This window comes from Gavia stellata, chromosome 1 (assembly GCF_030936135.1).
Source record: "Gavia stellata isolate bGavSte3 chromosome 1, bGavSte3.hap2, whole genome shotgun sequence".
Classification (NCBI taxonomy): Eukaryota; Metazoa; Chordata; class Aves; order Gaviiformes; family Gaviidae; genus Gavia; species Gavia stellata.
This window is the reverse complement of record NC_082594.1, coordinates 88,128,118-88,200,028: the sequence shown is the minus strand read 5'-3', so window position 1 is coordinate 88,200,028 and position 71,911 is coordinate 88,128,118. Positions and strand designations below refer to the sequence as shown.

Genomic DNA, 71,911 nt, shown 5'->3' with positions numbered 1-71,911 from the left:
TAGCTCAGTGTGAACTACAGATAGAACTTAAAATTATACTTCGGCGTACTTAACTGTTTCAGATCAGCACAGCCTGGCTTTGCAGATCTGTGCAAGGGGCAGAGCAAAACTGCTCCGCTTCAGGGGGAGCCCAGGGGATACGGTGCTGCAGGCAGACGTGAGCAGTGGGTTTCAGTGCATCCCTTCAGCGTGCATGCAGGGATAACAGAGCCGGTGGGGACCCAGACCTGCCTGGTCTCCCGTTCCTTGATCTCCCCAGATGCTTTGGTTTGCTCTGGGAACAGAGCTTCTTCGAGGTCCTGCCTCCCATTTATTTGTTCCCTTTCTGAGGTCCTGTCTTTTGGGTCAGGAGCCAGAAGAAGCTGCTTTGGCGATGGGGGTGGGCCACGGCTGAGGAATGCTTGTGCAGTGGGCTTCTTGTCCTACTTCGCAGGAGTCTAGCTCCATATTATTCTTGCCATGTAGGCATAGATGATTTGCAAACTCGTAACATGTGACAGGGTCATTGCTAAAGAACGCTTTTCATGCAAGAGGACACAATCAGCTTTCCTGCTGTCGTATCTCAAAGGAGACCTCTCCTGCAGCGTGGTGAGAAGGCTCTTGAGCAGATCTGCCCTGGCGGCCTGGGGCCTGCTTCAGGGCAATACTTAAGTCTATGCTTAAAATAAAGGACTCGGGTGCTGCCCTGTTTCTCTCTCAAAGGTCTGCACTACCATCCTCCATCTCACCAAAGACGTGCCTTTTTACAGCAATACCAACAACAAGCATCTTACTAAATTTTACACAGTCCTTGGAGTTTCTTCTTTGTTGGGGTGTGAACTCTGCTTCAGGGTAGTGTTTTTTGTATTTTTTTTTTCTTTTTTTTGTTGATTTGTCTCAAAGTATTATTTTTGTCTGTCTGATCAGCACATTTTGGAGGAAGATCATGGCTGCTTCATGGAATCAAAGCCTGTGAAAAGATTTCTTAGCAAGTCTTTTTTGGCTATAATGATTTTAATAAGCACTTTTCACAGACATTTTGAGGCTCCTGCTTGCTTCAATAGCTATAGCACAAAGACTCGAAGAAGATATAACTGAATAGCTGCGGTCATAAAAATAGTTTTTTAAACTATAGAACAAGAGCTTTCTTAAATTACAGTGTGATGTCAGAAGTGAAAATGGTTGGTGCTGGTGCCAGAGATGGTGAGAGAGGAGAGAGAAAGGAAAAAGAAAGCACCAGTGATAAAACCAAGCAAGTTCGTTTAAGAACTGCTGCTCAATCCTTACAGTAGGTTTCTCAGTTCATCTCCAGGACTGTCAATATTGTGCATGTAAAAATGATTTACAAAAAAAAATCCCACCTTGTTCTTCTCAAGAAGGGAATGACTTGGCTGGCTTCATTGCAAGGCCAGTATAAATTGGGCAGTAAATATAAGGAAAGTAAATAGAAAAAAATGTGGACAAGACTTTGAGCAATTGACTTGGGTCAGGAAGGAGTGAGGAGGAGCTTGGGACGGGACTGGTATGGTGCTGTTGCTTGCGAAAAGGGCTTTTGGATTCATCAGTATGCCACATTATTAAGACACGCATGGGGAATGCTTCTGACATGACTGAATGTAGCGGTTTGACATATTGCTCTGGCCTTTGTCTTAGCAGAAATACAGGAACATTTTCTATTCTGAACTCAGCTCTTAGAGAAATGAAATCAATCTTTCTTTCCATCTACTTGAATAGGAGTTAGATTGGACCCTAAATATTTTAAACAGCTTTGTGTTGAATTTCAGCATAAGCTTGGTTAAAACTTTCAACTTGGAAACAGAAAAGAAAGCATGGATGTGGGCATAAATGACAGCTGGGGAAAAAATACCAGTCAACAAGTTATTATTCTCAGCTTCCCTTTCAGTTTTCATTACACATCACCTGATACCTAGGAGGGATCAGTTTGCTGTTGGGAACTGTAGGCACCCCCTGAAAACAAAGAACAATAATTATGAAATGCAAAAACCCTCTAACACATGAGTTCAAGATCTTGCTGTAGCCACAGTCTTTATTTTTTCTGTAAGTAAGTGGCTTGGATGATGGCAGTCTTGTCAAATGCAGAATCTCAAGGTCTGTAGACTACAGTAAATAAAGAGAAGGATGATGCAGACAACTGTAGACAGATAATCTACATTTTACCAGCTTAGGTCAAAAAGCATTCAAGGAAGACATTTCAGCAAAAAAAACCCCATCGTGATGTGACAAAATACGTCATTCAAAGAACATAACTCAATATTTTAAAAGACTAACTGTTTTCTAGACTAAAGAGGCACTGATTAGCTTGCCATATAGGGAAATTACCAGACCCAGTCTGAGTTAGTAAGGATAGCTCACATTGTTCCCCCAAAATAATAGAAGCATATTTGGGAAGTGTAAAAAATCTGTTGATTTAAGAAAATTAAATGTTTTACTCAATTCCAATTTCAGTTGCTCCAATTCAAATGCAAAAAGCAACATAAGTCAATATATGTATATGAGAAAGGAAGGAAGTAGTTCAGAATAATTATGCTGGAAAAACTCAGATTCGGCTTGATTATAGATCTTAAAATGTCTAAAAAAGAGTAGTTCCTACTGTACGTTGAATGCACAGAAAACTTATTGAGAGAAGAGCTTAATGGGATGTGCATTTTTCAGATTAAATTGAAAAGGTGAGAAAATAGTGAAAGAATTTTACTGTATTATGGTGGGTTTTCCTAAAAATTGGCATTGTGTGGGTTTTGTTTTTTTTTTTTTTCTTTTAATCTATGTTTTAATTTTGGGGGTGCTTTGTCAGACTGTGTGTATGCAAACAAATGACAGAGAGAAGGAACTTCCAGCGCCTAGAATTGGCAAGCTTAATTTAGGTTTCTTAAAACTATCAGTGTTGGTGGTGACGATAGTAATTCTCTTTCTGTGTACTCCTTCTAACATGATTCTTTTGTCTGTGGTTAAAAATTTAAAAAGCCACTTCAGGCATCCTGCGATGATTTTCTACAAATCCCTGTGTTTGTGTCAATGGGCTTATGCAATTTTAGCTCAGAAAATACCTTTGTAAATCTGGCTTCTGGTGCCTAGGATGTTAATAAAAGATGAGGTCATGGCCAAAATTTGCCTCTTCTATCATCGCTGCTGTAAATGGGAGGCTAGCTTGTACTTTCAAAGCAGAATTTGGCCTTTAATTGGTGTTGGCTCATCCTGTGTGATCATGAAACTTTATAATAACACATGGGGTTTTATTGTAATTCCTTTATAACGGACATGCTTCCTTTTTTTGCTTCCCTGTAGACTTCTGTTTACCAACTCTGCCCAAAAGAAAATACCATTTGTTCTATAATGATAACTCTTTCTCTAGCCTGATCAGTGGACACGTCATGATTTGCTAGTTCATGTTTATCTCAGCTAAACATTGTTTGGTGAATCACTGGAAACACTTTTGCTAAACCGAGCCTCTCTATCCGTATTTTTCATTGGCTTTCTTTCCATAGGGCAATCTGAGATTTTTTCTATGTATTATGAAGGTTTCCATTAAATCCTTTCCTTATAGCACTTCTAATCCAAATCTGCCACTGTTATGACCTTGCTCTTTTGAAGGATGTGGAGCTCTGAAGAGGTGACTTTAGTCAGCTGCTTTTTTGCTTACAGTTTCTTTGTGGGACTCTACAGAGGGGTTTTTTGGTATGTATTTCATGCTACTGAGAAGGTTAAAAAGGGGCTGGTGTATTTGCAGCATGAAGGAGGATTAATCAATCTTTTAGGGAGGCTGAAGGGAAGGCTGGGAAGCCAAGGGGGATAAACAGATAGTTTGACAGAAACTTCTGTCTGCTTCTCAACCGTGGTTATCAGGTCTATCTTGTACCTCATTTTGCACCTGGTTCTGTTCTTGGAGTCTGAGCTAAAAAGGCTGTTCTAGAGTGGAAGTGTTTAAGAATGAACTCCTTCCATTTTTTATTGTATTTTGTTCATTATACAATGGTTGTGTGTGTTAATTTAGGATGAAGGTTGTCCTAGCATGACTATGCTGAATTTTCTCAAGGGTAAACTGCTGCATATACTCCACCTGAAGCCACACTGAAAATCAACGTGGAAATCACAATCAGGACAAGGCAATTTGCTTTATGAGCAGGGTGATTCACCAGGAGAAAATGAAAGGTCCAGGGGAATTAGTCTGATGTCAGCAGAAGATTAGTAACACATGAGGATTTCTCATAAAAATCCGGTTCTGACTAAATATTTTTTTGTAAACAACTGCTGCTGAAATGACACATGAGAAGAGATACCCTACTTCATTACAATGTTTGGAGTCTTTCTCTTTTCACAATACAAATGCACCAATTTTCTTTGGCTTTTATAGCTCTGGCAGATGAAGTGTAGAGGGTAGCTTGAAGGGTCATCTAGTTTAACCTTTATTTGCACATGAATGCATGAACCAGTATTAAATAGAAAATAGAAACACCTCAACATCATATTAAGTGCTCAGTTTGTGTTTACAGGTTGGACTGTAATTTGTGAAGATACTGGATGACAGTCTTTTTTTCCCTGACTGTTAAATAGAAAAGGTGGGAATTCTAGAGGTAATAAAGCAAAAAAAAATTCCTCTATTTCATTGTTTTGATTTCTTTACTTTTTTCTTAAATGTATTTAAGTTTCTCTCTCTCCTGGAATAAAAATGTCTAAATTCTAAATGTGTCATTTGGCTTTCATGCCATTTTATTCAGTGACAGAATGTGACAATGCTCATTTGTTTTTACCCATCGACATGATAAATACGAAGCTATGAAGTATATAAATATTTTCCCAGAGATGCTGTTGAATTAAAACCCTATTTTAATTTTCCTTAAAACAGAAAGTTTAATTGGAAGCAAGTTGAACACTGTGACAACATGCAGCAAATATACATATTTTTTCCATTCATATCTTGTATACTTCTGGGCTTTTGAAATCAACCTGTTGGTTTGTGCACATATTCTTTATACTGAGATTTGACTAGTGTGAGCAGGTTCTATAAACAAAGTCCAGTTATTTTGTAGAATGCACCGGTAAGCTTTTTCCTTCCCGAATAACCCTAAAAGGCAGACGTACAACAGTAGAAGGGGCTCCCCTATCAGCCAAAGCATATTGGTCTGTAACTCATGCATGATCCAGGGGTGCTGAACAGAAGATTCCTGCTGTAGACACCAGGAACTCATTTTCCACGGGATATTAGGAGGCATTTTCCCTTTCAATTCAAATTCCATTTGCTGCAACTCGTTTAGCCCTCAGGACCTCATAACTGTGCATGAAAAAAATGAAAGGATGGCTTACAAATAAACTTTATCAGAACCTACAAGCAGCTTGGCCAAAGATGACTTTGCAGAGGCAATAGCTGTGGATGAGTTTCAATGCCAAACCAGATTCAACCACTTTTAATCCATATTCTGCTGCAATTCGATATCCACATTCTCCTGCTGAATCAAAGTTGCTGTATTCCATGTTTTCCAGCTGCGGGGCTCAGCTTGGTGAGCTGTGAAGCCTCCTGCTGTTGCCGTTCCAAGCGCAAGGTGTGGGAGCACTCTGCATTGGAGCAGGGAGGTGGGCAGGGAGGGCCCAATGTGGGGAAGGGTAACGAGGACAGAGCAGAACTGGGAGGATGAGGGGGGTTAACTGAGCCTTCTGGGGGTCCCTGCTGGGACCACCAGCATTTTTGAAAGGATTATGGTACCACGTCTTTGCCACGTACCACGATTTTCCAAGTGGGTGCATCTAATTGTAACTGTCACTTACCCAGTTAGATGGAAAACTTAGGAATTTTTTTTCCCAACATCCAAATTTCCTCATAGATCCACACCGTTCATAGCAGACCTTTCTGTCTTTTGTAAAAAAGGGTCTTCTGCTTTGTTGGAGCTGCTCCTGCTCATGGAGCTTTCTGGCAGGGTGACACGGGTGAGGTTGCGTTTTGGCGGGTTTGCTTTGCGTTGTGGCAGGAGGGGATGTGGTCTGGCAGCGGTGGGCACCGGGGCTGGAGGGAGGGGGCTGGACCGCTACTGGCAGCCAGTGCTCGGGTTGACGTGGTCACCTCTGGGAGTTCGCCCTCAGCAAGCTGAGCTCCTCGTCCTCTCAAGACTGCTCAGATGAAAAATGCTTTAGTGGGAACATGACCTTTTCTTCCCCGGTCAACACGAGTCTGGGAAAAACAATAAACTTTTATCAAAATTGTTATTTTCTCGAGAAAAGGTCACTATTGTTTAAAAAAGGGGATTTTTTTGTTTGTTTTTATTGGCTGGCTTTATTGTTCAGTTATTTCAGGAGGGTTGTACAAAGAACCCAGCTGTTTCAAGGCGCAAGTCGAGGTGCTATAAATCAAAGGGATATGGGGGGTGGGCTGGGCACTCCACAGGAGTCGTAAGCTTTGACAAATTAACAGGTTTCTTGCTTTCCCTTAAACCCATTTCTTGCTTTCCCTTAAACCCATTGCTAGCCAGTTCAGGTCTCCCACCTTGTCTTCAACAAACCAGCAGCAAATGCCCCCCAAAATATTTTTTGATATTAAAAAAAAAAAAGCCCAGCAGAGGTTCTTTTTGTCTCCTTGGCTTTGGAGGCAGGGAGTCTCAGCGAGGGTCCTGTGTGAGCAGGTCCCATTATACATCTCTCTTGACCTGGTTAAGACAGTTTCTCATGTCGAATAATGGGAGAAACTGTCATAAATTTTGTTTTCTGTTGGTTGGCTGCTGAAAGTCTGAATTTTGACAGTTGCTGTTAGTGAGTAAAATAAGCCCAGAGCCACTGAGAAGCCACCAAACGTTCAGTATTTGCATGTTTTCTCTTTCTCTGTTTTGTCCTTGTCAATGTAGAAGGGTTTCAAAAAATCACAAAACTCAAAACATGGGCTTTTTTGGATTAATTTTTAATTACTTAGCACTAACAGCCTAAATTACTGTTTTTCTTGAAACACCTCATAAATGTCAAGTTTTGAAAAGAGAGTAAGTGGTAAATATTTGAGGGCGATACTGTGCGTTTTGCATGTTAAACAACACGATAAAACATAATGCAGCTTAACTGTGGCATGGCAACAGGTCTTCCATAATTAATTGTGCTAGTTGCACATGAATCTCACTGATTCATTTCAAAGTAGGCTGGAGCATGAACGTTTCTTAACCAAAGCCCAGAGAAGAGAAAGACCCTTATATGAATCATAAATATGCAAGAAAAATAGAGGACACTAGGAATGGGTTGTTATTTTTTTTTTACTTTTTCACAATTTTTCTTCTCTCAAGTTGTCTATTAATAACTGTGTGACTGCTTAGATGAGCATTTAGTCTCATCAGAGGGATCTTTACCAACACAAATGCCAGTTCACAAGCAGTACCAAACAGCTGCAGAGCACTGACATTATTCAAATGTTTGTAAGAATGTCCTGGTTTTATGAGTGAATACAGTGAATCCTGTAGATGAAGAATGGAGAGTGACTAAGCAAATTCAAAGTCAGATGTATCTTTTTAATGCAGAACCATCTTCTATTGCTCACAGCTCTTATTTAGATAAACTCTCCTATGCTTGTGGACTAATGCTGTGTGGTAGCAGGGACGCAATAATAACAGTGCTTCCACAGCAATGAGTAGCACAGTCAGCCCAAAGCATTTAATGGCATCAGTGTTTCCTATAAATTAAGTGTGCAGCATTACATTTTATTGACAGGAAATAGCTAATTTGTCTCAAGGCATCTGGCTCTTGATTTTATTAACCTGCAGGATGCCTAAACAAAGAAGCATATATATATAAAATGTTATGTCAAAAAGATGATTATTTCCAGAAAGGCATCGCTTACATATGAAACACTCTAGTGTTTCATATAACAAGCAATGAAATAATTGTCAGTGCTGTACAGAATCAGAAAGTAACTATCTCAGAAGGGGATAAAAGCAAATAATTTTTCACTGGCTTCTTGAGAAAAAACATTTTATACATATATGAAATATAATTATAGATATATATGCACTTCAGCCTCCCTTTAGTTATTTTGGTACAGTTAATAATAGCATTTCATATTCTGTCAACTTTCATCCAGGCAGTTAACAGACATTAATTGAGATCTATGGTCTCACACCTGTCACTTTGATGAGAGATGGTGGAGTGGAAATTGAAGAAAAGCAAAGGGCTTGACAGCCAGAGAGGCGGGTGTCCCTCGGTGAATAGCGTGCTGAGAGTCTGCCTGCGATGCCTTCCCGGTGCCGCCAGGTCTGGGAGCTTTACTGCAGGAGTCACAGCTTTTGGTGTTTTCCTTGAAGACTTCCTATCCAAAGTTCAGTTATTATACTGCATTATTAGGAGGCTTTCATAGTCAAAGAGACCAGCTTGGAGGGGGGACTCCAAAGACTCAGAAATCAGGGTGTAAAAGAAGATGAATGCATTCTATTTAAGAAATCCTGTAATTCTGAAAGACAATCTTATGTGGCCTGACATGTGATTTCTGCAAGCGTGGGGCTGTTGGTGTGGTTTCCCTGAGCCAAACGGGCAGTCACGAATCTCGGAAGAGCACCGGCAGCTCCAGATGCCTGCTCTCGACCCTCTGCCGCTGTCGGGGCTGGGAGAGGCTGCCTGCACTGAAGCCTCATGCGCCCAGCCAGGGTCCGTGGGACACCCTCCCGTGGCCACGGCTCGTCTTGAGTTTTGCTACTGCAATTGCGGCAAAGTCCTCCTCCCCGCTGTCCTCAGAAATGTGGCAAAGCCAGGGCTGGCCAGCCTTAAGGGACGTGCATTTGTTGCATACAGTAAGCACAGAGGAGGTGTTGTTATTTCTATTATTGGTTAGCTGTGTGGCTGCTACGTTAATCATTCAGGGGAATATACACTGCAATTTTGCCCTGAATTTGGGAGCAGGCTCCAGACCCCACATCTGTTTTCCCGTTGAGACTGCCAGCCCAAGCCTGTGGGTCTTTGCTGGATGGATGAAGCCTTCACACTCCTGCTGGACCAGCACCATCGGTGACTCCCAGGGAGTTTGAAATCTCTCCTTAAATACTGTGTCTGTAATGCTGGGGCACTAACCACCAGCTGTGAATGAACCTGGGGCATGAGCGCTGCCATTTGAAAGAGCTCAAAGATGTTTAAGAAGTTTGAGCTGTCTCAGCGATGGTCCCAGCATCCCGGCTGAGTGAGAGGGAGCTGCCTGTTGAGACAGCAGCTCCTTCAACTTCTCACATGTTATTTTGCGAACGACCATCTGCCCAGCTCGAACCATACTCCAAAGCTTCCCTTGTGCTGTTGGAAGCAACCTGAAGCTGCAGGTGCACAGGGTCCAGCGGGAGCACCAGCTTTTCTTAAGCCGGGTGGGTGCTGATTAGTTTCCCTGTCGCAGCAGCGAGGCAGGTCGGGAGCCTCACCAGGCTGGCTTCTGGCCCCAGACCTCAGGCTTGGGCCTAGATAGCGATCTAGAGGTGCTGCAGAAAGCCGGGTCTGTCTGCATTTGAAAGGTGATGCTGCAACCTGGTTGGTGTAGGACTGTGATCCGTGATCAGGCAGCATGGCTACCTGGCATTTTGTATCCAGCTGCAGTAATGGAGTCACTTGGCATCGCTATAACATCCTTTCTTCATTTGATAAATTTGACAAAACTCCATCTAAAAATATATGGAGCATGCCCACATGAACCTCCTCCCCTCCCCAAGGCTATCCGTGATCTCTGTAGCACCTGTGGTATCAGTCACTATGACAGATGGTACCAGGTAGCCTATACTTGTCCCATACTTGTATATACACCTAATTCTGTAGTTGAGCTAACAGATTATAAATGGATTATATAAAGAAATAAATATAAGCACAGTATAATTTATTACTATATTATATTATTTGAATATATTATTTATTAATCATAAATACATACATATAAAACTGATTATATAAATAAATAGTACCTAAATGATTAGAATAGAACACAAGTGGTGTTCTCCTCCATCCTTCCATTGGCAGGGAATGATGAGGGGAGAAACAGGAAGAGCCAGCAGATCAATACTTGGCTCTGAGATTGGTGTCACCAGCCGAATTTTGGGTTCTTCAATCATGGGTCGGTCTATACAACACCAGGCCTGCTGGCGACAGACAGGGAACGCCTGTCTCTGAGGGGCAGAAGGATGTTGGTGCAGGAGTTAGCAGGCCTCATTGGAAGAGCTTTAAACTAGATTTGAAGGGGGAAAGGGATAAAACCAGGCTTGCTGGAGATAAGCCTGGAGGTGGCACGCCAGTGTTTGAGGAACAGTGTGCTGGCGAGGACCTTTGGTCTGCCATGGAGGTAGGGGATGGAGACCCATGCGGCAGCAAAGACGCAGGGGTTGTTGATGTGCTAGAAACCAGGGAATTGCCTGAGATCAGTCACGTACATAGGAATTAGGGCTTCTCCCCCCATAAAAGTGGCAGGATCAATAGTCCAACTAAAGTGCATCTATACCAATGCATGCAGCATGGGCAACAAACAGGAGGAGCTGGAAGCCGTTGTCCAGCAGGAAAACTATGATATAGTGGCCATCACGGAAACATGGTGGGACAACTTGCACAACTGGACTGCTGCACTGGATGGCTACAAACTCTTCAGAAGGGACAGGCAAGGAAGAAGAGGCGCGGTGTCGAAGAGTGTTTTTGATTTTCTAGAGGTTAATGATGGTGATGATAGGGTTGCGTGTCTGTGGTTAAGAATCAGGGGGAAGGCCAACAAGGCAGATATCATGGCGGGAGTCTGTTATAGACCACCCAACCAGGATGAGGAGATAGACAAAATATTCTATAAGCAGCTGGGAGAAGTTTCACAATTGCTAGCCCTTGTTCTCGTGGGGGACTTCAACTTACCAGATGTCTGCTGGAAATACAATACGGCAGAGAGGAAACCATCTTGGAGGGTCCTAGAGTGTGTGGAAGATAACTTCCTGACACAGCTGGTGAATGAGCCAACTAGGGAAGGTGCCCCGCTGGAGCTGCTGTTTGTGAACAGAGAAGGCCTTGTGGGGGATGCGACGGTGGGAGGCCGTCTTGGGCACAGTGATCATGAAATTATAAGAGTTTTCGATTCTCAGAGAAGTAAGGAGGGGAAGTCAGCAGCACTGGTACCTTGGACTTCCGGAGGGCTGACTTTGGCCTGTTTAGGAGCCTGGTGGACAGAGTCCCTTGGGAGGCAGTCCTGAAGGGCAAAGGAGTCCAGGAAGGCTGGACATTCTTCAAGAAGGAAGACTTAAAGGCACAGGAGCAGGCTGTCCCCAGGAAGATGAGCTGGTGGGGAAGAAGACTGGCCTGGCTGAACAGAGAACTTTGGATGGAACTCAGGAAAAAAAGCAGAGTTTATGACCTTTGGAAGAAGGGGCTGGCAACTCAGGAAGACTGCAAGGATGTTCTGAGGTTTTGCAGGGAGAAAATTAGAAGGGCCAAAGCCCAACTAGGACTTAACCTGGCGACTGCCATAAAAGACGACAAGAAATGTTTCTATAAATACATTAACAACAAAAGGAGGGCTAAGGAGAATCTTCATCCTTTACTGAATGTGAGGAAACATAGTGACAAAGGGTGAGGAAAAGGCTGAGGTACTTAATGCTTTCTTTGCCTCAGTCTTTAATAATAAGACTAGTTGTTCTCTGGTTACCCAGTCCCCTGTGATGGTAGATAGCAATGGGGAGCCGAATGAAGCCCCCACAGTCCAAGGGGAAATGGTTAGTGACCTGCTACACCGCTTAGAAACCCACAAGTCTATGGGACTGGATGGGATCCACCCAAGGGTGTTGAGGGAGCTGGCAGAAGTGCTCACCAAGCCACTTTCCATCATCTACCAGCAGTCCTGGCTAACTGGGGAGGTCCCAGTTGACTGGAGGTTAGCAAATGTGACGCCCATCTTCAAGAATGGCTGGAAGGATGATCTGGGGAACTACAGTCCTGTCAGTCTGACCTTGGTGCCGGGGAAGATTATGGAGCAGATCATCTGGAGGGCCATCATGGGGCACGTACAGGACAACCAGGTGATCAGGCCCAGTCAGCATTGGTTTGTGAAAGGCAGGTCCTGACTGACTGACCTGATCTCCTTCTATGACAAGGATGCTTAGTAGATGAGGGAAAGGCTGTGGATGTTGTCTACCTGGACTTCAGTAAAGCCTTTGACAGTGTCTCCCACAGCATTCTCCTGGAGAAACTGGCTGCTCATGGCTTGGATAGGCGCACTCTTCGCTGGGTAAAAAACTGGCTGGATGGCCGGGCCCAAACAACCGGCCACAACTCCATTGTGATGAATGGACTTAAATCCAGTTGGCGGCCGGTCACAAGTGGTGTTCCCCAGGGCTCAGTTTTGGGGCCGGTCTTGTTTAATATCTTTATCGATGATCTGGATGATCGAGTGCACCCTCAGTAAGTTTACAGATGACACCAAATTGGGCAGGAGTGTTGATCTGCTCGAGGGTAGGAAGGCTCTGCAGAGGGATCTGGACAGGCTGGATTGATGGGCTGGGGTAAACTGTATGCAGTTCAACAAGGCCAAGTGCCGGGTCCTGCACTTGGGTCACAACAACTCCATGCAACGCTACAGGCTTGGGGACGAGTGGCTGGAAAGCTGCCCCGCAGAAAAGGACCTGGGGGTGTTGATTGACAGCCGGCTGAATATGAGCCAGCAGTGTGCCCAGGTGGCCAAGAAGGCCAACGGCATCCTGGCTTGTATCAGAAATAGTGTGGCCAGCAGGAGCAGGGAGGTGATCGTGCCCCTGTACTCGGTGCTGGTGAGGCCGCACCTCGAATACTGTGTTCAGTGTTGGGCCCCTCACTACAAGAAGGACATTGAGGTGCTGGAGTGTGTCCAGAGAAGGGTGACAAAGCTGGTGAGGGGTCTGGAGCAGAAGTCTTATGAGGAGCGGCTGAGGGAACTGGGGTTGTTTAGCCTGGAGAAGAGGAGGCTGAGGGGAGACCTTATCACTCTCTACAACTACCTGAAAGGAGGTTGTAGCAAGGTCGGTGTTGGTCTCTTCTCCCAAGACTAGCGACAGAACAAGAGGAAATGGCCTCAAGCTGCGCCAGGGGAGGTTTAGATTGGATATTAGGAAAAATTTTGTCACTGAAAGGGCTGTCAGGCATTGGAACAGGCTGCCCAGGGAGGTGGTTGAGTCACCATCCCTGGGGTATTTAAAAGATGTGTGGATGAGGCGCTTAGGGACATGGTTTAGTGGTGGACTTGGCAGTGTTAGGTTTACGGTTGGACTTGGTGATATTAAAGGTCTTTTCCAACCTAAATGATTCTATGATTCTATACAGTTGGGCTAACATTATAAAAACAATGCTTGTCAGTCAGCCATAACTGCTCTTAGGTGTGGATAGCAGGTATGACGTTTGCAGAACAGATGCGGCTTATGTTGACTGAAGCTGTATGTAAGTGCCTCCACAGCACAGACGGGCACAATCCTCTGATTCAGTTGTGATTAGGTGTGTGTAATTTAGTATTGTAGAGAGAGATGAAAAGATTTTGGAGAGGGTGCTGCCTGGTAGTGGAAACGATAAATTGGAAGTGCTGCTAAAAAGCTTTGGGTTTTACTTTCAGATACAGAGAAAGGGCACTATAGAGAGAATTTACCCCGCAATCTCTGACTAGCAGAGGACTGGCCACCTGATGGAGAAAATGACACTAAACAGTGCGGTCATTTAGTTACTGTTTTGTCAGCTGAGGTTATCTGGTTATCCAGAGCCCACATGCATATTCTTTCTGTTTGTAAAAGCTTTCCTTAAATCATGTAGCCAGGTAATCAAGCCTCACTCTAGGATAGAGCAATATTCATATAATTGTTTCTCTATGTTTTATAACTTTGCCAAAATTAAACAGTTAATATTTAAAACTTCCACTGTCAAAATGTGTGCACAATTTCCATTGTCTGAAACAATTTGGCTGTTCGTAAGAAAGAGATGACTGCCTTGCTCGAGTGTAAAAGCTCCAAATGTTTTGGTACAGGTAGAGCTCTCGAGCAGGGCTGGAAAGCTGGGTGAGGAACTGGGCTGGTGTCAGTGTTTGTCCCTTACTCTCCCTGTGAAAATACCCCTGAAAGACTGTGGTTTCTGCTGTCTTATTTCATTCTGCGTGCACGGGGCTCTGCATGCTCACTCGTGTGTGTGTCTGTGGTGGAGAGGGACATGGGAGTGGGTAAGGGATGGGTAGGAATGAGGAGGCAGGAGCAGGAGGCAGGACTGAGCCCTGAGGGCTGGGGAGGGGGATCAGGTGTGACCAAGCCGGAGGCATCAGGAGTCACAAGCTGCCAGGAGGGTTGAACCTGACCTGAGGAATAGAAGAGGTCAGGGTAAGGGGTGCGAGAATAAAAAATCACTTACTGCCATTGCAGACTGTAGCTCCTTTTGCTAAGAAACCAGAATGGCCATTTCCCGTTGGCATCTTTGTGACACCTGAACAGGGGATTTTTCCTGCCTCATCAGGCAGTTTGGGGCTGCATGCATGCAACCTGGGAACTTCCTCGCCCCTTCCTCACTTGTAAGGGGTTGCCTACAGCACCAGAGGGAGAGAGACATGGGACAAGAAAAAAAAAGAGTTTTCAAGTTGCCTATGCAAACCTGACTTTACTATCCTGAATGGTAACAAGTGCAGTCGTGGGTTACCTGCTCACACACAGCATTTTCCACAGACTTGCAAATAGTTCAGGGTACATGGGCCGGGGGATGTATCACAGCTATAAAGAGGCTGTCGCCTTCAGGACCTCTGCATTATTGCTGCAGGAACTGGGAAAGTGTGCAGTGAATAAGATGGAGCAAGTGGAGCTCTCCTGGGGTGGGCTGTTAAATACTGCCCCAGAGAACTTGATTTTCTTCCTGATGCTGCCTGAATTCCACGGGGATTTAGATCACATCACGTCACTGACATTTTTCACAGGTGATGCCTGTGTGTTCTTCAATTTCTGGATTTCTTATGAGCCCTTCAGTCTGACTTGTTGAAATGAAATGAAGAACACTTGGAGTTTCCAATGGAGACCAGGAGAGCTCTGCTTTGCTCTGGAGAAATATAGTGTAATAAAATGCCAGGTTCCCTAAAAAAGTTAAACTGTAAACCTGTTAAATGAGCTAGCCCTGTTGACATTCATATCTCTGTGCCTCAAGCCTCTATTTGTGAAAGGGACGTTAGGAAGTCTCCTCATCTCACAGGACATTTGGGAGAACAAAGTCATCATTTTTGGGAAAATGCTCATTTGCTGAGGAGTACCTAGGGAGATGGATAATTCTGTCTCTACAATGGAATTTGAGTAGCTTGCAATAAGGGATGCATTGGTGGAGCACTGAACAAAGATGGAAACAACACAGGCAAGTAACTAACAGTGCTGGATGCTCTTTCACCACTCCCCCAGTGAGGAATATCAGGTGAGCAGTTATGCTCCGTCTGTTCTGTGTAAAAAGAGGAAGGACAGGAGCGTTGCGGAGAGGATAGTGTATTACCAGGTAGTTCAAGGGTACCACAACACACATGTGATGGAGCTAAGCTAGGTTTACAAAGGCAGCCTTGCCTCGGGAGCCCTGTGCTCGGCACTACCAGCTGGTCCTTGGGTTATGGGTGTGCTGCACAACCCAGCGCTGAGTTAAAGGCACTGAAAGAAAGCACAAGGAGGGTACCGACAAAAGGCTGTGCAGCGGTGCTCACTTGCTTTTGCCAAGCAGTGCCAAGTGTCCTCGCCCTTGGGTGCTCTCTGCACTGAAACACATTTGCCCAAAGGCGCTCGTGCACCTTAGAGATAGCAGCCAGTGAGAGCTCAGGGTACCAGTGGGTACGCACATATGCGGCAGGGCTGAGTTGGAGAATTAATTTGCAATTCAAATGTAGTTACTGAGGTAGATAAATTTAATTATTTAGAGACATTCAAGCCAGATTTCTGAGTGCCACACTCATGTGTATTTGTCAAAAATGATCATTTGCTTCATTTACTCTGCAATGGTTTTCATATTTTGAATTGTCACCTCAGCTCTTAAAGTTGTGATGTATGGCTGGCACCGAAATATCGGAGGAACTCCAGACAAAGAGTAAATGCTTGGGAACGTGGCCGAGGCTGCTCCTGCTCCAGTATGACAACAAGCAGGCTTTATTGCTTAGTGCTTGCCTTCAAGAGCTAATACACACCACCGTCTGGCAGGTGTGCACGAAGAGAAAGCAGCGCATCAGAAAGTCAGATTATCATCGTGTCTAGGTGCGTATTCACGTGGAGGAGGCCAGGAACAGAAGGCCTACATTTCAGAGAATGAAGCCTCAGCAGATGAATTCCCCATGGGGCAATGGGAAAATCTTGCTCGCCTTACTCACCTCGGTAATTTCACTGAGGTGAACCTCCATGAGAAAGGCAGGTGGGACCCATGTGGGTCTGGTGAAAGATACAGGAGGAGCACGCTTAAGACCGAGATTGAAATTACAATGCTTTGCTAGGGCAGAAATGGAAAGAAATTGTGAGTCTACGTGCAGCAAATTTTCCAAGAGCATACTACTAATTTTACTGTTTTCAGATGCAACATTATGAACACTACATAATTTTCAGCCCAAGCAGATCTGGCACTAGCATATTTTTGAGGTTTTTCATGTGGAGTGGCACACTGCAGCTCCAGGCCCTCCGTTCCTCATGATTAATGTATCCTGCTTTCTGTGTACGAGAAACCTCGAGCTGCACAGGTACTTAACAGGCACATAAATGGGAAGAATTCAGAAAGGGTTTTTCTCACAACCCCAGTGACTGAAAAATCCAGAGAATTTTGCTTATTCATTTCACCTGACCTCGTAGCTTTGGTGAACTTTATCCCTCTCTAAATAAGAAACCTGCTTGTTCTGCTTTTTGATGGATGACTCTGTTTTACTACCTGGCATTTTACAACTAATGCAGTATTTCTGGAAAGGCTCATATTGTGCAAATCAAAGATACGCTTTTGCATCATAACCGAAAATATTATGGGACAGTGTCCCTAAAAATAATCTTTATTCAGTATTATTATTCTATCAAATTTATTTTCTTGCCCTACCTGCTGTACCTCATTGTGGCACATTCTTTTGCTAAAAGACTTCTAGAGAGAAATGCTAAGTTTTCTTTTCTTCAATATTATGTGCTCGGGGCCCTTGATTTTATAAGGGAGACGAATCCTCCTCCTGTTTTAGGGCCTAGATATAGATATGTTTGATTGTATAGGCCACTCAGGAACATATTTGAATTTGTTCCCTTGCTTAGCTGCGGTCAGAATTCAAAGCACACAGTACACGAGACTGTAAGTCACTCCTGTCTAATTAACATGATTGTATATTATCTGCCTTCACATCCCAAATGAGACATATAGCGAAGCCTACAAGCCTGATGGCTCCCTACGGATTGTTGTGGCTCTGGTATCTAGACTAACCTCAAAATGAAGAATCATTAGGCTTTTTGCACTGACAAGATGGCCTTGAAGACCCAAGCCCATTACATTTTAGGGTGTGCTTTCAACTGTTAGTGTTTCTCACTCATGCTGATGCATAGGGTGTAATGTGTTGATCTCCCCATATGCCAGTAGACAGGCAGGGCGATCAGGCAGCCTGCCGGTAGCGGTGTCCGCAATGCTCCTGCCCGTCCCCTTCTCGGCATGGAGCACCTAAGCTGATTTGGTGGAAACCATATGCCTGGGAGGAAGCGGGGCTCCCCTCTGGCAGCTGCACCATTGGGATGGGGCAGTGCAAGGGCAGCCTGGCAGCCCGACCCCTCCAGTGGAGGTCCCTGAGGGAGCAGGGCTGGGGGGGCTGGTGCTGTGCTGTGCTCCTATTACAGACCAGAGCCCCACCAAAGAGATAAAATAAGCTGGGAGACTGTGTGCTGCATCTGTGAGGTCAATGAGAAGGTGGGAAACAGGCATCCCCATAAACTCCAGAAACCCTCTGGCCACCTGCCAGTCCCTCCAGATTGCAACGGACCTCATCAGCTCCCTGCCCATAGCCCCCTTGACCCCGTGTCCCCCTGTGCTTACCCACAGCCCTCCACCACCATCACCACCTGAGTTTCACCACTGTCTGAAAGGAGACCTACTCGCTCATTTGCTCTTATGATAGCGACATTCAGTTTTTGTCTAAACTGCCAAGAAATCTTTGAACTGGTGCCACCAGTGAAGCATTTCTCCAACTCTTACGTGACACTATTGCTACTTTGTCTGGCCCCTGTTTGCAGGTTGTCTTATCGTACCCATCAGGTGGATGGATGAAAACATCAACGGTCCAAGAAATGTGGTCTCAGTGTGACGATTCAAGTGTTTGAATACTCACTTTATGCATTATGTTGTAAGTCTGAAGAGGATGAAATGATTGAGTAAGTTTTGGCCACTCACAAATTTTTCAGTGTCCTTTGCAAAGGTGGTGGTGGAGGCTAGGCAGGCCTGGCGAGCAATTAAAAGAAACAGCAAAAGAAGAACTATTGATGGGTAGTGGAGAGGTGTCGGTTTACTCATTTATTTCATTTTCCTGTACCTCTTCCTGGCTAGTTTGCATTAGGCCCAGTGTGGATTCATGAAATTTGAATGAGTTTACAATATTTTTCAGATAAGAGCAGTCCTTGTGCAGAACAAAAAAAGGTAAGATGTAGTATTCAGTTATGTAAGAATAGGGAGAAAGTACAGAGCAGCTGACTCCAGGCAAATAGACTAAGTGTTGGAGAACGCTGCGGTGCTGCCGATCTATCTTTTAATGATTTTTCATTAAGAACAGACAATATGCGAGCTCTCCCTTTCTGGCTTCTTTTCAGCTGGATGCCATCAATAGAGAAAGGCTAATCAACAATGGTTTTGAGATAGGCATGTGTTAGGAGTGCATCAGAAGCTACAAAGAGACGGAAAAATGGTGCAGGTATGGAAAGAGTATTGTGTTTACATTTTCTGCAATGAAAACAACATAGATTTGAATGCTGCTGTTGCTATTGATTCTCGTTGATTTCATTGAGAAATACATGCAGTCAGAGACATGGAGTTTGATTTTATATGGCTAAACATTTAAGTAAAGCTGTCACTGGCTTTTCAAGGCAAGAATTCAATTACTGGGATTTTGACCTCACTTTCTATTTTCTCAGAATTGTTTTAAGATCTGGTATCCTCCCTTCATTTTCCCAGTGTCCTTTTTTTTTCTTCACTGTTTTTTCCTTTCTACTGAGGGCATCACTAAGGTATATTTTGCCTTCGTTTTCTGCTTTTTTTCCCATTCTACTTATTTCTTCGCCTCTCTTTTCCCCTCTTCTGTTAATCTCTTTTCTCTCCTTGCATGCTTTCGGTTCTTTCATTTGCCCCTTTTTATCAACATGCAAGCTCTCCCACTTTTACATTAATACGTCAGCCACAGTCAGCAGTTTTAGATGGCAGTAAAGAAAATGAGCCTTTCCATTTGTGAATAAAAATGTTCTTGATAACTTTGAATGACTTTTTCTAGCAGTTTGAAATGGTGAAAGAGGAAGTCTGAGGTGGGCTTGTGAGGAAGATGATTCTGCAAAGGCAAATGCTATGGTGTATATGACATTCTCCATCCTGAAAAAGTTAAAGAAGACATGCTTAAAGAAGGCATTTAATGGAGCTGGGTGCATTAAACACCTGATACAGTGGGTCTTGGTATCAAGTGCTGCTTGCAACACAAATATTTCATAGTGTTCAGTTACTGAACCCCTTAATTGTCTCCACTGAAGTCACAGGGAAATTTATAGAACTACCTCCATGTAATGTGATCATCAAAAGATCTGAGTACATCTGGAAAAACAGCTGTAGTCCTGTTTAAATTTTCCTTCCTCTTCAAAACTTGCTTGCTGAAGGACCTTGTCAGTTCTCTGACATCATTTGGCATCTGCAGTGTGTTACACGACAGAAACAATGCCTGCTGTGTTAGCTGATCTGTCTGGCATCCCTAAATTTCATGACAGAGGTGAACTGAAAGTTCTCCACACAAGGATTTAATTCTTTGTTCCAAGGAGCAGAAGGAGAATTCCTCCTGTTGGTCTGTGTAATGGTCCCTACCATCCTCTTAGACCTGAAATGGGGGAGACATCTAGTACAGTGGTAGTTTCCTTCGGGTAGGGACGATTAAAATGAGATTTGAGACTAAGGTCATAATCCTTTTCCTACCACTTGTGTGCAAACCAAGTGTAAGCCTATACATAATACACGGTTGGACTCAATGATCTTAAAGGTCTTTTCCAACCTAAATGATTCTATGATTCTATGATAATGGTGAATGAGAACAGCTCAGCCAAAACTATGGAAGACATGGGGGACATAAGTGGCAGAAATGGGATGTCTGGAGGAGTGCTTGTTCTGTCTCCCTGGTTAATCTTGCTTCTCTTCAGTCAGCTAATTTGGAAAGTGGGATCCCAAGAGGGTCCCTAGTTTGGCATCGGCAGTAATTCCCACTGGCCAACTTAATCCAGATGGCCGCATCTAATTCAGATGCTCAAGCTAGGAGGTTAGCCTCCTCCTCTGCATCAATGGAGAGAGAGATCCTCCAGAGCCTGTTGAAAGCAGGACCTTAATTCAGCTTGAAGGAATCTTATGTGTCAAGGATAAAAGGAATCTGGTGGGGCACTTGCCTCAGGTAGGTGGTATGAATACTCAATTGTGGAGCAAAGCAACTGCAGCGAAAACAGACTCACCTAAAGCTGTGCTAATGTAATTTTGAATAATGAATATGAGAGAGGAAACCAATTTGCTTTTAGATATCCCTCAAACAGAAAAAAATAATCAGATAAATTATTCATTGTGAATTATTTGTCTAGGCCAATAGGAACTCATTGAACACTGAAAGACTGATTTGCAAGAAAGAAATGGAGAAAGTCTTTAGTCTGGTGTTTCTCCTCTAAACTTCCAATAATTGTCTATCCAGCAAATGAATTTGTCTCTTTCTTCTGCTATTATTCTGTACTTTCTGGACCATCCTTACTGAACGTTTTATGGCAGAGTAATTCTGTGAGCCAAAAAGCTTGAGTTTCACAGCTACATATTAAAATGCATCAGAAAACAGTAGAAGACATCACATTTTCTCCACTTACTTGTGGCTGAATTGCTACAAATTTTTAAATTGCCATACTTAAAAGTATTAGCTACAGATACATAAATCTCCCATTTTTTTAAACACATCCCAGCCTCTACAGGCCAAGAATACAGCTTTTACATTAAGTAATATGACAAGCAATTCTAGGTGCCTCTGTTTCTGAATACCGAATCTGAGCCAATTTAAAGGGACATAGCTTGGGGCAATCTAAATCCTATACTATATTTGAGTTGGATTCTTGCAGAAAAAGGGCTGAATCAGTATCTAGGTTGTTTCAAGCAGTTTTTTGTGTAACCTGTTCTTTAAACCCTGCTAAAGTGGTTTCACAGCCAGCCTGGGCAGCATATTCCCAGTGCATGCCTATTCTTGGAATTAGGATATGCAAACTGAATTGTATTTGCTGCAAATTAAGCTGATTTTGTCTTGTCCCTCCTTCAGGGGACATGAGAAACATTTGATACCTCTCCTTCTTTTATATTCTTTTCATACAGAAAAGTGTTAGTGTGGTTCTCCTCAAATTCATCTCTCCTAGACTAAGCAGGCTTTCCTGCCGGTGTATTTTCCTGACTCCTCATTCTCATTCAATTCTGTACTCTTTCCAAGTGACATGCCCACAGTGTTCAGCTGAAGACCCATCAGCTCCAAGGAGAACAGAAAAAAAATATCTTCCATGTCTTCTGTATGTTATTCTTTTAATAAATTGGGTAAGGATTAGATGTGGTGGCTTTGGACCATTGCCATAGTTTTTACTCATGGTGGAGCAATGACCAAGTGCAACCTCAAATATGCTTCTGCAGAACTGCTGTTTAACCAGTTTTTCCACATCTTATGTTTGCACCACTGATTTCTCTTTCCCTTGTGGATTTACCTTTTCTGAATTTCTTACTGTTGATTTCACATCATTCTTCCAATGGGTCAAGTGCATTTTGACTTCTGTTCTCAACCTTTGAAATTCTGCAGTCCTTCCTGACTTAGACAGACAATATTTTATTAATATAATCTCCCTTCTACTATCCATGCTGGTAGTAGTTGCCCTGGACAGCCCATGTGGGATCTCTCTTTCACGTGTCTGCTAAGGGTGCCATTGAGTGCGCAAAGTATATGCACACACACGCATACAGTGCAAGTGTGTCACGACAGAGTATAGAGATGGAGTCGAAATTTGTCATGATAGTTCCTATTGTGCCACAATAACTCTGGGATTTGAACACAATTGAATTTCATAGTAAATATTTTCCCAAATAGTGCCTTTTGACACTGTAATTGCTTTGTATTCAAAGCACAGATCAAAACTGCTACTACAAAAAAATACTATGATCCCGTAATCACTGAAAAATAATGATATGGCGTCTCCACATATGATTTAATTCTAGCACTTATTACACTTACACTAGACTCACAGTACATTTTTTGTAAGAATTAGTAGCATGCTTGCCCCTTGCTCCCTCAGCAGTATTTTGGGTATCAGTCCTTAGATCATCTTTTTGTTTCTGAGGCTAAGTGAGGAAAGGAGAAAGTTGTTAATTTTGCCAGAATTACAGACTGCTTTCCTTTGCCAATGGAAGTTGTGTTGGCTTAAGCTGGAGGGGAATGGGCTGAGATCACCCTTTTGCATTGGAATATTTTATGTGCGTGTGTGTGAGACAAATGAGGATGAGGATAAATGAGGAGATAGAAGGAGGATGGCAGTGCGGGAGGGCAAGGTGCCAGGAAAATCTTTCTCTAAAGAAAGACAGAGCTGTCTGGAAATGTGCGTTGTCACTCCCAGAGGAAAGGGGGACAGTCCTGCTGGAGGTCTGCGAAGCAGTGCCTTTGTATGTCATGGAGACTTGGTGGGACAATCCGTGGATCCTCGGGCAAACTGGCGGCAGCCTGGCTTTCTGCAGAGCTGCGCGTCACCTCCCTGTTTTTAGGCCATGCCAGAGATCTACCTGTTCTCCAACCACAAGTGGAAGATTTTTCCCCCTTTCCTTTTCCCACGCGCTTTGTGGCCGAGGAGAGAGCCCAGGCGTTCGAAACCCTTTGGTGTTTCTTTACTGGCACAATGGGCTGTAAGCACATTGCTGGAAAAATGAAGTCCTTTAAGCAGTGACCTAGTTAAGGCTCTTACTTCTGCAGAAATTTGTTTTTCCCACCTAGGCAGCTCCTACCTGACCCCTGGTAAGCTGCTCCTTTTCTCTCCCACTCTCTCTGGAAGGCTGTAACTCTCTCTTTGCAGGTGTAAGTCAATCAAACAGGCATTGTATATTCCTCGCTAGTCATCGCTCAGTCCCCCAGGCACTGACCGAGTCAGTGCCTACCCATCGGCCTTGCTGGGAAGTTGCATAATGCTGCAGAGACACAATGGAGAAAGGGATATTTTTAAATGTGTGCTTTATTTTTTTTTAAACCTGTATAAATAAATACAAAATGACAAAGAGGTTCATGTTTACTAAACATTGCATTTGATTGTATGACATTACACAGTGTGTGTCACAATAGTTCACCTTGTAATTGTGTCCTTTTAGCTGTTGGTGCATAATTCTATAACTCATAGGATACAATTAGTCCTGAAGCTGCATCCAGCCACCCTTTTAGTGGAACCCCTGAGTGCTTACAATTGCAAGAGTGTGTTAGGGGAGCGCTTGAGCCAATTGGCCGAAATTGGGGAATTTCGTAAGAGAAGTCTGGCATAGCAAAAGAAGAAGCTAATGGGAGGGGTAGGATAGATTATCGAGAAAAGAAGAAGTATTAAAGCTTTGGAGCATTTTTATTTCTGATTTTCTTCCCCTTAGTTGTTAACAGAAATATATCTGAAGTAATCAAAGTCAGCAGAGATCACAGGTTCATTTAGGAATATGATTTTTTTTCACGCTCACTGAGAGCAGGCAAATAGACAAACCTTGCATGATCAGTTTTTAACTGAAGAGCTGGTTCATATTTTGATAAGGGTAAAAATATACTCAACCACTTGATGAAATACTGATTCTCCAAACCACTTACCATCCTCACCCAGTGAAGGTCAACTGCCAAGGTTTTATAGACATACTCTGGTCATGATTTGCTTGGTTGCTTCTTTAAATTGCACTCCATGTGCTTTTTCACATTCATTCTCTCTAATTCTCTTCAGAAGGCTTGACTAGAGCTACTTTACCTTCACATTTAGAGCTTATGAAAGTATTTGCTGGAAAAAAATTTTGTATTCTGTTTGGCCTGTTTAAAGCAAATTGTTGTTTTCAGATAGATTAGAATTTTGTCTAGATTTTTCCCATTATTCTGTGAAATACGTATTTTTCATATGTATTTTAGAAATGGGAGCAGTTGTAAAGCACGACCCTTGACTACTAGAGATCTATGATTGGCCACCTAAGTCTGGTTTATATTTGCTCACTGGCTGATTTAATGTATATTAATGGGAACTATGTCTAAAGGAACAATTATGTATGTGAGTGGTGTGTGAGCACCAGGGAACTGGTGACGTTACACATAAGCCATAACAAGAAGTTAAAAACTGTAGAGAGGTTTTGGACTTTGATGATTCCCTGACTGTATTTTTCCTGGATCAGGGGATTTTTGGTAACATTCAGCCAATTCTGCATTCATATCTGTGTGTCCATACAAGTACCACGTTTGCCGTTGCCAGCATTTGCTGTTGCCTTGCTGTGAAGTGTTGCTTGCTTGCAGTTCATCTGCCGCATCTTTGCCGGCCAGTGGAGTTAGAGCTCAATATCTTCCTTCCCTTCAGCAGCATTTTGAAATAAGCTTGGTGGGTATCTATGTGCCTTACCGGGGAGCTATTTACCACTTTACTGTTCCATAAGATGATTGTATCCAAATACAGATACCCCACTGCTTTGATACTGGAGATACTGCTGTTACCTGGGTCTGTGACAAGGCTGAGACATTATAGAAGTAAGTCAGAAAAGATACGTCTTTTCTCAGCTCATCTTCTGCCTCTCCCCTCCTGCACAGAAGTTTTTGTAAATAATTTATATGCTTTGAATTTGTCAGGCTCAGTAAGTCTTTCCTATCTGAACAAAGGTAAAAATATGAACTTTTTTTGAAAAAAGAAAAACCAATATTTTCTGCTGAAAATCTCAAATCCAGCAACTCTATCCTCTCCTCCCCTTTCCAATGTTATTTCCACTGGGCAAAGTGTTTTGAAGCCAGCTGTTATACTCTGCCTGGAGTATACCGAAAACCCATAGTTCTTCCTGGCTTAGGAGTGTAATATTGAAAACATTTTGAAAATTGGGTAGTGGAAAGTAAGGCTCACAAAATCACTGGTAATTGAGCCTCATAAAATCAGCTGTCACTTAGCAAAAATAATGGGACTTTTACTTGCTTTCCACATCTCTCCTTCCCGCTGTGGCCACCTTCATTTCCGAATGTACTAAGAGAGGATAGAGATGGCAGGTGCGGAAAACCTTCTGGCGTGAATAAAACGGTTCATATTTAAAAAGATTTGTTTGATCTAAACAAAGTCTCTTCCACCAAACAGTTATCTCAATAAAACCTGCAATATGAATCTCAGATGGGCTGCATGGCAGGAAGCCAAAGGCTGAGGGGTACGAAGCACTAGAAAAGCGCAAGCATAAGTATGCCTGGATGGCATCCATAGCACATCTATATCTTAGCGCATCTACAGAGTACCACAGAGGCCAATTTTTCTTAGAAGCTTTTAAAGAACATTAAAAATATGAATGCTCTCTTTGCACATCTCTCTGATGAAGGAGTAATAAAGCTTTGCCCTGCAGTGGCTCAGGTATGGGTTGTTTCCCACTACACCCATGCTGGTCATGGTGTCCCAGGTCCTCGGTCACTTGGGCAGTGTCAGAGGGACCATCTGCCTTAGAAAGTGGACTGACAAAATGAAACTCAGCCTTTGGCTTCAGGGGGAAGAGGAAAACAGTCGTCTGGAACGTAATGGGCTGTGCTTTAAACAATTGTTATTAGCTATAACTCCTGCAAAGTCTGTGGAGAGGTGCTGATGTACACAAACAGTATGTCATTGAAATATTTTTCCCATCATTTTTTCCATTTGTCCCTTACCCAGATGCCACAGTTTAAAGCTCTGTTGGTTGTACTTGTCAACAATTTAAAACTCTTACCTTATTTTCAGCCTGGTGCTGGAACAGACCACCTGAAGAGCTCTCCAGGGCTGTGAGTACATTTGGGAGTTTTTCTGTGTAGGTTTTTATGGAGTTGTCTACAATAAATTTAGGTATTTCTCATCTCAGTTGACTTTTTGTCTCCCTTGACTTTCCCATTTCCAATATGTATTTGTCAGTTCTACCTATGAAGCATCCTCCATAAACTTATTATTTGCTTCTCACTTCAAACATTTTGTATTCTGAGATTTTGGCTTCTGAAGCACATGCTGGGCAAAAAAAGGAACTCACTGATGTTAGCAATCCTTTCCGTAATTCTGAAGTCATGTATATCAGCTCCAAATTTCCTCTTTCTAAGCCCAATTCTTTTAACCTTTTCCTGTAAATTAGATTCTTCAGGCTTGGTGTCACCACTGACTGTTAGGCAATAACTCTTCCTTTGATGGAGAGGTTTGAAGAGTGCCGAATGAGTAGTTTGAATGGTGTTCTCTCTCTCTCTCTCTTTACTCTCCCCATTTCTGCAACTTCCATATTATAAATCTGCTGTATAGCGTACACACAGATGGTGATATTAAATATAATATGATGTTCTGACACTGAGCTTTGAATGTTTCTCCTTTCTAGATCTAAGAATATATGTTATGTCATTTGTATATATCAGAGGTATGTCAGAGCAGCAAAATGTTGTTGGCTTTCCTGAGATGATAGCTGCTGTAGCCACCCTTCCAGTAAGATCCAGTCTATTGACAGAAATGGCTCCCATCAGAGGGGCTAATGAGCAGGAATAATCCTGAAGTTATAATGTGGCCACTGCCCCTGGAGCCAACACCAGGAGAGGCTCAGCAGAATCCCACCTCTCTTGAAGCCAGGGGTACAGTATTCTGATAGGTAAAACTGTCAATAGGCAAGTCTGGAACAGCTTGCGATAGCATGCCGAGAGGAGAGAAAAGAGAGAAATTAAGTTGCAGATGTTCTTGACTCAGGAATCACCTTAAGAGAACCTATATTTCCCCCTTCCCACTGTAGGTAGTGTGCCTGAGGGCTCACTTTGTCCAGAAAGAAAACTGATCGCATCTTTAAAAGAAAAGAAAAAAACATCCCTCCAACACATGAGTATTTTACCAGGAAGGTATGGCTATTTCAGAAACATTGAAAGTCAGCTGCTCTTCTCTAAGAATTGTAGGAAAAAAGTGAGGGTCCATTTGTTTTTTTTCAGTAAGTTATAAGCCAGAATCTATTTGACTCAGTTTTTATATCAATTCTCTCCCATCCACCTGAAAAAAAAAAAACCTGAGTATTTTCCTTCCTCAACAGCTCTGCATTTCTGCAGCTAGTTTCGTTGTTCCTGAACTCTGTACCAACTTTTCTGTTGCTCCCCCCTTGCTGATTCATTACTAATTTCAGGAAAGCTAAACCATTCTTCCTACCAGCTTTCAACTATGTTTCTGGGTTGGCTTTTCCTTCTCTTTATATGGAGCCAACTTGAGTTGGATGTATAAAAATACATAATTGGTATGGGGGTGTATGCACTATATATATATTAGTGGGGCATCTCATTTTTCTGAATATACCTGACAAATACAAAATAATTTATACTTGTAGCATTAGTGAACAGATTGCTTATTATGAAATATAATCAGTATACAAAGGCATATTTTTTTTCATAAATTTTTTTCTGGCATCAATTTGTATACATTTAAAATTTTGTTTCCAGCAAACTTCACCTGCGCAACTCAGTAATTTCTAGGAAGGTAAGTGTCAGTCTTGCTCAAAAGTATGTCTGTTCACAGAACAGATCATATTTAAGGGGATTGAATGTGGCCAAAGAGAATCAGAATAGAATATTCTGCACTGATTTATAACATACTCTATTGTTTAGAGTCTGGATACCCAGCTACTGGGGTCTTTACACGATTCTTACATTTCCCTCATCTATAAATTTTCGAGTGGAATTTTATTTCCACTGATGGACTGTTAGATCTCTTATTCCCTGGTTCTTTCTAGCTAGGTGCTTGGCATATATTTCTGTTATTCTCTGCATTAAACTGAACTCAGCAAAACAAATCCAATTCTCCTCAGTAAGTTCTATATTGTCACTAAAATTTACATGTTTAAGTGATGTTTATAGGATGAATGTAAGTGTGAGCACGCTTCACTCTTTTGAGTCCATAATCCTGCCTAGTTCTGTGTACAAATTAGTTGCACAAATAAGGAAATGTGGTATCTTGGAATGACAATACTCTGATTTGTACGCAGCAGTGCAAGAATTGTGCCATTCGTAAATGTTTGTTGGGCTCAACCGTATTCCTTGATAACCTAAAAATCAGACTTAACATGCCTCTATTCTGAAGGTATAAGTACAGATGAATTTTCAGAATAAAATGTACTGATTACACATTTGGAAAGCCTGATTTTTATAAATTAGGTCTATGGAGAATTGCATGAACAGCTCTTGCTAACGTAGACAAATGAGGCACACCAGCCTCATACAGGAGTTTCGCTCTTTGAGTTCCTGTGGGATGCTTAGATGTAGCCTCTCTTCCATTAGATTAGCAATCAGAAAATTGATGTAATTTGATTTTCTCTTTCAGCCAGAATTTCTGCCAACAGTGCTTGTGGATCCCGAATTTAAGGCAACGCGAGAAAGAATGACTGGAAGGGACAAGGCCAGGAGCCGTAACAGGTGACAGAAGTCACCTTTAAATTGCAGACCCAAATTTCCCATTAAACTGAAGTGGCCAAAAGCCCTTGGCAGCCAAAATCCCACCAGCTCTTCAGGCCTGCTGCTCTTTGCAGTGACTTGAGCTTGCATCTGGCTCACCTGCTTTTTAGAGTAAATTGATTGTTATCTCATTGCTGCAACCAGGTGTGACAGAACAGCCATAACTATCACCCTTGTCACTTGGTGCGGTGGTTTGCTTTTCCATCAAAGCAGTTGGTCCAGGTGGGCCTATAGGAGCGCTGCTCCCCTTCCCCAAAACATTGGGAAAAGCTGTAAATGGGTGGTCTGCCTGGGCGTGGGAAGAGGATGATTGACCACAGTCATCAGAAGATCCTGGGGCAGTGGCTGCAGTTCTGCTGGGGAGCAGGAGAGGTGGGTCTTTCAGTGATGATGGGGCTTCCTAACTTTGTGGATGCTAAGGTGTGATAAGAAAATTTTTAATAGTAAGAATTCTGTTCAACAGTAATACTTCAGGTCTACCTATCAGATCTCTATATGTCTAGTTCTTGTCTGAGCAGGTAACACTAGTTTTTGATCAAATCAATTTGAGATTTTTACCTTAGCTGTTGCTTTGCCTGCTCAGGCTGGGGTTCTGCTGCTGGATTAGCTAGGACCTCCCCCCACCCCCCAAAAAAAAAAAAAAAAGGGACTTGGATCTCAATAACATGGAAATGAAGGGATGTGAAGCGAATGCATTTTCCCTGTGCTTGCTGCTGAGCAGTGTGCAGCCTGGGACAAGAGGGGCTAGTTGGAGAAGCAGTGTTCCCTTTGCCTCTGGGATGTCACCGGCTCTGTGCTGCAGCAGGTGCCCCTGAACTGCTCCACCACACCTCCCTGATGGGAGCTGGAGAGGACGCACAGCCTGATTATTTGCATTAGGCCATGTAAATTGGTTTGTTAGGTTGGTGATGGCATGGGACTTCTGTAGCAGTTTGGGAGCACAGAAAGCAAAGAGAGAGACAGCCATTTTATTTTAGGCTTATGCTATACATTGAGATTCATTATACAATTTTTTTTCCCTAAATTAATACAAAAATAGTAAAAATAGGTTAAAAAAAGCCCAAATGAAAACCCCTGACATCTTGCAAGCCATTTATTTGACGCACAGATTAAGACTTCTTGGAGCTTAAATAACCTAGAATTATTTACGTTTTTTTTTTCTTTTCCCAAATTAAAAAAAGGTGATGACTTGCAGAATGCCAACTACATCAGACCGATTCGTGCCTGAGAAGTGGCTGCCCCAGGCAGCCGCAGGTGATGCTGAGGTGCCCTCTCTACAGGCAGGAAGCCATGTCAGGACCATGATGGGGCGAGTGGTGGCAATTTGGGGCATGCTGCTCTGTCCCAACCTATGCGCCGTGGGCAGGAATATGTCTTCCAATCCTCTCCTCAGATGCCTTTGGCATGTTTTTCTCACCCCGACACCCCCCCCCCCCCGCCCCCCAAGTTCTCCCTTGCGCTTTCCTGGTAGCAGACCGGTTTCACAAGGGCTCCCTGGGGGCCCATCCCTGCCCCAGTTTGGAGTTAAAGCCCCCCCCCCCCCCCCCCCTCCCCGTTCTCTAATGAGATTGGGGAGGGGGTGAGAGGGGATAAGGTTTCCCCTGCCCTGGGGTGGGGTCCCTGCGGGTGCCCTGTGGCCATGGCTTGTTGCCTGGCCATGGGTGGAGGATGCTGCCTACCTTTGGGGAGGGAAAGGGGCTCTCTCCCCTCCACACCCCCTTCTCATCAGAGCTCTGTGTACCCCAAGAAGGCTTACTTATTTCACAATATTTATAAGTAAATAAATGACAAGTAGTTTTAGTGATAAATGTAGGGATAAAACCATGGAAGAAATACTTTGCCCCTATGCAGCTAATTGTACGATTTGATTTATATGGATGGGGGTCTTAATACCTGCGAAAGCAGGGGAAGAAAAGGCTCTGGGTACTGATTTCTGACCAAGGTCTTCCAAAAAAGTGACTTCCCACAGGTCTCGTGCCTTACCACACGAGCTCTGGTCCAGCAAAAGCCAGCAGCGCTGTCATAAGATGAGGCACGTGAGGAGCTAGCTGTGCGCGCAAGGGAGCTGCCGGCCAGGCTGTGGGACGGTGACATGGGAAGTGTCCCCACCGCAGTGCCTGGTCTGGCGTTCCCAATGCCCACGTAGCAGAGCCACCCCTGCCTCTCCTGCACACCCGTCCTGCCGCCAGCTCCCAACCACGCGAGAGTAGCTACAGCAATTGGGGGTCCACAGCGAACCCAAGGCTAACTCCTGTTAACTCCGCTGCCCTTCCCTGCCTCTCCTTGAATATGCCATCTGCTTCCAAAGTGAACAAACTGGAGAAACACCAGTTTGCTAAGTTTTGAATCAACCAGTTCTTCTCCCACAAAAACCACTTGCTAAAGAGTTGTTTCTGGCTTTCTCACTGTTTTAAAGAGAAGTCACAGTCTTCCTTCTGATTCTCCTGAACTCTGCCCAGTCGTGCCGCCACTCTCTTTTGTTTTCTCTTTGAATAAAAATAAACAAGGCGCTGGTTGAGGTGGGATTTGGTGGCTCAGAGGAGGACAGTCAGCCTAGAGAAATGCATTTAAAAGTACACCTTTCAATTTACAGTACACGTTTTACCTGAATTCAGTACTGGCTCAGAAAGCTTCTGAGAGCAGATGCAAATCCTCACGTGGCTCAGTGTAACCTCAGGCCACTTTGGTACTGTTTTCCCTCCAGGCTCATGCAGTTGACCATGATAACTGTATTTGCTTGTCTTTGGAAAAAACGCCCTTTTTCTTTGCCAGACAGGTTCTTCTCAGCTGTCACAGCTCTAATTTTAATCTAACTAGAACATTTTCACTTAAACCTTTGGGCAGAAAATTCTAGCTTCATCAATTGATTTTTACAGCATAGTTATTCCAGCTATACAAATTTTTCCCTCTTCATTTTTTCCTCCAATTAGAGTACTTGTAAACTGAAAATGAACTTGTGCTAAGACAACATTAGGAATTATGTTACAAGAAAACTGGACTGATCTTGATGGTCATATGCACTTAGGTTGGTTTGTTTTCCCCATGCTTACCCCATAGTAAAAATATACTGTACACCATACCTTACTGTATGGAAATTTTAATGTTTGTAGATGATATATGTGCTCAGTGAGCCACAGTCCTATATAGTCTTGTTAGCCTTAGTTAAAATTTTTGCTGTTAGATTTTGGTCAGTGCCTGACAGTGTATATACTCTGTTACACTCACTGAATTTATACAAAAATTGGGTCATCTGTATTGCAAACAAAACCACAGTGATACCTGGGCTAAAAAGCCACTTAAGAGTATGACAAAAAACTGCTTCAGCCTAGGTAGTCTTCCAAAATGGAGGTTCACCAGTAAGGGTAAAATCTTATGCACAGTTAGCTACTGGGCGTGCTTTGGACTGAGAATAGAGCACAGCATCCACACCTATCAATCAATCCATCGGCGCAGTGAGGACCAATTGACTTTGGTGAAGGTAATTGCTCCAGAGGAAAAAGTCAAAGGGGAGGAAGGCCAAAGTGGGTTAGCATAGTATGAAACCTTGAGAACATGCCGTTTCTGGTTCATGTTGAGGTATTCAAGCTACCTGTAGAGAAGGAGTATTTGGTGCATCTCTCAGACACGCCAGGATTCAGGCAGAAGTCTCACGGACCTGGGCTGAGTATGCCTTGGATGTTTTCACGGCTTTACCTTGCCAAGCCTGGAAGTGGGGAGCGGAGTGGAGGCTTGAGATGAAACACGGTGAAAATATGCGTAAGTTGTTTTTGGCTCTGTTTTGGGGATGCTTCAGAGACTGTCTCCTGCCTGGCCTGTCCCCCCCTGTGCAGAGAGGGGCATGGCTCCTCTTTCTCCTCCCAGTCCCGAGCAGCCAGCGGGAGTTACTAGTTACTGGTGGGGTAACACGGCACTGGGGAGAACTGCTAGGGAAGGAATCTGCCCTTAAAAAGGTTTTTAAGAATGGGCTGGACAAACATCCTTCGGGAATGATTTAAATGTTGTTGACTCTGCCTTGGGGCAAGGGGGTGGGCTGCATGACTTCTCACCCTGTCTTCTGTGCACACCCAAGCACGTCCTGCGGCACTTTGCCATAGGAGTGCCTTCACATCCTTTTTCTGACAGGTTTGGAGATAGAGGAGTAATTTTTTCACTGGTTTTATCACCTTCCTTGAAGATCTCTGAAGGCCTCACATGCTGACATTTAATGAGAGATCTGTGAAACTACAAGCTTGACTTTGGACATCTCTTTAAAGACGCTCCTATCTGTTTCAGTTAGATGCGAAGAGGTTTATGGCAGCCATCTTTGCATCTGGTGTTTGCAAGTGATAGCATCAGGGATAGCAGAGGTGTAAAATCAGTGTTTGCCATTTATTCCTCTCTGCCGTGTACAAACAACCTTTTTCACACAGCTCCATTTCCAGGTGTCCCACAAGCCAGTAGACTGCTGCTGCCAAAAGTGGTTTGCAATTCCTCTGTAACTCTCAACTAATTTGCTAATGCCCTCAGAAGTTTAAAAGCCACTGCAGCTGCCTGTTGAACAGCCAGGAGATGATAGAATGACTGTTGCTTAAATGACATAATGACCGTCACAGAAAATCTGCAGTGAAGTATATTTAAGGAATGATTTTTGGCTGGAAAACATAGCCTCAAGCCTGAGTCTAAAGAAAACAGGGGAAACAGATCTTCCCCCAGCCTCACATTCATTTGGCTGTCTTGAAGGTGTCCGCCTGACTTCTGCCAAGGCTGAAGTTGTCGTTACAGCTTCCCAGCTGCTACAGCAGCAAATGTTGTTTGTTCAAGCAAAGAGCCTGTGCATTCCTGGACACAGCTTCCTTTCCTTCTGGTCAGAGAAGGGACTTATCCAGGGGAAAGTAAACATCGCCAGCTGCACTGCCGACTTGTTTTGCTAGTCAGTATATAACATTTTGCTTCAGGGCAAAGTATCTGGTTATCTTGTTTTCTGCTAGGGAGAAAGCTTCAGAACTATCTCTTTGCTTGAAAATTAATATTCACTAGGTGGCATTTGCGGGTTTTGCACAGGTCATTTGGGTGTCACTGGGATTGGATGCTAAAGAAAACTTTCATGCAATGAAGCATACCCTGGGTTTGTGACCACAGATGTGCTAACCACCGTATGGGTAACACCGGCAGCCGCCCGAGGCACAGCGCTCCCAATGGTCCAAGCCCCGTGGCTCCTGCAATATCCCTCTGACCTCCAGATACTGTGATTGAGGCAAACGCGGTGCCAACTGCTGAAAACTTTTCAAGTACTCTTACTTTCCGGGCAAGCTGTAAAAAGGAGACTGGTTGCAATACATTCACCTTGCACCACAAAGCAATAGTCTGTATATTCAATGAGACCACCTGACACACCAGCCAGCTTCCTGCAACGGGGTTTCTGCAGGCAATGTATAGTCAGAATATTCTCAGCAAAACCTACACAACTGGCTTACGTATCCCCACCGGGGTTCAATTGCATGATAAAACCTTACAGTAATGAGCCTGGCGCTCTTAAGGGTGGAGGGGGTGGAGGAGGAAAGAGATGCTTCTTTATCTGCATTACTCCACATCACAGATGCTGACAGAATTATTGATTTAGAACTCACAGCTCCAAAAAGACTCAGTAACGTAATAATTTTTTTTTTTTCCTTCCCTCAGATGTGATGTTTTCAATAGGCCCCTTAGATATGGGCTCTTTGGGGATGTTGTTAAACTTGCTGCTGCTGAACCACAGTCCCAACCTTCAGTTTGTTCCATACAACTCTCATGGTCTACTGTCTCTTGGAAGAGCCCATAGCTGCAAGGTCTATTGCTTTGCAGGTACTCTAGGAAGATTGAGGGATTAAGTTATACATTACGTAAAACTACCCACTAATCCTCTTAGTGTGCATTACCAGTGAATGGCCTGAAATAGGCTCTCACTAAAAGAGCCCTAACATTCACTTTCTTGATGACATTTTAGTATTTGAGGTTTGTGTCATGGATTTTGGTGCTGAAATATTCAGTACACCATCTTCTGTCTGCTGCTAGATCCACTTGCACGTGTTAGTAGAGTGCTAACAAAATTACAGTTGGTAAAGCAGATTACGTGTTTAACTAGTAGCGAGACATGTATAAAATAGAATTACATTTTCTAGAGTGACAGTGTCACTGGGATTTTTTTTTTGTTCTTTTTTGTTTTTATAAGAAAAAGAAACAACTATAAAACCATGATTAAAAATGTTACAAGGGATGGTTTACATTTTAAAATGACATTTTTAGAAAAAAAAAGTGATTTATAACATAAAAGTGTTTGGAAAGCGTTTGGTTGCTGTGTACTGCCTTCTTTCCCAGTACATTTTGCTATCTGTTATACAGTCTTGCATAAATGTTTAGATTAGGGGAGAAAGGAAAAATTAAATGTGATGGCTAAGACCTATAAGAGCTGACTCACTGACTTGAGTTATTGCTATGCAGAAAGTTTGTAAAGCCTTTACATCCAGCGAACATTTAGTGCTACTTCAGCCTTGACAGTTGACCTTTCAATCTGATTGGGTTTAGCCACAATAATTGCAGCATCTGCAGTACAGGCAATGCAGGCAGCTGCTTAGGAACCCAACTTCTCTCATTAGATCTCACTTCATGCGTCTAAAATTCAACCCCTCTTTGCATGTGCGTGCAAATTCTCTCGTAATACCTGTTACAGGAGCTGAGCAAGGTACAATCCCCCAGCTCTTTTTTAAAATTTATTTTTAATTTCTCCCATCATTTTGAATATTCTTGGATTTAGATTAGAGGGGGGAGGGAAAACCTCCAAACCCCTTCCTCTCCCCAGATATTTAGTCAGTACTGGTTTCTTTCTCCCCCCCACCCCCACCCCCCCAGTAAGACCTAATGTAAAAAAGCAACAAACAAACAAGTTAGACTGTTGTAATTTGGTCAACCACTCGGGTGCTATCCATATCCACCATTTCAACACACTCTATTTCCTCACGGTTTTCAGGATTCTTCTTCTCTTTCCTCTTCTTCTTGGATGGTGGCAGGAAAGTCAGTATCACAGGTAAAATGGCAAAGCAGTGAAAGAAGGTGACTAATGCTATTAAAAACAAGCACCTGAACAGTGTACGGGTCAGATTTGAAGGCACAGCTGCAAGAGGAATCAGACCAACAATATAGCAGAGGTAGCTCTGCAAAATAGCTACCCCATGCACTTCCAGGGCATTTTTCACCCATTTAGTTCTTGTGAACTCTTTGCCCAGGACAAAGGTTGATAACAGTGGAGCACAGTTGTCAATTGTATAATTAATTCCGTAAATTAAGCACAACACAGAAATACAATCTAGTTCCACTTTCCACAAGGTCATAAAACCTATAACTCCAAACTCAACTGAGGCAACAGTTAGAGTGAGCCAGACATTGATCAGAGAGTCTGCCACCAGGAATGCAGAGAAGAAGAGCAGAAATAAAGCACTAATGCAGGAGTTTTGTAAGGGGGCTCCCACTGAAGAGGCATAACGATCCATGTACACAAACGATGGATTGAAAACTATGAATTTCACCTTGGAGGTGAGAGAGAGCTTCCTCAGGGTCTCCAGGAGGTCATAAAGTTCTTCCCTCTTGGTTTCCATTGTCTTGGCCACCAAGAACATCCTGGAGGCCACGACATCGACTTCGTTGTTGTATTTCTTGGAAAAGATGATATCCTCCGAAAAATGGGCAAACTGAGGGGCCTTCAGGAAGGAGTTCCTCAACATATCAGTGAAGTTTTTCTTGGGCAATCCGGTAGATATGTTGAGTTTCCTAAGGTAATTTAAGTAGCTTTCAAACCAAGATATCCTCACAAAGCCCTTGGTATACTCTAGCACATCCTCCTGGACACTGGTGTTCCAGTACTCGATCGACTCGTAGATGTAGAACCCAATCACCGGGCTGTAGTTGCTGAAATACTTCTGTTGGGCAGTCGTATACTCAATGGTCCGTGTTGCAGTCGCTACGATGTTGCTCAGGTCTGACCCTTCACTGACCTGCAGGTAGCCCATTAAGGCAAAGGAAATATAAACAAGGTAAAAGAGAACTACAAAAGGCTTGACGTAAGTGTTTGTTATCCAGTCACAATAATAGCGTTTAAGGAACCACACCAAAAGATGACTCTCGTAAGTGTTCGTTTCCTCTGAATCTGCTGTGTCCTCGCTGAATTTGGCTGTCAGAAGAAACCTATACCATGCAGGCTTCTCTTGCAATACCTCTGGCTTTGGTACCTTTCTGCAGAAGATACTATGCTGGTAGTTGTTTTCTATGTAGCCAGTAAACACCAGGCTGGAACCATAAAAGGAGAGTACATAGAGGTAGTTGAAGAAAATTGCAATACAGGAATTGCAGCAGAAAATCCTGGCTGCTTCAATGTTAGTGAAGGGACTGGCACCTATTCCAAAAGTGACCAGGTACATGGCAGTGGTGAGAGAAAACGAGAGCATGGAGTCTGCAAATACAGCTGCAGTCCTCTCTTTAACGTGTTGGTCTTCTCTAGTTTTTCTCCAGGAGGACAACATTTCAAAAGTCCCATATAACCCATGACCTACAATAGAGAACAAAGCGAGTGTTTAAAGTACTCAAATCAACATGCGGAAAAATCTAACGTGGACATGCTAAAAGACTCAAAGGAGACACAGCTTGCCGTTATCAATGCTTGAAGTAAACATCCTGCAGAAGAGAGAAATCATTATGGTGGTCTAAGCCACAGGAGCGCATTTTGCTACCTCACTAGCAAACCTTACTGCCAGAGCTTGAGGAGAGTTCTGCATCACTGGTGCAGGGTTGATGGGTTAAAGAAAAAGGATTTTTTTCTGGCTGGCTGTTTCGTTTCGTTATTTCGGAGAGCCTGTGATGGAAGATGCTCTGAAATTAGTTTTTCCTGGTGATGGGATCTGACCTGTGGTGAAAACAAAGAAATACAACCTTGAAGTGCCTAAGCTGGAAGCAGAGCATTGGTTGGCTGCTTTGTAGAACATCTGTAAAAAAATGAAACCTTCATATAAGCTGAACATTGCCACGTAAATCAGTCACCGTCCACTTCCTATACAAGTTTTCCATGAGGAAAAAGAAATCCTAGAAACAGAACAAACAAAAAAAGCACAAATAAATTTTAGAGATGCAGAATGGTAGAACTTATATGGAACTGCTTAAGGCATTGGTCTTCTTACTTCAATACGTCTAAGGGCTTGTAAACCCAAATATAGTCTATTTTTCTTGGCAGTTCCTACATTTTGTAGTGTATTTAAGTAACTCTTAAAATGGATATAGCATTCATGAGAGGAGATAAAGACCTGCAGATCTAAACTCCTGTGTTTAACCCCCAAGTGCAGGTATATCCAGAAAAGTGCATGGTTTTATCTTAATCCCTGGTCGGTCATCTTCCTCTTACAGTTCCTTTTTTGTGATTGATAACCAAGGCGCATTTGGAGGACACAGATCTCTGCTCTCTCATAGTGGACCTGAGCTGGGAACGCAGCCATCAACGAGGTATCAGATGACAGTGGCTGAGATAAAAGTAGGCTGGTGTTTTACACAGAGATGAATGTAAAAATACAGTCTTTGTATCACACCTAAAATCTAAGACTTTAGTATTTTCTCATAATAATTTGTATCATGTTCATCTTTATTTAATAGATCCTCTCCATCTAATCCCACCCTCTTTGCTGCCCGTTGATTACTCCTCCTCCTTATTCTTTTGCTGTTTTTGTTGTCCCCTGTCTACCTCTGTGGTCTGCTCTTGCATTATCTCTAGAAATTCCTAAAAGCCAGTCCACAGTGTTTTGCTCTTACCCATTCCCTGATAACATCATCTAAAGCGATCAGTGCTGAATTAGTTGCTGATGACACTGATGTGCAATCACTGGATTTTTGAAGATGATGCTCCAGTCAGACAGGTCAAGGTAATTCAGAGATCTTTGTTAGAATTTCAGGCTGGCTGCAGAGTACCAGAATTGCTGTATTGGCTCTGTTTTCTCCACCTGTAGATGATTATCACTTTTGCCACATGGGCTATGAGTATTGGTCAAGAAAACCCCAAACAAATGAGGTGTTCTGAAGAACCAGAAAATATATTAGAGGGGTTGGAACTAGACGATCTTTAAGGTCCCTTCCAAACCATTCTATGGTTCTATGAGCATGTTTATTCTTAAATGCCTCATGTAGGCTAAACATTTAATTAACTTGACAAAATAACCCTTTTGTTGTCAGTACCTTTTACTGTAGGGGCAGCTGTAGTTGATTCACTCCACCATTCCTGCAAGGAATATCCTATCTACATTTTAACAGATGGCAGAGCTGGCCACTCTGTTAATGCTGAAAAGAATAGGTATGGGGTATTTTATAAAGAATTAAAAATACAGAGCTCATAAGATGAGCTAATAGGAGAGCTGGTGTATCTCCTTATCACAGTCACCTGGTATTTAGAGTAACCAAGTCCGTGCTCTCACGTATGTCAAATATCTTACCTACATTGTTATTTGGAGTCACGGCATGGACCACGACTGCCCCATCTGTAGCAATATTATGCTCCTGATTTTGGTGTGGCATTTGGCATTCACCTTAATTTCCCCAGTGTTCTACAACTGCTGTCAGAGGCCAGGTCAAGACTGTCAATTTGATAACTAGCACCGTGCCCCCTCTTAAAGCTAATGGGGAATACCAGAACTCCCCAGATGTAAAATGAAGCAAAAAGCACAATCAGTGACTGGCACCCCGCTGCTAATTATGCTTCAAATAGTTATGTTCTAGGCTCAGTAGGGAAAGCTATTAAGCTTGCTTTCAGTGTGTTCTTTGTAAAGGCAGACTGACCTTTATTTAAATGTAACTGATCACTTGCCAAAGCAGGGAGTGAGAGGTTTAATCCATTTATGGCTCCCATAAGTCCTGCAGACAGGCTCATCTGAGAATTTCACATAGCATCATATGCATTAGCTTCGAGTGAGCAAAACAGTATAAAATGAGGTCATTGAATATTACAAATTACTTCCTTCGTGAGCTTTAGCTATAGCATGTTTTTGTAAAAAAACATTTTAGCGTTAATAGGTTCTTGCCTGAAAATACTCAAATAGCTGCATTAATTTGGAAAGCCTTTCACATTGCAATGAATAAAAGAATTTAGAGCTAATTAAATACGATGCTGAGCATGACTTCTTAACAGGTATAAGATTTTGGATAATGTCTGATAACATGACTCCTGATACCACATATTTTCTGTAAGTAGGAAACTAAAAACACAATTTGCTCTTACATAATCTTCAAGTACCCTAAAATGGAATCCGATTTAGAGAACTGCTCGAGTAAATGCACGAAGAGGCTTCACCGCAGGTGCTCCACAAAGCCAACAGAAAAACATTTAGATACTCTTCTATTTTAGGATAGGTTCCTTTTGTTGTTTGCTACACAATCTGTGTGCTAGGAACTGGTATTTTCCTTCAATTGTACAATTTGTGATTCCTCTGTCTGTTTGTATAATAGCTACAAAATTCTCATTTACCTTTAGGATGACAAGCCTAAATGACAAACTGGCATACTTTTTGCATCAGTGGCACTACCGACCTGATCCAGTATCCTCTGAGAAAAAGATTAAGCCCAAAGTCGTGCACAAATTAGGCATGGCAGTCCAAAGATGAGCCTTATTTAGCTAGAATGGGGTTTACCTAACCTAATTTACTCCTCTAAATACTGACTGCAAGCACAACTTGGGGTGACAATCTCCAATGTTGTCTAACTCGCTGATCCTTGTATAAGTCTAACCTACGGAGATTAGAGCAGATAGGTCCACGGAAGCATTGCGTGCGAATTTCTTTCACTATTCTGTCATTTCAGAGTTTCCATTTTTTGTATCCCTAACTGATTTGCACCAATTACCTCTATTTCTCTTGCTGGTGCTATGTCTTCCCTATATAATATTAATGAGAAAAAGGCAATTGTTTCCTTGCAAATAAATTCTGTAATTGCTTTAACTGATTTTCCCTTTTTACTAGCGATTTAGCCACAAATCTGTAACAATTTAGAGCAATTTGTTCATTATTCACAGTCATTCAGTAAATAATAAATATTAACTCAAACAGCTAATGGGCTACTGGAGATCTTTTCCTGTTGACATTTGCTATTATGATTCACTGGTCGTGCTCTACAGTCAGGCTGTATAACCATGAGCTAAGAAGAAGGAGCACACAGAAAGATGGGATGTTTTTAAGGAAAAGAGGTTCTGAATGGGCAAAGGAAAATCTTAGGGGAATAGGAGAAAGGTATTGGAGAAAATGGAGACCAAAATATTTTTTTCTTTATTCTCTTTTTCTACTGCTTTGCATTGTAGGTGATACACCTACCACATGTCTTAGATGACTGAAGACAGAAATTCTGGCTTTTGTAGCCAAAGAAAACGAAGGATAGATAGTCACTGTTATTTCTGAGGAGCTTAAATTTTTTATGGGCTGAGGTGGGCTGTCTTTAATTTTAGAAGCTAATAACAATACCAACAATAAAAACAATAAATTATGCCTAGCTTAAATACAGCGCTTTTATGAGTAGCCTTAAAATGCTATAGTATTAGCCTCCTTCAGGATCAAGTCTGGCAATCACACATGCTCTGCAAAATCAATGCAGAGAATGCATGAGAGAAAAATAGCACTTGCAGGAAGTTGTGAAAAATAAGGCAAGATTTTCTGTTGCTTAAAATTATCAAATTATTTACCTCATTTTAAACACTACTTATGTGCAGGCACTTAAACTGTTCTTTTTAGAACCATTTTAAAATCTCAAAAAAGAACTGCCTCCTTTTCCCTGCTAAGTAGTTGTTCAAGCAAGAGGCTTTTATGAATGGGCATCAGCAGCCTAGGCTTAAAGTTGGCTTTGCTCCTGCCTGGCAAATGGCAGGACTGAAGCAGAGAGGGGTGAAGGGATTTAAAGCAGGCTCAGAGCCTGTGGGAGGGCAGTGAAGTGACCTCCCGGTCACTGGAGTCACAGACCAGCTCTCTATTCACTTGGCTTAATTGCTTCCCTACAACAAAGGCTGCTGCCCGCTTTATTGTTTAAAGATTAAGGGATACGTTCAATTTTGCACTAAAATCATGTGAGGTTTTGATCTCATTGTTATAAACTGAGATTTAGGTATTCAAATAGACGCCTTCTGTAAGAGAAAGTAAGGGAAATGACTGAGAACAAGGTTTTGGTTCGTCTTCTTGCAGTTTTACCCATCTATGAAAGTAGCGAATAACAGTACACTGTGGCTTTCACTTTTTGGTTCTTAGTGTTCTGAAGGTTGTGTGTGTTGATACTTGAGTACAATCTCTCCGAATAAAGTCTCACTTACAGGTTGTGAAGTTCCAGCCTTCTGTACGGAAGGTTGCATTTCAGGGGTAATTAATATTATTCATCCCATTTTAATGCAGTGGCACACAAAACGCTAGTAATGATTGATCTCCACCTCAGTGAGGCTGAATGCTGTACCAGCAGGTATGTTGCCCATTAACTGCCAGAATTAAGACTAATAAAGCACCAAACTGTCTTCCTAAGGGGGCAGACTCCTCTAGCAGCAAAGCTGGGTTAAGAGGTGCTTCTCCCTTCTCAGGCACTGCTTCCCCTCCCCTACCAAAGTTTGCTGCTCCCTCATCGCTACTCATTTACCTGTTTCTAGTCCAAATTGGACTAAAGGAACAGTCGGGATTAGAAACATCAGCAGCCTTTTTTTTTGAGGGTTACTTTTTAATCTGAAATCTTTTCCTGACATTGATGACATGAAAGACTGGCTGAAATTGGGAATGAGTCATGGTGGGAGGTATGGGAGCCTTGTAAACTTGGTGGGCAAAAACCTGAAGTGAAAGCACGCTCTGACAGAGTTACTGAGGTTAAGCCTGGATTTTGATTTTGTTTTGCTTGTATTGTAATGACTGCATCCTTGTAACACTATCCGTTCAGCTGGATGAATGCTGTCTCACTTAGGTTGATTTAAGACTGAAATCACCCCACTGAATAGGAGCACTTGTCTGCAAGAGGAATTTAGTGTGCTGTGAAAAAGTGTGTGAATTTACAGAGGACTAGCTGTGTTGCACCAGCTTTCTTTGTGGAAATCTGTGAAGGACAGCTTGATTCACGTCCACAGTGGAGTGAAATACCAACCACAGAGACAAACACCAGACGAATTAACATGAAATAGTTAGGATGCTATAAATTCATATCCCAGCTTGCTGCCATTGCAGGCAAGGTCTCAAGAACTGCACTTGTGCAAAATTAGTACGTGGAAGATCAGAATCAGACCGTAGGAATTGCCCTTTCCAAAACGATACCTGTAATAACATATGATATAATGAAGGTGCAATGAATTTTCCTAGCTGACAGTATTAAAAATAACAATGTACACTGCTCAGCTCTGGGATTGCTTTCCACAGTAATGTCAACAAAGAGGCTGAGATAATTTCCCCTGCTGACTTATTTTTTCCAGCTAGATCAGTGAGCTCATCAGCTCCCATCTTCTGAAAAGCCAAGTGAAACTGCTAATCCACATTCCCTTTGTCACAGGAGTTGCAATCAACCAGTTGTTGACTAAATATGCGACCTGCCTCATGCGGCCTCTTCCAGCAGGCACAATTTTAACTCGGAACATATAGCAGGTTCAAAGTGCTACTGAATATCCAGGCAGAGCAAGAGAATTTGCCTCCAGTTGAAGAAAACATCTGGCTTCATACTCTGTTCCCACTAAAATAATAAAACACTACAGCTAGCTGAGATCCTTCAGCATGCAGACAGAATTAGCACCAAGCCTACCTTATATAACAGTTTTCACTGAGTTTATAGCAATTTAGTGGCATGGGTTGAGCTGAATGATGAGTTAAATCATCATTGGCATGCTGTTGCAAGAAACTGTGGGTTACTCTACCCAATGTCCACCTTTGTGGTCCATAAACGGTGCTGCAACACTACAGTTCTGCTGCGTGAATGTCAGACCTCAAAGAGGGTGCGTATCGTCAGACATCCCACCGTGGGCAGACTTGCCCATCCAACCCAAACATTCCTGCTGAGCAAAGAAAATGCACTGCAAATCCTACTTGCTTTTCTTCCACTTGCGTGAGTATTTCTGGGAGCACAGTTCACAGTGTAGAGTAAAATCCTGCAGGATACTAACATCCTATAAGGTACGCATCTGATCAACTGTGTTTCCAGGCAGCAGTGTTCATCTCAGGAGAATTGTGGCAAGGGGACTGAGGGCTGTAGACAGTTGAGTAGTCTTAAACGCATCCTCCTTTGCAAAGTGAGTGAAGTCCCAGCCACCCAAGCACAGCCTGCCTTCCTTTCATACCTCCAAGCACAGGTTCAAAGGGCAAGTAAGCCTGAACACTACATGCAGGCATGGTACCTGGATTAAGAAGAACACATGAAGAGCGATACGGGATGGGATGTACTGGTATAAGCATACTAAGCATAAGCATACTATAAGTACATACTGCAATGCTTTCTTTACCCCCGTCACACAGACCCTACATGTCTGTATTGTAACTGAATTACAGGTATGACAACATATCTGAAAAATATGATGACAATACTGTTGGGTAGGTTCAGTATTTGCAATTATTGTTTTAAAGACTACTAAATTTTACACATGTATCACTAAGGGGTACTACGCCTGCAGATGTTAACATCTGACTTTGGGTCTTCCCAAAAGAGAAACATACTGAAATTAGACATGTCAGTCTGTTAGGCATCTAGGCATGACACCAGCAGATCAATCTCTGGGATTGCTTTACATTTGAGTATTAGCCATTCATGCTCAATTGTCACGCTAATGTCTCCAACCATGCTTACAACAGCACTGGCCGTCCCAGTCAGAAAGCCCCAGGCATGCCCATCTATTCCTCAATTTACTACTGGGATCCAAAAAAAGAGCGTCTTGGTGCATTCACACCAGATAAAAATCTGCCTCAGTCTCCAGAGAGAGACTTGTGTTTTCTGCTGTATCTACTTGGCAACAAAATAATAGAAACCAAAATGTTTAATAATATGCTCCCAGTATCTGCTGTGTTTCACAGCTGTGGGCGGCTGCGCCCACAGAAGCGCACCGCTGAAGAGAAAGTGTCCCCGTACAACACACTGTATTGGTTGGTGCATGCAGAGAAGAAATCTTCAACTGGTGCTCAGCGCTTCATGCTGTGAGACCACAATGTTATTTTTAGTCGTAGATCCTGCAGAAAGACTCTCCGGGCTGTTAAGCCTGCACTCAAATTGCTTAATGCACAGGCAGGAAAACAGCGTGCGTCTGGAAATCCAGCACAAGGTTTATGCCTCATTTAGGTCTCGTGTAATGCTGCCAAGCACAGCTTAAAAGGGGGCTACGTGCCTCATAAGACTCATATAGATCTGCTGCACTGGAGTCATTTTGATCCCAGTCTTCTGGCAACGAGTATCTGCCATAATACCCTACATTTTCTACATTTCTAAACTTCACTTTTGGAAATGTAGCATAGGATTAGCTCTCTGTTCTCCTGTGAAACAGTCTGTTTTGGTCAGGTGTAGCCCTTCCTGAGTTATACTAAAAAGTACACATTTGCACAAAGAATGCACTGACAAAAAGAAATCACCCTCACGCTCTCGGTCTCACCCTAAATGGTCGGGCCACAGGTCAGTGATGCTTGGGGTATGCGATGCATCCCAATTATAAACTCCCCAGCACTATCTTTTATTGTGGCAAACAAGCAACAATGAGCCCATGTTTTAGAAAATGGTAGGAATCACAAGCTAATTTTAAGAGCATGATCTACATATTACTATTAAAATGAAAATCATTCTACATATAAATCCCTAGCTCTGAAGAAATACATACACACACACAAGACACATGTCATTTTTCTACCTATATACGGGGAAAAGAAACAAAGAGAAGGAGAAGTATTTTAAATAAGTAGAATTAAACAATGCCTCAATATTCACAGTCCTAGTCTTCACCACGATCCCTAATCAGCAATAGCAGTAACATGGTTCACCACTTTTTATTTTTGGAGTATGTGTATTTTAAAGCTCTTCATTGTAAAAAACCATCTCACTTAATACTGCATTTTCAAGTTATTTTTTTTTAAACCATACCAAATTCAATTCAAATTAATAGCCTCATTATAATGATTATATGAGAAATTCAGCATGTATGTGGTTAATCTTGAATAGTCCCATTGAATCACAGAATCACAGAATCACTAAGGTTGGAAAAGACCTGTAAGATCATCAAGTCCAACCATCTCAAGAGAGTAAAAATTGCTGATTTAGGCTTTGGGAAAATGCTGGGTTTTTTGCTTGGATCACCTTTTTTCAGTATTGAACCAATGTAATATTCGAGATTTTGTTGTTATAGTGATAGCAAGAATGTCAGATTTAAAAAAAAAATTAAAAACAGAAATACATTTGAGAGAAGTCTTGGGTGGCTCTTTTATTTTGAGAAAGACCAATAAGCAAAGCAAGTTATAGTTCAAAACCTACTTTTATATATAAAGAGAATATTTAATTCCACTTAAGAATTGGTAAAGGCTTGTTTTGGCATTTAAATAGCAGGCTGTCAACTCTGTTTAAATGTTTGACTTGCTTTCCTCTGTTTCCATGAAAGACCTGGCAAAAGTTAAAAGTCATATTTCGTTCAGCGCAACAGAAGGAGCTGAGCGTTAGCAAAATCTGGTTTTAGCTGCTGGAATATTTATGCCTGCACGGCGCACTCATCTACCGACCACCCAGACCTCGTGCAGATCCGAACCGAAAGCATTTGAGCCCTATGTGCAAGCCTGCGGTTCTGGGGCAAGCAGCAGGAGAGCATCTCACTCCCGCTGGCCTTCAAAGGGTCTCCCCGCCCGAGAGTCCCCCGCTCCTCCCAGTAACGCCTCTTGGCTGCCTTTAGCTCGCCAGCATCAGAAAATCCCCCAGGAAGCACAGCACCCTGCCTAAGCCGTTATTCGAAGAGGCAGGGAGAAAGGCTTAGTTTTTGCGACATGGAGGATGACAAGAGGAGGAGGGCAGAGGGCTGCTGCTGCCCACCACCGCTGCTGGCACAGGGTACGGACCCCGGGCTGTGCGGGGGGAGCCAGGACCGCCCTCTGCACCAGAGGGGCCGCACCGGACGTGAAAGTCTGATGCCAGGGTAGTAAAGGAATGACAGATGTGGCCGGCAAGGTGAATTTCCCCCATGATGCATGTACCTCCAGCCTCCCCAGCCAAGGAGGTGGTTAGATGTAGAGTTAGTATGTTAAGTACCACCTGGCTTCTCTCGCATATGACATGCTTAAATTTGTATCAGCAGACAAAACTGCAAACTGATTTTCCCCACAAAGTGCGTTTTTGACAGATTTTATGCACGCCGTATAAAAAAATTACTTAAAGGTAAATGAAAGCTACCTGCAATCACCGGTGAAAGGTTAATGTTACAGAACAGCCAAGCGACCTACAGTACATGACAGTTCCTGAAGATGGAGTAAGACACAGTAAGTATACCTGGGGCAAAATCGTGTTTTAAATCTGTTTTAAATTTCTAAGTCCACAAGCCAAAATATTTTCTAGGAGTGTTGTGGAATATGGGCCAGGGGAATATGGATTGATTTACCACACTTCAAGTTCCCCTGTTCTGGTGAGAAAGCTGCAACCAAAACATCTCAGGCATACCCTTAAATTGTCCTGTGTGAGTGACGTTTGTCGTTACTCTTACTCATAACATATAGATCTGCCATATGTGAAAAACAGCATTCAAGAAGTTGCAAAACTTCAGCTAAAGCACATACAACCTATTATTTTTACTGATTTAAAAAAACAAAAGAAAAAGAAAAATAAATGACAAGTTTGGAACTCAGCTTGGGCTTTTCACCAAGCACCCAGACTTAACTTAATCCAATTTAACTTAGTCCACCTCTGCCAGTGTCCTCTGCCAGAATGCAGAGGTCTCATCACCTGAAAATGGCAGGCCCCCTCCCTGCCACACATGCCTCTCAGCTACTGCCTGTTTGGGGGATGTCATTCATTAGAAGCCCAAAACATGCACCATCTCTCTCGTAGAAAGACCTAAAATGAAAAGCCATGCCAGTTCCTGCTGACCTTCCCCAGGTCTTCACTGACCATCTGAGTCCAGTATGCAAAGTATACCACAAATCTGTATATATATATTTCCTACATGTATATATAGAGATAGCAAAAGGTTTTCTTTTCCCTAACATTTGAACTTCCAGTAAGTTTTCATATATGTGGAAGTTTCTCTCGAGAGATTTCACTACTTGAAGAAAATCAGGATGTCAGAGCCAAACTCTCAGTACCTTTGATTGACTGGGACTTCTCTGACAAGGCCCTCCACTAAACTGTTGCACACACTGACTTCTTTGCAGTTAAAAGAATGCAGACAGTAAAAGTATAACATGTTTCTGCTACCCTTTGCATAAACGAATGCTCATTAAATGTACTGCATCACCTGTAACACACTTTTCATACGAAATAAGTGTATATTGGAGCACCACCAAGATCAGGAAATGCCTGATCTTACTCAATGATTGATTGTACAGCACTTGGTTTCAGCATTAACCTGTTCTCTGGACTGACTTCCTACAGATAACAGCTCCTCTTTTCCAAAAAGCATTGTATTTACTGAGTCACCAACACTCTTCTGAAGCCAAGCACGTATGCGTGCAGGGATTTCACTGGGGTTTGTGGTGGTGAGGAGGGGGAACGAACACATTGGCTGTGTCACCATCACACGTGGCCGGCTGCAAGCTCTACTTGCCGCTTTTGCACTGCATGGGAAAGGGCTGGTCCAAGTGTCTAAAATACTCTGCCACCGTTTGTATTTTAAGCCTATTTCCTTCCCATGCATTGGTGGCTTCTTGGTGTTTCCTCAAAGGGCTTGGGGCACCCTCCTTCGGGAGGAGAACTGGAGAGAGGGAGACCAGCAGGTGGAGGAGGTGGTTAATCACGTCACTTTTGGGTGGAAAACACTGACTTTGGTGAGAGGACTCATTGGTACATCGAGTGAGGAGGCGTGGCATGGGGGCCTACTTCTGCTCTTCCCCGCGAGGAACAGAAATGCCGGGTGATGCTTGAGGGACTGCAGAAGATGCATGGCTGCTTAGAGAGCTCAGGGAGAGATTGAGGGACTGAGGAGAGAAAAAGGAGAGGAAAAAGGAATGATGAGGAAAGTGACATGCTTGGGATTTTGCTCAGGGAAGATAAAACCAGATTATTTTATTTATTTCTTAGAAGACGAATGAAAGGAACAAAACACAAAATGTTTTAGGACTATAACTGAGCTGCACAGGGTTGAACTGGGAAAACTGAGCAGATGGAGTGACAAAAAAACAAGTGTACTTCCAGGGCACTCCTGGAGTCCTTTGGCAGTGTGAAAAAAGCAAAGGATAAATGGTGGAAATAACTGGGAAATCTGAAGCAGCTGAGATACAGCTGCAAGCTATGGTGGGGACCTGTCTGGGAGCCAAGGAAGTTATTGAGGAATATAGGGAAAAGGGTAGGAGCAATGGGCCCAGCTGTGGCTGAGGAGAGGGGAGGATGGGAGAGAAGAGAAATAAAAAAAAAACCAAAATAAAATGGCAGAGAGGACTCACTGACAGCAGTGGGGAAAACAGGAGAAAAGATGAAGGAAGCTTAGGGAGACCAGAAGATGCCGAGAGCTGTGCAGCCATCAGGAAGGAGATGCCGTGGCCTGGAGCAAGGGGACGGGTGAGATCTGCTGGATGAGGCTGCTGGAGATTGCAAATGAGGTGGGTGAGATGGGAGAAAGGGGCAGGGGAGCAGCAAGCTGAGGCAGCCAGCTGAGGGAGGACACGCTTCTTCCCAGCACGAAGACGGCAGAGGGGCAGCCGGACAGGGAGAACGAGAAAGCTTAGCTCGGGGAATAAAAACAAGAGAGACACAGTAAGCGTCACATTTTTATTAACTAACTGGCAACAGGAAAATCGGTGGAAAAGTACTATACAAAGTCAAACACATGCGTGTGTGTGTGTTACCTTTGTGTGTGGACTGAAGGGCACAGGGGAGACCTGTGCAGGGGCTGGTTTTCTCTCTTTGAAACTCTCTATATGTAACCAATGTTGACACTTCAGCTTTACTGAACATAGCAAACACTTGGGTGCTTGATAGGGAGGATATCGAATGCTTTTAGGGCTTACGAATTTGGCGTATGTTGCAATTCCCTACCAGCACGTTCTTCCAGAAAACTGAAGAAGGAGCCGGGCCGGGTGCCTTACTGGCACCGAGGCGCAGCTCCAGCGAGCCAGATGTGCTGGCACGTGCTGGCCCCAGCACTCTCGTCCTCTCAGGGTTTTCGCGCTGGTTGTTAGCTGCCCTGCTTGATTTAGCTACCTGTTGCCTTCATGATCCCTGACTTTCAGCAGTCCTCTCGCTTGCCCTCTTTGTTTTTCACTCCCACCATCAAACACACTGAATTCCCCTCTTCTGTTACCTGACGGTTTCCTTTCAACCTTCTTTCCCAACTGCCTCTGACCTCAGCCCCCATCTTTGCTGCTCCCACTTTTTGCATCCATAAATCCCCTGTACAGGGATCTCAGCTCACTCCTCCACCAGCACGGCTCTCCCCCAGGCAAGCCATGTGGAAAGCGTGCGTCCAACAGATTTGCGTTTCTGAGAAGCGACTCGTACTTCTCTGCATCTGTGAGGCGCTCCTACGAGCCCTGGCACCTCTGGGTACCTCCCGAAGCGTTCTGCACCTCTCCTGCTCCCGTGCCCCCCCCTGCCAGACGCAGCCCTGTGCAGTCTCCTTCTCCCCCTGACCTTCCCCCACCCGTGGCTGAAGCCCAGGAGGGCCCTGCCTGGGTGCTGCCCGACACTTCCACCTGCTCCCTCCCAGTCGTCCCTCCCTGGACCTGCTCTGTTGACCGTCTTCCCCTTCTCTCTTCCCAGACAGGGCGCGCCGACAGGGCGGGACGTGATGGGAGGATGAAGGGAGGCGGTGAGAAGAGGTATTTGCATTCGTCCCTGTTTTGCCGAGTTTCACACAAGGCTGGCTATCGCTTCTGTTTACAGCAAGCTGCAAGCTCAAGCCGCTCTCGTAACTGCTAACTGGTTTTCCCCTGCCAGCATCAGAGGCTAAATATAAGCCCGTGGAGCCGGCCCTGCGTCCCTGCCCGTATCTGGCAGCGCCTGGCATTCCACTGCGATTTCACAGAGCCGATGCTTTTCACGAACTTGGCAGCTGAAGAGAGCCGCCCCTCCCTGAATAAGCTGTAGGAGTTTCTAGAGGAATAGGAAACAGATTGCTAGTTTTCTCTTCAGTGCAAAGGCCAATATTGCAATTTTCTTTTGAGTCCCTAAGTTAAACACTGCGGTCCACCTCTGGGAAGTAAAAAAAGTCACGCCAAAAACTTGTTCAGCCAGTGCTGCTTGCTGTCCAACCGTTTGTTTGGTAACACTGTGGTTTTTTTAAGGAAACTGGTATTTGTAAAGGTTTGGCAGTTATTAAACAGCATTTAATGCGTAAGGGAAACTTTTGATGAATACATTAGCACCTGTGCCAGACTGAACATCTGTAGTTTTTAATGGAGCAGGCAATAGGAAATAAGAATTTTAATTCTGCTTTTCAGCTGACACTATAAATCAGCTATTTTAAATTCAACCAAATTGAAGAATTTAATTTTTTGGTTCTTAGGGTCAAAAATGAATAGCCTTAGTTCAGCAAAGTATTCCATATGAACTAGGCATGTGAGTAATCTTGTCCTCAAATTACTTGTTTACACACTGATAAATGCAGATGATAGTTTTAAAAAACCACGGAGGCATATGCTAATTCAAAATATGCCCAGATGAATGGTGGGAGCCTGCCAAGTTTCACAGGTTTTAGGCATCACTTTCACGTTAGAAGTACCTGTACAAATCCAGAGCTGAAGAAGAAAAGTTCCCAGTCTGACTTGACAAGACATCCCTAGAGAAGAAAGCGGCTGCAGCCAGCCTGCCCTCCTCGCCAGCTCACCCCCAGCGCAGCCCCTCCGTGGGGACTTGGGCCAGCCCCAGGCACTGCCTCCTGCCTTGCTCTCACAGCTGGACCTCTGGGGACCAAAGGGCACCCCTGCTCTTTGGGTACCTGCTGGGAAGGAGGTCGCTGGCGACATCTCTCCTGGCTTCAATTTTTGCCATTCAGTTAGCAACCAGTGAGGGCTAAAAAGAAACCTCCCACACCATAAAAATCGTCATGGTAGTGACATACTCAGGCTACGTACAGTCATCAATGACTGAGTTATTCTGACTTAATCAGTTACCTTTTGTGAGCTGGGTTACAGTAACATGCCTTAACTAAAGAGTAAAATAAATTAGAACAAACTGCCATGAAGGTGATTAAAACCAAAGCATGAAGTGTTCAAACCAGTATGTCATATTTAACAGGTGGGGTAGGCAAAAGACGTTCCTGCCTACACTTACACAGTCTGAGCTTAAGAGTGCAACTTGGTAAGCCGTGGTAATTTAATAACTTAAAATTGCCCTATTGATGCACAAGCTAAGGATTCAACACCTACAGAGGCGGGTACCCTTCACTATAGCTTGTTTGTTCTTGGAAATGGTTGCTGCTGAAGGGATGTTACAGAAGACAGGATGAATGAAATCTAGCATTAAAGAACACATTGAATGGAGTATTTTGCAGACATATTGCCTGAATTATTAGAATGGGCTTGTGACTGGACAGAGTAATTCCACTACTCAGAAAGTAATTCTTGAAAATACGAAAAAGCAGATGACTGCAAAACGTTGCTGACCAACTTTAGTTAATGCGTCTTGGAAGGGCAGTGATGGTATCAAGATGAACTCAATGAACAGGAGAAATGCTGTGAGATAAACAAGCTGTAATTCAGCAAGGACAACGGTAACCTTCTACATGTTGGTTGGAATAACTGATTGTGCAAACGGTAGAAAGTGACATGAAGGATCTGTGTATTACCATGTGCCACCAACCAAATGCCAACCATTTCATACTGCTGAGAAAAAAATGAATGTCATATGGGGATGTATGAACAGGAGCGCCATATGCAAGATGTGTGAAATCATCCTCCTACTCTATGTGCTGCTGAAAGCCTCAGCCTGAATCCTGCGCCTGGATTTAGGCACCGCACTCCACGGAAGATGTGGAGCGGCCAAAAGCAAGAAGATTGCTGGAAGTCTGGTAAACATAGTCTGAGGAAACCTGGGATGAAAGGGAAGAGGACTGGGCAAGTGAGAGCGGTCCCAAATATGCAAAGAAAAAGAAAAGAAGTTGTTTTTCAGATGCAATGGATAAATAGGGAGGACAGCTGAGTTACAAAAGGGGAATTCAGGTTAGACATGATGCAAATGCCGTAGCGGTAGTGCAGTGAAACACAGGGGGAGGTGGCCCAAGGAGGAGATGAAGTGCAGGGCGAGAAGCATCTGTTAGGAAAGACGTAATCTTGTCCTGTGGCAGAGGGCAGATGATGTCTGGAGAATGTCCCCCCCTCGGCTCTGTGATGCTGATGAAAAGTTAAAAATCCTCAGCTGCTGTAAACCAGGGAAACTTCATTAATGATTTATATTAGTAAAGGGGCCTTGCCTGAAATGTGTCCAGTGTAATCATTTTTTCTATCTAATTTTTGCTTTTAGCCATGAGATTATGAGTAATAGCTACGGGGCTACACTGTTAGCCAGAAATCCTTTAGCTTTCTAAAGGTCAGTTAATCTATGATCTAATCTGATGGTCACCACAATTAAGTGGAAGTAGTTCAGCAGGCTATAATGGAGGGTGGTTTGTATCTCTAGCCTTCAGTTACCTTGAGTTAAACCATCCTTTATAAGCAAAACAACATACAGGCATGAAATAAATTTTGAAACGCATGCTGCTTCTTTCTGTTGTACCGCAGGAAAAAAAAAGGAAACCCTGCCTTTCTAGCTATCTGCTGGTTTAAAACAGTTCTCACTAAAAACTCCAGAATGCCTTTAGTGCCTTCTGTTCACCTGTTGATATTCCTGTCCCTCGGGAGATTTTATGCAGCTGGGGAAGCAGGCAAGATTCACGCGAACTTGGCTGCTCTGTCTTGACTGGTTCGCAGTGAGAGCTGAGCTGCATATTTGAAACTTGCTCCTTTTAAGAGTGGAATACTTCAACCAAGCAAGACCAAAAAAAACCCCTGAAAAAAAAAAAAGGAAAAGAAAAGCAGAGTTGGCTATACAACTCGGCAGTTAAAGGAGCACTAAAATAGAAGTGTGAAACTTTTCACAGTTATCTGTAAGTCTTCAAGGATTTCAAGTCTCAGCATAGTCACATTAGTGAATTAAAGACCTGAAAGGTTGTCCCAGCGAGCAGATGCTTTGATCCCTAAAGAGAGTATTTTTGAGTCACTTTCCCCGGGTACTTTCATTTAATATGGCTGGACTTCAGACTGCTTTTCTACTGCTCTTGCAACACATCTGGAAATCCCCTCCTATGTAATACAGTACGTAATATACACTGCTTAGTTTGAAGAATTGAATTTTGTAATACGTGCACAGGCGTAAAAACCCACAAAGGAAACCAAAGACTCAGGTCAGAAAGCTAGCCTTCTTTTGACTCTGACCTTCTCGTGCTGCATTTCCTCTAGATTATGATAGAGTCTAATTTTCATGGATGTCATCTGAAAATGACAGATGATGTAACATAGCCAAATTGTCACTGAATATATTCTGTACGTTAACTGGTAGTGTGATGCACTGAAGCATAGTCTTTAATTAAAGTGCAACAATACCATAGCTACAGTACGGGCATGGCATAGGAACCTGGTGCTGGATATAAAAATAGCTGTGCTGAAACGTGTCATATCACTACACGATGTGACTAAGTCAGTAGAGACACTCTTACACTTGAAACCTGAAGTATTACTGAGCACTGATTTTCAGCTGGGGAAGCTGTGATCAAATCAATGCATGTATTATTCTCCACAAATGAATAATGGTGTGAACGAGGACATATTAAACACCTACAGCGCACAAAGCTTTTCACACTCGTTATGAACCAAACACAAACAAAGAGGCTGTGAGCTCTCCAGAGCTCTCGTTTTGTCTCCCGTGAAGTCCTCCTGCCTGTTTGGATACAACACACGGCATCCCCACAAACGCCCTGGTGCTAACAGGAGAGGGCACTGATTTCGGGTCAGGAGCAGGCTGACTGCCCTGACTGCCCTTCTCTCCTCCTCCTTCCTACCCTCGAGGAAAAAAAAACAAAATGAAACAAACCAAAACCACCCCATACCCCACAGGGACTGAAGGTGGTACGAAAACCAGGGGGATGAAGATGCCTTGCTGGCCCAGAGCTGGGGAGCGGCTGATGCCGCTTTCTCCGTAGCCCTCTGCTGCGGGATGCGCTGGTGCTAACCGGACGGGTCCGTCTCTGACTGGGGGAGGCAAAGCTCTCCACCCCGGGGCTGTGAAATTGTGCCTACACTTGCTCAGCTAACACAGGGGCTTCAGGAGAAATGCAACCCAGAACCGACCACCACCCTTATCCCACGGACAGGCACCTGCCAAGCCAGGGCAGCACTGCTCTGCTCTCCAAAGGAGCCAGCGCTCTCTAAATGCCCAGCGCGCGCGCGCAGCCCCTTTGATGTGCCGGCACAGCTGATGCTGTCATTGCGGCACGGGGACCTCTGCAAAGGTTTCCCTCCAACACTGGCCACCAAAACCAGAACCAAACATCCACAAAAAAGCAGCAGCCGAGCTCCCCCTCTGCACAAGGCATGGCATATTGCACATCCTTGTTCCTTGCTACCACGCGGGCACGCGTCCTACGGTAGGGCGCTATGCCACACCAGAGCCCCAGACATGATTTTAACGTCCCGGCACAGCACAAACAGTTTAGGCAAAGAGGCCATGGGGATTTGGCACGGAGCAGTGTTGCAGGGAGGAGGCACCGGGAGCCATGCAGTGATGCTTCTCTGCTTGCTGGTAAATGCGTCAGGGAGGCACAAACACACAAAAGAGAGAGGAGATAGGAGATAGTTACCTAACATGACGAAGGGGATTCCCAGGAAGGTGGAATTGTATTTCCCACCAGTGAGATTGATGATCCCAGCTGCAGTCAAGGTGGCAAGGGTCACGGTCAGCAATCCCAGCAGGCCAAGCCAGGGTTTGCTGCGGACACAATCCTGCATGGAGCAGCAGAGAATGGCCAAAGTGACCACAAGGACCAAGCTTGTGATCAGGTAGCGTTCTGACACCCTGCTCGTCTTCTGGAAATCCTCCTTCAGCGAAGAAGAAGTGAAAGGATACATTTTCACTTTCCTGTTGGATTTCTGGAAAAGTTCAACAGTGTCACAAAAAATGGATTCCCACTTCTCTGCCACCATGTCATTCAAAGAGTTGATTGCCTGCAAGTAGTAGGTGAGCTGAATGGCTTCTGCAGACTTCACCCGGTCTTTGCTGTGCACAGTAACCCCACCAAGCTGATGCCCGTTATACACTTCCCTGCCATCCTTTAAGTGAGTAATCGGATAAGTGATTGCAAAATTAGTTCGATTAGAAGAACGAGCAGCCTTTAATTCCTCCAGTACATGCACTATGTCGTCCACTATGCATGTCTTGTCATTGTTCAGGATACATATATGGGCAAACGTGTAATTGAAACCAGGTCTTTGAACTTGGATCCTGGTCACAGCAGAGTGCAACTACAAGGGAAAGAGAAATCACACACGTTATTCATCAGTTCATCTTGCACAGCAGCAGCCAGAACAGCAGCGGCTCCTCACCTCTGTCCCTTTCCGATTTGATCTAAGCAACAACAAAAGTTCTGGTGACTGCAGTATTAATAGCACACTCATTGTAAAAAAAGGAAACATGCATTAAAATAGCAGTATTATTCCCCTACGTCCTTTGCCGGTAACTCGGGTGTGCTGTGACTTGCATCTGTGCCACGCGCATCCGCCGTTTGGCCTCTCTGAATAAGCAAACTCAGAAGCCCCGGACCTCCACTTTCAAGTGATCTGGGCGAATGTAAAAGGGGCAGCCACAGCCCGACCATGCCCGGGGACACTGTCGTGCTCGGGATTGCCAAATTCCCCTCTCCACAGATAAACTTCAGGTACAGAGGGCAGAAGAGCCACGTGGCCGGGGTGCCACCCGCGCGGGATGCGTCGGCAGCCTGGCAGCGGCAGAGGACTAGCGCTCGCTCCGAGCAAGGGACAGGCCACAGCTCCACGTCCCATCGTAGAGATTGTCAGCATAGCAGGAAAAATACAGCTGGCATTAATTAATTTGCCCTCTTTTCCCCTCCCTCTTTCCCCCATCAAATCCTCAGCAAGTCTGAGAGCGGGAAGTAATGGCACAGAATGACACTGGTTTTCTCCTTCTCTCTCCAGGAGGCTGTCTTAATCAGGGAAGGCCCTAATTTTAGGGCCTGCAGGTTACTACCGCTTATTGTTTGGTCTAGCAGCTCTTAGTGCAGCCTCCTTTGTAAGCTGTTTTGCATCCTTCTGGAATTTGCCGTGCCTGAACTCTGAACCAAAGTGCATTCAGTTGCTTTTGAGCATCAGAAGGGCAGAAAAATTACCCTCTCTTCTTGAAAAAATACAGAAAACTCTTGCAACCTTTTCTGAATCTGTCTTAGTCGACACAGAAGCAGCAAGAAAGCTAAAAGACGGTAAGGGAATAGTCCCAACCGGCTGAGGTTACAATATTTGTCAAAAGTGGAATATTTAGTTTGCCAGTGTTGGGAGCCTTAGCAAAGCGCAGGCTGGTTTTTTGTACACTTCCCTTGCAAAACGTGTGGGCCTCACCCACCGCCATCACCACTAAACTCCTTCTGTGCCACTGTAGTTGTGCAGAGAGTACCCAGACCTTCCATAAGGATGCTGCTGAGGCCAAGGCGATGTTACCCACCGCCAGAAGTCTGAGCAGACTTTCCCTGCGGCTGTGATGTCCTTCGTCGTGGGTAACCACAAAGGTCAGGAAGGGGCTCCCTCTGCTCTTTGCCAGCTGGCATGGGGGGTACCCCACATCCCAAATGCCGTGGGGCCCTGCACGCCACTGCGTATGTGCTTTGTGCATGGCTCGGTGAGATACGTGATTCTCTCGAGGTGTCAGCCCGGACGACGCAGAGGGGCGTGTGCCCCTCGTGCTGCCTGGTCCCAGCGACGCCGTGGACGTGGCAGTCCGCACGGCCCGGTCGCTCAGGTGGCCACGTCTGCTGCCGTGGGGGGAGCAAATCACTGGATCCACTCTGAGGAACTGCACGGATTTATCCTTCGATCCATTTACAGCAAGGGAAGTGGTCGTATGAGCATTGCAAAGGTGTGGCGACACAACCAGGGCGGATAAAAAAGAAGTCCTCCCTCAGCTGCAAAGCGGGGAGACCACCGCTCTTCGAAGGAGCTGAAGAGCCAAATTAAGAATGTCTACAATTTCTTTTCCTTAAAGGGGGAATAGTTATTTTCTCCCTTCAGATTTTGAGCAAGACAATGCAAACTGACTACAGGGAGATGATTCCTTTTTTTCCTACTTGAATATGCTGTTTTCCACTGCAATCCAAAGAGGGCAGGAGGCTCTTATGCCCAGTAAAGAGGCTGGGATTAGGTGATATTTAATGGAACTAGTTCCTTCTGAAGACAAACACTGATTAAAAAAATAGAAGATATGGTACACAAGAGCACTACAGCTTATATACTCATCTGGTAGCAATGGACAAGATGTCTAATAACCATGGCTAAAATCCTGCGTCTGTTGAAGTTAAATAGTCATAGTCACTTTTGTGTGATATTTCAGACCTATTCGCAGATTCTGTGATGGGTATAAATTTAGTTACGCTGCCTCTGTTCCTCAGGATGATATGACATCATATAGGGAAAGATTATGAAATTCCCATGTTCTCAACTTGTTTCTGTAGCAGCTTGGGGGTGTATTTTTCCACATTTGAGTAGATTTTATTTTTGACAGAACCTCATTTCAATATTGACATTAGAAACACAGGTCTGAGAAATGAACTGAACTAACAAATCTTTTCACAGTACTGTGAGAACACAATGCCTGAGAAGCAAAATTCTCCATCATGGTGGGAGAACAACTGTCTGTGCAAAAGATTAGGGGCTTTTGCGCAACTTTCTTCTAAAACAAAACAAATTAAAAGATTTGCAAAAACATGCCAAAGAAATGAGTCTGTATGGGGAATTCTTCCCATCTTTCCAATTTGTTTCTGCAAAGCTCAGCTTTGCAAGAGCTGTTTTGGGGTACGAATTCAAATGTATGTCATTACAGTTTGAGGAAAATGCCCTGATTTACCGAATCAAAGACAGGTATCAGATTTAAAATTTTTTACAATGGCAGCTACTGTATGGTTTTCACTGGCAACCGTTATAAAATCAGATGTCATATAAAGAAGCGCAGCTGAGGACAACTAGGAGGAATAGAAGGAATTTCCTACCGGTATTAGATTCACAATACAACTCCTTCAGAGAGGATCCATCGAGTGACGCAATGCAGAAGAAACTAAATTGTCATGCAACTTTCATCAAACCATGTGTATTGCTATTTACCTACCCTGCCTCACTGCTGCATTTGCTTCCTTCTACATCTGAAGCACTTTCTTTTAATATTTAGGTTATAAAATAACCTCATCTGTCACAGCTGTTACTTCATCTTTAGCAAAAGGCTAGAAGCTAAATGTCACACCTAAAATACTCATTTCTTCTTGGAAACGATCATTTCGGACTCAGGAGCCCATTCTGTGGCGGTGGCCTGGTGCTTCCTCCGAGGCCGTGCTGGGCTGGACCAGGCGCTGCGTGGGGGGGACCTGCCCATCACACCTCCTGGCGATGGGGCTTTGGGGAGGAGAGGGGAGCAGGCAGCCAGCTCTGCGTCCTGGCACATCCCGGCAGCCGAGCAGCCCCCAGAGCCTGCTGCAAGCTCGTGCAGCATCGAGCAGCTCTGAGATGTACTCTGAGCTTTGCCAGTGGCCACCCCATTTGGTCTCAGAGTGGAGGCAAAGAGCCAAAGAGGAGGAAAACCGGCCATTCGCTCCATCCCTTCGAAGTATGCTGAGCACTGCCCCAGCACACCCAAGGATTCAGCTCCAGGAAGCCTGACTCAGACTCTCATCCTCGGGACAAACACATCGCTTTACCTGCACTTTGCTTTTCCAGACCAGATCCTCGAAAACAAACCTCTGTCGCCTCAGTGCCGGGCAGGGGTGTGCTGCAGCACAGCTGCAGGCTGTCTCTCCCTTTCCTTGCCCATGGCAGCCCGTGCACCGCGGGGCTGAGAGCAGCAGTCCCACGGCACTCTCCGCTCTGCCGCCACGCCGGGGACTCAACTGCGGCCACGCGGGTTTTTCAGCTCGCACGCAGAGCCCACACCCGTGCCCCAGGTGACTGGCTTCCACGGAAAACAGAGGGTCCAAGAGGTTACAAGGGCATGTCCTATCAGTTTAAGGGATTACATGGTCTGCAATTTGGCTTGCCTAGGATAGACCAGGAGGTCCCCCAGGAAACTTCAGTTTGTTAACAGGAGATGGTAAAGGCTGTTGTGTGATGGGGACAACATCAGCAATATGCTAATGCATAATGCGTATCACATGCCTCAGTGCAGCAGATTCTAATAGCAAGTAACCATATTCTGAACTGGCACCTAGTACTGGGACAACTGACTGACCACCAGATTCCCATTTATCCAGCTGTTTTCTTATCCTTACCCAACCTATTAGGAGAAAGGGAGATTTAAAGGAATAACAGAAGTTGAATGAATGTTTTTTCTTGAAGGGAGACATGCACTGCCTACTCATCGCTCACAGCTTTTTCAGCTAGCTAACAGTTCAAGGAACCAAAAAGCAGTTTACTGCTGAGATGCCAGAGCACTGCAGCGTAAGAGCTGCACAGCATTGCCTAAGCTCCCTTGCCACGGTGGCATACTGTCCCTGAAAGCGCTCAGGCATGAAATAGTAACTTCCACCTCCCCCTTTCATTGTTGTTCAAACAGTGACCATCACTTGCCATTCCCCTCTCCCTTCCGAAAATGGTGTTTATGCATGTCCCGTACCATGCCAGAGATTTCTAGAACAGTGTTTTCCTTCAGCCTTTAGCCATTTGCATTTGGTAACACCTTGGTCTTGGACTTCGTTTACGCTAAGTCCCACGCTCACTCAGTCATTTATTTTAGACAGAGCGGAAAGATGGCTTCAATCGACAGACAAACCCCTTTCTGCAAATACCTCCAGTTGAGGGCTGTACTGGTCTCACGCCGCCACACCAAGCCATGTTTCAGCCCGTGGTACAGCTGACAGATGAGAGGTGGTGAAATTGCACTGTCCCGCCAGCTGGTTTTGCCCGTGGGCCCAGGAGGGGATGCCAGGAGGCAAAACATAAAATCCCTTCACTTATCCTGGGCTAAACCATTTGCTCCAGGGCCTCAGAGTGCCACGGCTGCAAAGATTTCTTCAAGCCGTTTTTGGCTGCCGGTCCTCCTACCTCTGCCTTGGGCACAGGAAGGCAGTCGCCAGGAACCAGAGCCCCCCAGTAGGCTCAGTTTGGCTGTCCTGGGATGGCCAAGCCCCGCACTGGGCTCTGCGAGATGGCTCTTCCCCATACAGAGCTTGGCACAACTTGCAGCAGTGGCAGCAAAGCCGAACCTAAAGGCAAAGGGGTTGTACTTAGAGACGTATATTCAGGACAGAAAGGAAAGGTTGATTTTATTCTTAAGTCCACGCAAAAGATGCTGTGAGCTACAAGAAGGGGTGGGGAAAACCTCTAGCCCCTTTGCTTTGTTGAGAAGTCCTTTCTTTAAATTTAAACAGGTAACAAAAAAGTCTGCAGCCTCCCTGTGAAGCAAACAGATCTCGTCCCAGCAGGGAGGGGTTAGAAACTGCTGATTCGTTTGCAAAATGGTCCAATCCCAGAAATCCTTTAAGCCCACGTTACATAATCTGCTACCCTAATCAAAGCTGTGGGCAAAGGGGTTGAGGCACGAGCATCCAGCGATGGCCACTGGTGTCCCATACGGGTCTCGCCTCGCTGGTGGCACAGCTTTGCTCCCAGGGAAACTCCACGAGACCAATAGCAACATGCAATGGGACACTTCAGTCTTGCCAAGTGCCTATTCCCACCTCAGGGAAAGACATCCCGACTCCTGTGGGAGCTGTATCACGAGTCGCAGCCACCATTTTTAATATTAAGGATGCGTACAACTGCCTCCTGCTTATCATATATACCACAAAAATGTGTTTGGTTTTGCTGCTGAGTGCTGACATGTGGTGTTTTATGGGGGACATCACTCATCATAAGGACTTGACTATGCTTTGTTACTTGACATACAGTCGATGAACGGCCAACTCGACAAAACTAGCTAGATATACGGATGTCCTCCCGTACTGTGAATGATCTGTCACATAGAGAGACATGTTTTACTCACAGGAGTAAGATATTTGCAATGCTGAATTACTTTTTTTTGTTGTTGTTGCTATTATTTTACCCTATTTAGTCTTTCAGTCTACATCTGGTGGTTAAAAATAAAAATGAGCTTCACTCTAGTCAGTGTTACCAACTCTCACGATTTTTTTACTGTCATTTTCACCAAGTCTGGTTTTTCTCTGAGCCCTGGAGCCTGAAGTATTACGATTTTTTTAAAAAAATCTCAGCTTTCATTAAAAAAATAAAGAAATGTCTGATCTCATGGTTATGGAGGAAAGCCTGAGAAGGCTCAAAAATAAAGCGAAGAATGAACTTATTATCTATTACTGCTTAAAATCTCATCCCTGTTTTGGGTTCAAGACTGAAAAACTAGAAAGCAGGACGAAGACAATGATTTTAAATATAGGCTTCATTTTCATGTGAAGCTGGTTTACTCTTTGGTAATTTTTACAGGTAACTTGTGCCAAGAAAAACGAAGAGGAGAAAAAGCCTTTAATGGATAGCTATAAATTCCTCCACTTTTTCTATGATCTCAGTAATCTCTGGCATTTCATATCTTCGCAGAGTGCTTTTTTATTCACTTCAAGAGACTGCCTCAGTCAAAATGTAAAAGGGTTATGAGAGGGGAAAGACTTGCACAGCTCCCAGCTTAATTCATGAAAGAAAACACTGTGGGCTCTGCAGACATGGGCAGAATTAAACTATTAAGAGTGTATTTTCATCAGAAGAAGGTGCAGAGAAGGAAGGCAAGGGACCCCCCGAACAGGGCTGTGCCCTGCTGTCAGTCTGAGACCGTGGGTCCAGGGCAGAGGTTCAAAGGGGGCTGGTGAGCAGCAGCCTCCTGACCAAAGCAGTCTGGCCGAGGGATGGAGAGTGTGCACGCAGCCGATGGAGGAAGCCAACACATCCTAACGGCTCAGGATAAATGTTAGCAGTTGCAGCTGGAGAGCATGCAGCGAGGATCGCTATGGGTAGGTGGGCTCTTTTTCTAGCAGTCCTACAATCAGGTTTCCTGAAGAGATGCTAAGATACTAATTATGTATTTTTGCAACTAATTTTTTCAGCTGTCCAAAACATGGTGAATTATATTTTCTCCAAACAATTTTCATGTACGTAAAATCTAGAAATTGTTCCAACTACAAGTCATCAACTGAGAGACAACTATTAGTGCTCGAAGTGGCGCATGTACGTGCATATACATTTCCATCTGCCTTCTTGGTAGCTACAGAAAACTGCTAGATGTCATTTTTCTTTTCTAATCTGAAGTGGAGAAGCTTTTCTAATCAGTATTGTCTTAATTCTGACAATTACCCTGGTAATTCTGCCTGAATTTGTCCCACCGAGAGAAGCCCACTCACTTTTTTGGGCCGACCACTGCTGGAGGACGGGACACCTGGGCAGCAGAAATCCCTCTGCGCAGCCTGGTGTGCGGCTCTGAGATTGATTTTTCATGATGGGGCAAAAAAGATTAAAACTTTGCTCCTGCGGATGACCTTACATCAGCTCCACCACTCCACGTGCTTCTCCACGTGCTCCCAGACCTCTCCATAAACACTCCTCCATCCTTGCACTGCTTCTCAGGGCGCTGGAGACACGGTGCAGGCTCTTGCCAGGGGCCCTCCAGCAGAAGTGTGATGAACGGTCCCTTCCTTGCTGCATGGAAACCTCAATAGCTGCAAGTTCACAGCCCATCACGTCAAATAACAGCTCAGCTCCTCCTTCTCCCTTCCAACAGGAGAGAGGGGGTTCTCCTGCTGTAAAGCCCAACTTCAAGGCAGGGCCCAGTCACAGGTTTTGGGAAGCCCTGGAAGCTCTCCTCAAGCCTTGCGGCACTGCCTGGGGCGCCGGTGGCCTGGCCGTGGTGGCTGTGACGCACGGAGGTCCCCGGCCTCTGACACCTGCCCTGCCCACTTGCTGCGTTTTCCCGGTGGGTCACCTGGAGGGGTGACGTCCCCCCTCACACACGTCCAGCCATGTACTGAGAAAATCTGTCCCCCATGCGCTCTGTTAGACGGGAAGCAAGGTCTGACCTTCCAACGCAGGAAAGGCGATGCAACGCGGGGCGCTGGGTGTTCCTAGCAGGGGCTGCCCGCCTGGCAGCAGCGCGGGGTGCAGGGTCGTAGGGGAGCATCACACCACGGCGTGAGGCAGGAGGGAGAGCGGAGGGGCCCCGTCCCGGCCAGCGCTGCTGGAGCAGGGCAGGGGGGCGGTGGGGACCAGCAGGATGTGGTCCCCCTCCCAGGCACAGGCAACTTCAGGACTTCTGCTCCAGCCACCGGCCGGTGCCTGCGGGAGAGATCAAACCCCCTCGGCCACAGGAACCACGCCAAGGAGCTGCTGCTGCTGACACCGGGAGCTCAGGGGGGTTTCTGCACACGCTTCCACGCTGTCCTTGCAGTATGCTATTTATCTTCCCTCTTCCCTGGCTGTGCCCAGATCTTACCTGCGTATCTTAATTCTCATCTGTTTTCGCATAAGATACATTTTAGCCCTGCAGCATTGTGCTGCTATGACAACAGGCTTGCACTTGTGCTGCTTTCACACCCTTGTTTTTCTTGTATTCGGACTCTTCCCCTCATCTTACAGCCTTGCTCTAAAGACATGACTTCATCCTTTATTTTTTTTTTTTTTAGCAGAATTCACTATTTGTTCTATTGCCTGTTTCTCTAGATGTGTTTTTAGCACCGGAGCTACCCAGAGAAGGTGGAGACCTACTATATATCCATTGCTAGATCCACAGCTGACTGCCTGTGTCCAGGCATTCAGAGAAGTAGTCGAAGTTTTAAAATAAAGGGTACCTTGCGCTAGGCACGATTGCGACAGACCCAGCTTTCGGCTCTGCTGAACAACCAGAACCCACTTCCACCGACTTTGAAAATAATGGCTTAAGTGTCCCATGTTTGTACAGCAAAGGAATTGGAAATACCACACACATGGGAACATAAATATGGTTATTTCCTCCACGGCTTTCCTCACATGTAGAAAACAAGTGAGGAAATCTGGGAAGACCGTAGACAGAGCGTGCAGGCACACACATTAACAGGGAGAGAATAATTAAGGAGCAGAGAGAGGAAATAAAACCCCAACGAGTGTGAGGTCTACAAAATTTTGAAGTTAAACTGTTTTGGTCTGCAGTAATCAGAAGTTATGCAGTTCTTAAATAAATGTGTCCTTAAACAGAAATACTTAATTTTACTATTTGCTTGCATGTTCAAATAGATATTTAATCGGTTATCTAGATCTATTGATGGACAGTTTATATGAGAGGGGCGATGTATAAGCACTGCCTGAAAATACGTAGTTAGGAGAGGTTTCTTTAAAAAAAATAAACCCTTATCTACAGATTTTCATAGAGGTAAACTGCAAATATAATCCTCTTCAGTAAGGCATGTTACATTCAAATCCCTTTTCATCTTTGCGTCTTGTCATCTTAAATGGAGTTTTTGCCAAAAACATACTAGTACTGTGTTGTTGCTATAAACACAGTAACGCAAGTGGAAGAGAGGATATTCTTCTGCAAAAAAAGGAAACCTTTAATTTAGAAAAAAAAATAGTCTTTTGTAGTATAACGCAGTTAACTCACTGTAAGTATAGAGGAATGAACAGGCTCAAAAGGATGGGTGTATCAAATTCTGAGTAAATCAGAATGTATTTTTTGGGGTTGAAAAATCTGTCTAGGTCTGTACTTCCAGTGAGTCTGTATGCCTTCAACCTACCAAGTTTCTAGCTGCAAATGGAAATAACACCATGAAATTGTAAGGGGCTGCTCTAACACTATTTTTAGGTGGGATTCTAGGCTTAGACGATTTCTACAGACTTTACATAATCATCTGAACTTCTGCACGATGGTCCACCCAAATATCCCAATTACTTTTGTTTCTCCAAGCACTTCTTGGAAATACAGGACTAAAAGCACACTTTCTTCAGTTAGGTGTTTTTACTTCCTACCTCTCTCTCTCTTGAAAGAGTGTAATCTTGAGGAAGAACAGTCCTGCACACCGACAGCACAGGAGGCCAGCGCCCTGTGCTCAGCTATAGAGCAGGTACAGCAGCGAGTCAAATTTCATTATCGCCCTCCCACAGTACCTCAGTCTCAGGATGCATTTCTTGCACATCCGAGACTCTACCGAGGCTTTTTGTTGGATCATCTATTCAAGGCCAGAGATTCAGGATATGTTTAGGTTTCTCCCTTTCTTTTGCAAATGACTCTGCTAGCTGGAAACGCAACATTGGGATGGCAGGCCTTGAATGGTTTAAGCTTTTATGGGGAGTTATGAGAACTATGGACGGAGATTTACACAAAAATTAAAAAAAAGGTACTCGGCATCGTCTCCAAGTCAAAACTATTATATAAGGCAGTCACACACCTCCCTCCTAATGAGCAGGAGAGACCTTGTGTGGAGCAGCTTGTACATTGAGCAAGACCTGCCACTGTCACGTGAGCAGCTGGCGTCGCGCTGGCAGATGCATGCTGTCAGCGGGGAGTCCTATGGCAGCTCCTGCTCTGGGAGAGCCGCTTGAGATCTGGGCCCAAGACAGTCGTGAGGCTGAGCCCTTCCCTAAATCTCTTCCCAGCCAGCCAACAGGGTACTGTGCAGCAGCGGTAACGGCGAGTTTCTCGGGCTGATAATGTGCCCACAAGGAATTGCACTAAGTTAACCAGAGTGTTTTAGAGATGCCATCAAAGAAGTTATTTCATTAACTAATTAATTGGTTAGGATGTTAGAGTGATTAACTTTTGACAGTACCAGCTACGTTTCAATTTCAACTGCTCAGATCTCAAAACTTTGTATCCCTTTACTGAGGGGACAATAACAGAAGCTGACTTCTTCCTCTGCTGAAACTAGAGGAAATCTTCTCCTTCCCTTGCCACATGACTAGGGTAGCTGTAGCTGTTCAAGGCTCATTCCCTTCCCCTTCCCTCACCCTCATCCCAATGGGGTGAGATAGGGCAGGTAAGGAAACCGAGAAGAGCAGCCGGTGCCTGCCTGGGGCAACCATCCTCCTGGGTCTCCAATCTTCCAGCTAGTGGATGGAGATGCAGCAACAACCGTGCGGGAGGAGCCAGGGTCCAACCTGACGCCTCTTCTAAAGCAAAGCCTCTCCCTTGGGGAGGTCATCCTTCTCCAGAAAAGGAAAGATAAGCAAATGCTGCCATATAGGTTCTCTGCCCTGACTGTGCCTACACGGCAGCATTTTCAGGAATGTAGGTGTGGGATTACTCCATGGTTTCACCCAGGACACTTCTTTACAAGCACAGCATTTTGAGTTGGTTGGCTCTGGACTGGGGCTGGGGCTGCCTTTGCTCCCTTCTCCCCTTCATGCAACTGCATATATATAGGTAAAACCTTGATGGCCACCTCTCCCTTTCCCCTTCCCTTGGTGAGCCCTGTTGACACAAAATGATGTAGCCCTGCATCACCACGGATATAACAACATTGGGAGCTAGGAGCCCTCCCTCCCATTTTGCTGTACTTTGACCCACAGAGCCGTCCACAGGGTTGGATAGGCAGCTGCCTGAGTCTGGCTCTGCCCACAAACAGAAAAATAATTAGGACAAAGGACATAATCTATGCTGCACAAGACATACTGGAATTAATTAGATACGTAAAGAGTTGGAAATAATGCATCAAATATGCCTGACAATGTCAGATTAACAGTAAGAGTAAACAGTCAAATGGCAATGGTGTTCATTATCTCACTAAATGAAAAATAATAATTTTGTTAGCAAATTCTGTCTATTAAAAATGAGGCAGTGTTAAATACCGACAGAACTTTCTAAGTTATAGCTCTTTCACTGATGTGATAAATCTTATGCAGAAGTTTGCTTGCGGAAAGATTCTGAGTACCATTTATTTGTGTGTCACTATGCTATTGATAAAACTACAGATCTCTAGAGAAAGCAGTACAGAGAAAAAATCCATTATCATTACTAGCCTGTGACTGAGTAAATGTGCACATACTGGATGCGAATGCAATTCATGGTACAAGAAAATGAAGGAATGAAAATCATCTCTCTGGAGTTTTCTCATTTGCCAGTAACATTCCTGTTACTGTACTTAGTAAGTCGATGCTCATTAAATCTGTTTGCTGATTACCGTTGGGTAATATGTCAACAGCAAAAAAAAGAAAACATGAAGTACTGAGTGGCTCTGTATTATAGTTCTGTATCTGCCTACAGTGGAAATAAAATACAAATAAATCCACTCTAACAGCTATTTCCTTGTTTAGTAAAGAGTGAGGTCTCCCCAAAGTCTCTTACACTAGGTATCTACATTTATTTTCTCATTTTAGAATAGACACTCCCTGAAGCAATGAAAAAGAATTAACACTGGCTTTTGTATGGGCTGACAGTTTGACATTCAGAAGGAAAAAAAAAAAAAAGGCAATGCTGAATCCCCAGGGTTTCCACACGGCAACAGAGAAAACGTGCAGGACCGGGCTAGCCACACCTCTGGTTATTTGTAAATGTTCCTTTCCCTTTTCTTGGGTGAACTTGACCCTCTTAAAACACAGTTTTTGCATCTGTCCTCCCTGGTTTTCCTTCCAAGATTGTTCAGAACTACTGAGGTGTGAACTAGAGTACCAGCTTCAACACATGCAGATTTCCGACATGTTATGACATATATTACGGTGAGATGTCCTGTTAGACTGTGACTCGCACGCTCCGTGCCGCTCAAGTGACAGGGAAAGATGCTGCCCGCTCTAACTTGAACCGGCTCTAAGACAGGCTGCACCACGCCTGCAATCTACAGCTGAGCTGGATTTTTCTTCACCTATGCAACCAGCATTTTCTGTGATGGTGGGTTGGGAGCGGAGGGGAAAAAAAATGCTACCCGCTAAAAATAATCGGCTGAGTTATGTCATTTGCCTTCATGAGCAGTGAGAAGGAGGTTTTGTGCTACCCCTCTCCAGGCAGAAGTGCAGTCCAGCCACAGCAGCAGCCCCCAAAAGCATTCTCGGCAGCTTGGTGCCTAACTGTTTTTGAAGTTTGAGTTTATCAAAGCCCGAGCCGCCTTAACTCGGGAGCACGACTGCAAGGCGAGCGCAGAGGCAGGGTAAAATTATTTAAGCAAGCAGCCTGCCCTTCTCGCTCACCCGAAGCAAAGTAAAACCAAAACAGGGGAAAAAGGAGGAGGTATGAAGAACCCCGGGGAAGACCGCGGCGCTGGCGGCGAGCGCGGGGCCGGCTCCCCGCGGCGGGCAGGCATCCCAACTGTTGCAGGGAGGTGACCGGCTGGCTGCGGTGGCAGCGCCCGCGGCGGGCGGGCAGAGGCCGGCAGGCAGGGGTGGGTCCGTGCGGGCGGGCAGGTGCGGGGCCCGGGCTCGGGGCTGGCGGGGAGCGGGGCGGGATGCGGGGCGCCGGGCCAGGCGGGGTGGCGGTGCCCGGGGCCGGGGAGCCGCCGCGGTTACCTTGAGGATGAGATCGGTGTGGTGCTGGTCCAGCATGTTGGCCTTGCGGAAGGAGGTGATGATCACCCTGCCGTACCTCCCCGGCGTCTGCAGGTCGGAGTAGAGCCGGTGCTTGGAGCGGTTCACCGGGAAGAGGCTGTCCACCAGGTTCCTCTCGATCTTGGCCAGGCTGTGCGTGGGGGCCAGGAGGTGCTCCACGCTCTCCTCCACCTGGTAGCGGCTGAAGCTGGCGCCCAGCAGGATGGAGATGAGCACGGGCGCCGAGGCGAAGAACACCGGGTGGCTGGCGACGAAGTGGCCGAGCCGGGAGAAGGACGTCCCCAGCCCCCTGTGCAAGACCTGCCGCAACATCCTAGTGCGGAGGGCGCGCAGGAGGGCGAGCGCCGCGCCGGGGCCCCCGCAGCTCCCCCACGGCCCCCGCAAGACCATGGGGCAGCCCCGCCGGGCGCCGCCTCCCCGCCGGCCGCGGCTGCGGGGGGCCGGGGGCCGCCGCCGCGCGTGTGCCTGCGTGTGTCTGCGTGTGCGGTGTGTGTGCGCCCGCCCGCCTGTGTGCGTGCGCGGGGCGGCTCGGGCGCTCGTCCTCCTGCAACGCCGCCGTGCCCGAGAGGAGTTTCCCGGCGCCTCGTTGCCTGACTTGCCAACCCGCCGCCCCTCGCCGCGGCCGCGGAGCGGCGGCGCGGACCGCCGGGGGGGGGGGGGGGGCAGCCCCGCCGCCGCGGCCCCGCCGGCCCTCGCCGCGGAAAGGGGAAGGGGCAGGCGCCGCTCGCTGCTCCCCGCCCCCGCCGCGGAGTTTGCGCGGGAGCGGGGCTGCCCGCAGACTGCTGACTAATCCCCCGGCCGCGGCAGGCCGGGCGGGCGCGGAAAGCCCTCCGCGGCGCCCCCGCCGCCGCCCTCCGCCCAGGGGCGCGGGGCCACACCGGGCGGCGCCTAGCACGGGGCGGCGGGGCGCAGCGCGGCGCCTCCCGCCGGGGCCGCCCCGCGGGCCGCGCTCGGGACGCCGCGGCGCGCCCCGCCCCGCCCGGCTGCCGGCCGGCTCCGCCCGCCGCCGCCGCCGCCGCCGGCACCGCCGCGCCGCCACATCCCCGCCCCGCCCGGGCCGCCGCCCGCGGGACGGCCGGGCGGCGCAGGCTGCCCGCGGCCGCGACGGGCGGGCGGCGGGGGCGCGGAGCGGCCGCCCCCCGTGGAGGGGGAGTTGGGTGTGTGTCGTGGGGGGCTTCGGCTCGGGGACCCGCCGCCAGAGCCGCCTGGGCGCTTCCCCCGGCGGCGGGGGCGGGTCGCGGCTCCGGGTGCCCGACGGCGCGCCCCGCGCTCCCGCCGCGCAGCCTACCGCGGCGGCCCCGCCAGCGCGGCACAGCCCGCCGGCCCCGCGCGGCCCGAGTGGGCATGTGCGAGCGGCGCCGCACATGCCCATTAGGGAAGCCGGGCGCCGGCGGCGAGGCTGCCCCTGCCCGCCTTGCGGTCCCCGGCCGCCCGGCGTCGTCCCCGGAGCTGCCCCGGGCTGCCCCGGCAGCGCCCCGCGCGGGGAGCCCCGGCCGCCCGCCGGCCCCGCCGCGGCTGCCGGGACCGTACCGGGACCGTGCCGTGCCGTGGCGTGCCGGGGGAGCGCGCTGCCGCTCCCTTAACCGCAAGCCGGCAGCCCCGGCGGCGTGTGGCTGAGCGCGCTGCCCACCTGTGCGTAGGTACACCCCGTCCCCGCGGGGTGCGATCGGGGGACGCCCGCGGTTTTAAACACCCATGGCAATTAAGTAACAGAAAGGAGCAGAAGTGCTCGTGTTGGTGGCGTCAGCTCTGGCTGTTGGCATACTCGGGCGCACTGATCGCTGCCGCTGTCGGCTGGCCCTGGCTGTCGCTTCTCAAACCAAAGGTGTCGGTATTTGGAGTCCCGTCACTGCCCAGGCGGGTGGTTTTACAAATGGGCGGAAAGGAAGTTTCTGTTTGACAGCTTTTAACACCTGTTGCGGCATGGAACAGCAGCAGCTCCCTGTTTCCGTTATCGATAGACTGACAGTCGTCCTTCCTTTTACATTTCGGTAGTGTCTGACCTAAGCTAATGTTTTGTCACGGACGCTTCATGCACAAAACCTTGACATCATTCCCGTCTCCTCACTCGCAGCTAGGTCACACAGCTTGAATGCTAAACTCTTTCCATGTTTCACCGCTTCTCATGTGGCGCACGTGTGAATGGCTTGATTGAGCAGCGCCGAGTTATGGCCAGTAAGGTCCCCGCGTCCCCTGGTTCTTCTGGGGCTTGTGCCCAAGTCCAGGAAGCGCTCCAGGCAGAACTCTGCCTGCAGGGCCAGCGTGGCTGCACCTGGAGGGCCCAATCCAGGGGTGCTGGGGTTCGTAACACAAT

The 71,911-nt window shown here is 45.2% G+C and overlaps 1 protein-coding gene across 1 annotated transcript; it reads right to left on the bottom strand.

The window, feature by feature from the left end:
• Positions 1–35,697: 35,697 nt before the first annotated feature.
• Positions 35,698–69,924, bottom strand: PTCHD1 (patched domain containing 1). Its single transcript, XM_059821273.1, has 3 exons — positions 69,559–69,924; positions 55,761–56,421; positions 35,698–37,352 (listed from the first exon to the last, which is right to left on the bottom strand). The coding sequence occupies exons 1-3, from the start codon at positions 69,907–69,909 to the stop codon at positions 35,698–35,700; spliced, it is 2,667 nt and encodes an 888-aa protein (XP_059677256.1). The 5' UTR covers positions 69,910–69,924.
• Positions 69,925–71,911: the final 1,987 nt, after the last annotated feature.

Bases quoted from the DNA above. Each gene is read 5' to 3' on its own strand.
- PTCHD1 (XM_059821273.1), bottom strand. From the start codon at position 69,909: ATGTTGCGGCAGGTCTTGCACAGGGGGCTGGGGACGTCCTTCTCCCGG. The intron at 56,422-69,558 runs GTAACCGCGGCG...TTTCCCTTGTAG, and splicing joins ACACCGATCTCATCCTCAAG to TTGCACTCTGCTGTGACCAG. The intron at 37,353-55,760 runs GTAACTATCTCC...TCTCTATTGTAG, and splicing joins AATCCCCTTCGTCATGTTAG to GTCATGGGTTATATGGGACT.